Source organism: Haplochromis burtoni, unplaced genomic scaffold, assembly GCF_018398535.1.
Source record: "Haplochromis burtoni strain Fernald_Lab_line unplaced genomic scaffold, NCSU_Asbu1 Contig_25, whole genome shotgun sequence".
Classification (NCBI taxonomy): domain Eukaryota; kingdom Metazoa; phylum Chordata; class Actinopteri; order Cichliformes; family Cichlidae; genus Haplochromis; species Haplochromis burtoni.
The window spans coordinates 2362896-2434543 of record NW_024582386.1 but is presented as its reverse complement, the minus strand read 5'-3'; the positions used below and the strand labels follow the sequence as shown (position 1 = coordinate 2434543).

The 71648-nt window shown below is 42.2% G+C and overlaps 4 protein-coding genes across 9 annotated transcripts in view; 1 reads left to right on the top strand and 3 right to left on the bottom strand.

The window, feature by feature from the left end:
• The window catches only part of ripor2 (RHO family interacting cell polarization regulator 2), a 68420-nt gene extending 58386 nt beyond the window's left edge, over positions 1–10034 (bottom strand). The window contains exon 1 of one of the 5 annotated variants that reach the window (XM_005917484.3): positions 9909–10034. In XM_005917484.3, coding sequence (XP_005917546.1) covers positions 9909–9969 — 61 coding nt within the window. In that variant the 5' untranslated portion in view covers positions 9970–10034. The other 4 variants (XM_042218920.1, XM_005917483.3, XM_005917482.3 and 1 more) reach the window with 4 other exon arrangements.
• A 14203-nt stretch (positions 10035–24237) lies between these two features.
• si:dkeyp-120h9.1 (Y+L amino acid transporter 2-like) lies at positions 24238–42972 on the bottom strand. 2 transcript variants are annotated; one of them, XM_014332139.2, is made up of 13 exons: positions 42870–42969; positions 42631–42789; positions 33793–34154; positions 33250–33425; positions 32919–33061; positions 31862–31987; positions 31363–31507; positions 28986–29109; positions 27829–27932; positions 27587–27683; positions 27317–27466; positions 26647–26830; positions 24238–25939 (listed from the first exon to the last, which is right to left on the bottom strand). In XM_014332139.2, the coding sequence occupies exons 3-13, from the start codon at positions 33919–33921 to the stop codon at positions 25845–25847; spliced, it is 1473 nt and encodes a 490-aa protein (XP_014187625.1). In that variant the 5' UTR covers positions 33922–34154; positions 42631–42789; positions 42870–42969; the 3' UTR covers positions 24238–25844. The 2 variants fall into 2 exon arrangements, with proteins under 2 accessions (XP_014187625.1, XP_014187626.1); XM_014332140.2 differs by lacking the exons at positions 24238–25939; positions 26647–26830 and adding an exon at positions 26837–27107 and having other exon boundaries at positions 42870–42972.
• A 4138-nt stretch (positions 42973–47110) lies between these two features.
• Positions 47111–57942, top strand: stmn2b (stathmin 2b). Its single transcript, XM_005917489.2, has 5 exons — positions 47111–47285; positions 53155–53250; positions 53365–53537; positions 54139–54330; positions 56091–57942. The coding sequence occupies exons 1-5, from the start codon at positions 47267–47269 to the stop codon at positions 56148–56150; spliced, it is 540 nt and encodes a 179-aa protein (XP_005917551.1). The 5' UTR covers positions 47111–47266; the 3' UTR covers positions 56151–57942.
• Positions 57943–60794: 2852 nt separating this feature from the next.
• On the bottom strand, positions 60795–63506 carry hey1 (hes-related family bHLH transcription factor with YRPW motif 1). The gene is made up of 5 exons (XM_005917490.3): positions 63314–63506; positions 63119–63194; positions 62946–63029; positions 62749–62830; positions 60795–62549 (listed from the first exon to the last, which is right to left on the bottom strand). The coding sequence occupies exons 1-5, from the start codon at positions 63397–63399 to the stop codon at positions 61882–61884; spliced, it is 996 nt and encodes a 331-aa protein (XP_005917552.1). The 5' UTR covers positions 63400–63506; the 3' UTR covers positions 60795–61881.
• Positions 63507–71648: the final 8142 nt, after the last annotated feature.

The window sequence follows — 71648 nt, the reverse complement described above, 5'->3', positions numbered from 1 at the left end:
ACAGCATTTGTGGGAATGAAGCATATGTTTTTAAAAAACTAACATTTTTCTTCATGCGAAAAACAGAAAAATAGCTTTTTGCAAAATACCGAGCGGTTCCTTTAAATAGACGCGGGCACATTAAAGACAAAGAGTGTCATGAGATGCACATGAAACTATAAAGCATCGATATCTGGTATTGTGTCGTCTCAGTCCTGATACTGGAGATTACTTTTCCAACAGTTACTACCCGAGCTGACACGTTTCTCACCTTCTCATGAATGATCATCAGTAAAGTTCTGCTGTTGCTCATCACTCTTCCAGCATCCAGCTCACCTCAGGTTATGATTACACTTTGTTTTAAAATAGCAAACACCCCCACCCCACCCAAAAACAAACAAGAGATTTTCTTGTGGAGAATAATGCTTGTTAAAAACATCTGCTTGTTATACAAGAACGCCCCCACATGCTGCAGAGGGCACTGCTCCTCTCGGCTTTCTAAAAAGGGTAAAAGTTTGAAATCGATTAAAAAAAAAACTGCACAGAGCGCCTGTGATGAAGGGAAACTCGAGACACAGCTGAAACATTCATTACACTGACCGTGATTTTTTATTTCACTGAGACAAATCTATTTATCTCGAGGTTACTCATTTTCCATCTCTGTGTTTAGGAAAGGCTACTCAACCGTGCCGTTGACAACGCCACCTACACAGCTGGGGAGAGCCCTCTGGGGCGCCCTTCAACCATCATTTTTACCCTTTCTTTAACCCTGATCGTAACCACAACTCACAAACCAACCAGTCTGACCTTGCCGCAGCGCTGGGGCAGCTGTCTCGGCCCTGCAGCCCACCTGTCAAACCCACGCCCGCTTTAAAACACTTCACATTTGACTCTTGGCAATCCTACCGTCCTCGTAGAAGACGTCCTCCGCTTCTTCGCGCATCCTCTCATCCAGGTCGTCCTCTGCAATGTCGGTCACGGCCATCACTATTCCTCCTCTTCTTTCTCTTCTTCTCTCCCTCTTGTCTTCCTTCAGCCTCAGAGAGAGAGAGCGACTGGGCTGTAAAAATTGAATCGACGCCGGCCCGGCCTCTTCGCTACAGGCGACAGTCCGATCGCCGGCAGGCTCCTCGCACAAGCAGGAGGGGACAGGGACTGAGCTGAGCTTCAGCTCTCCGCACGAGAACGAGTGCGTAAGTGCCAGGTGAAGTGTGTGTGTGTGGGTGAGAGAGAGGACTCCCAGCGACCTTCACCAAGTTTCAGCAACAGTGCTGATTTCATAACATCCTGTGCAAGGCTGAAGTGAGAGCGTGCCGGTTGGAGAGCACTTGTATGAGTAACTGTGCGCATGTGTGCGAGCGTACAGCACGGGGAGGATCAGTAGTGTGTACATGTGTTTCTTCATGTGTGTGCGTGTGTGTCCATATGCACATTATGGCTCTCCACAATGAGTCAGCTCAAGCGCCTGGTGATTTAACCAGAATAATTAGATTCTTTATTTTAAGCCAGCAAGGACATGCAAAGAGGGTGTGAAAACACACCCTGTGTGTGTGTGTGTGTGTGTTTGTGTTTGACATGGTGTGTGAGACATGAAGCTGGCTCTGCTTGTCATTCCTTCACAGCTCACTAGGAATCATGGGACCACACTGATCGCTCCCTCTATTTTTTTTTCTTTTTTGTGACCCGCTGTGAGGAGGCCTTGGCAGAGCCCGTAAAGTCTGTTGTCATCTGCTGTTGCTGAAAGCCTCCACAGAGCTGCTCATGCAGCAAATAAGCACACTCACCTGCTCTGAAAGAGACAGATTTAGATTCAGACAGAGTGGGAGAACCTCTCGCAGAATAGTAGTTTTTACATTTCAGTCTTTTGCTCAAGACTACACTGAGTCACACACTTGAAATCTGTGTTTAGGAAGCGCAAACAGAGATTTCTGGCCTTTACAAATATGCTTTAAAACAGCCTAAAGCCTTCGGATTCTTTCATTCTCAGTGTTAAAGTATTCAGTCAACTTTTAGTACAGTACACAATTGTTTAGTACAAGATTTCTCTTTAGAAGCAATGCTTGACTTGAGTGATGCATCTAAAAAGTGACTAATTTATCTTTGGACTGGATATTAATCCTGGTCTCTGTCATCTGTTCCATATAATCATGCATTTATAGACAGGGCGTTTGCACGTGTGAATAAAGAGATGTCGCCTCCAGCTCTTTGTCCTTTATAAATGAATATTTTTTTCATTTCACCTGAATACACAACAATCTGATAAATCTTGCTGACTGCCAAGGTTTTAAGGTCTTTCTATAAATCGCAGAGAACAGAAACAAATGTAATGGTCATTGTAAATGTCTCCGGTGGAACAAGAATTAGAGTCTACAGTGATACTAGCACCTCTCCAAGTCTGTGGTACTTATTGACCATACAGCTGTGCGTTCACCTCCACTCATCACAGGTATGAATGTAGTGGTAATTTTGGGCTTTTAATGTTTTCCTTGAGCTGTTGTTTTTCCAGGATAAGATGAATAAACAGCATACGTCTTCAATGGACTTTAAAAAAATAATTGGGTGGAAAAGTTTCAAGTTTCAAAGTTTAATTGGTTAGAAACATGTTTCCCTGCAGGACAAAAAAAAAATCTAAATATGAACTAAAGAAAAAAAAATCATAATACAAAAAACAATTAAAAACAAATAGTAAAAACAGCAGATGAGAAATACAGTAGAAATATAAGATAAATGCTTATGGTGACCATCAACAAACTTCCGGTATAAGCAGAAGAAATCACTAAAAGCCCCAAACCCCAAAATGAGCATCTGACCTCAACTGGACATCCTCAGTCTTTATCTGCAGGTATCAGCATGTAATACCTTTAAATCCAGTAATTAAGAATGCAAGAAACAAATCATTTAATGAGATTAACAAAGTAAAGCCCAATGCTTCATGGACAGGAATTTAAATAGATATAAATTACTCACAAGTGTATTTATTTTGAATTTATCAGAATTTCAGGAGCTGGACCAGACCCCACTACCCTACTGGTCATACATATATAATCACTCACCCCACACACCCGTTTATTCTCATTCCCTACTTTAGCTGCAGCTGTCACCTTCTCTCAAAGGTATCAAGCTCAGGAGCTGCTGTGGATCCTCAGTGAGGCTTTCTCCAAACCAGATTGGTGCTTTACTCTCACTAAATGTTTGTCACCTGCATTTGGCGTTTGAGTCCTTGTTACTGAATAGTTTTTATGCCATGCGCCTGGAGGAATTAAGGTAAATAAGTCTTTAAAACTGTAAGAAATCTTGTCAGGTAGTCTAATGTTTAGCAGCTTGACCTAAATAGAGATAAAGGGGGTTAAACAGCACAGGCTGGCACTGAACTCATGTGTTGTGCTGTTTTAGAGAAAAACAAAAGCATGTAAAACGGCTTGGATATATTTTTGGAGTCCTGTTATGTTGTGTTGCTTAATGACAAACTCTCTAGCGCACTTTATAAGTCTGAAGTAGTTTTCCAGCTTTTTAAAAAGCTTTGGTCCATCCCCAGGAGGCCCTTTACCAGCCTCTTTCAAGCATTTCATGTCCACTCCTAAATTACTGCTAACATGCAGCGCTTTGTGTCTTTTTGACCTTTAATTTATTCTTAGATGGAAACGGTTTGTTTTTTTAAAAGCAGGCAGACAGAACTTTCTTCCTCTTTCTCACTCTGTGCCTACATCTGCCAGAAAGCAGTTTCTCTGACTCACCCCATTTAGACAAACCAATTTCAAACCAAAATAGAAAGTAGGCCTCAAGTCAGTTCATTATCACTTTTCCTTCAGACTTCCTCTCCCCAGCCGCTGGCTCCCTTCAAGGCCAAAGCTTGAGGGAATAAACTCATTTTCACTGGGGCAAGTCCAGACAATCCGGACACATCGCAAAAGGACGCGCAAAGAATGTGAGACCAAAGAGTTGTTTTAAGAACGTCTTTGGGTTGAGAGAAAGGCTCGCTTTATAAGAGTATTTCCTGTTTGTGTGAGGTCGATAAGAGGAACAGAGTGTGTCGTGTTTGTTAGAGATGTGTTCAAATCTTATCTGCCAATCTGAAGCAACACAGAATCTGTGAAGATGGCTAAAACTGGCCGCTGCAACTCAAAACCCAAAGATGAAGTCATTCAAAAAAGAGAAACAAAGAAATCTGGCCCCAAATTCTGATTTTAACCAATTCAATTATATTAAATTTTCCATGTAATTGTATTAAGTAAATACAATGTAAATTAAATGTCAAATGAATTTTACTTAGTATACATTCAGTTCATACCAAACATGTTTTCCATCCATCCATCCATTCGCTTCCGCTTATCCTTTTCAGGGTCGCGGGGGGCGCTGGAGCCTATCCCAGCTGTCATAGGGCGAAAGGCGGGGTAGACCCTGGACAGGTCGCCAGTCTGTCACAGGGCTAACACACAGGGACAGACGGGGGGAGAACGCAAACACGGGGAGAACATGCAAACTCCACACAGAAAGACCCCGGCCTGATGGTGGAATTGAACTCAGGACCTTCTTGCTGTACGGCAACAGTGCTAACCACCGTGCCACCGTGCTGCCCCCAAACATGTTTTCCTTTACAATTAATTATTTGAATAAATAAGCCTTTGATTTGATATATTTTAGTTGTATTTTACTCAGAATTATTGCTTTATATTTATTGAGGGTCCACGTTTCCATGCACAGCAGTCAGCTGCTTCCATAGGAATTAAGACGTAAGGAAGCATCCAGGTTGAGCACCAGTAAATATCAGCACCTCTTTAAAAGTGGATGTTTTCATAGTTTGTAGGTCTGCAACATTCAGGTGCCACAGTCTTCCCTGCAAATTCACCCAAGGTCAGAGTGTGCAATGCTCAGAGAAACGGCAAACAAATAAAATGAAGAGTAAGAATTTTAAGTAACTGTATGTTGATGAAAACTGTGCATGAGAGCAATCTGAAAGGCTTCTTCTTCTGAATGCTGTCTTGTAATCACGCAGCCCTGCAAAGATCTTTCTCTTCGATTAACGCGACAAGAACCACACTGCAAGTTAAACTCGAGTGTCGGACTAAGTGACGGATCATAATTAATGCTCGCCAACCAGACTGCTGCTTCACGGCTAACAGCAGTGACATTTTGACTCGCTGCTCTGTGTCGCAGGGAGCTAGAGTCACTGGTCAGGCAGGCAAGTAAACAGAAAACACAGTGACACATGCAAAGCAAAGCCCACTGTCTTATGCAGACTCATCCCACTCCCATCTGTGCACTCCTATAACGAGCTGGTTCTGCTGTTGACTGTGTCATCATTATGTGCAAAACATTGTTGTTGTTGTTTTTCCCTTAAACCGAGGCTCACTTTATTCAATGCAAAAATGGTACATGCAGATGTCGGAAAATATAGGAGCTTCTCTTCTCTCTCTTTCTGTAACCGTGAACTGTTGCCGGCCTGCAGCGCCAGAAAATGGGGTCAGCGTTTGCCCTGCTGCATTTCAATGGCCGGCTATTTGTTCTGACCACCAGAGAAAAAGCCCCTGCTTCAGGAAATGCAAATACACAACACCACGCATACGCACAAATTACTCTTACACACATATGATACAACTGAACACACACAAACACAATACCGCCAAAACAAAACACAAACAGACAAGTGAACACAAAAACACGCATACACAGTTGTAACTGTCGCACAATCAGACCGGCTCTGTACAATGGTGCCGTTTGAATGGGGTCAAACAATGGAGCTCTTTGGCATCTGAATCGAGCCAGATGATGAGTATCCCAGGAGGCTGAATAGGCGGCTTCAGCCTCCTACACAGCCGCTCTGCTGGCCCTGAAAATATGCATCAGTATGCTGCCTGTTACCACGGCTTAAAATATCAGTTATTAGCATGAAAGCAGCAGCTCTTTAGCATCCATGCTAATTCTGTGGCGCTTGACAACTGAGCTCTTGCATTAAAGACAAACTGCACCAATAATGTTTATGGACTGGTGGGGAGACTCCAACAGAGCACATCACTGAGTGTGTGTTTCTATATTGTTATCGTCCCTGAGCTAGCATTAAAAGCTGTGACTGGTCTCTGTGGCCACAAGTTTAAAAGGCCACTGAGAGGCTTGCACTGACAGATTTAATGGATGCACCCCATTTTTTTGTCTTTTTATACCAGTTTCAGTCCTTTAAACGCTTCTCTGGCAAAGATGATAACATTAATGTTATAAATTAAAAACAAGAAAAAAAGAAAGTGTCCACTTATACATTCACTGCACTAATTCCTACCCCTTACACATATATACTCACAAAAATAGTCAGTGTTGTTATTGAAATTTTTTCCTTTATATTGCAGACCTTTAGTTAGCATTTAGGTCAGTTTTACTTTCCTTCTGGAGATTCTGGTATTTTGTTCAGCCTGGTTAGGACCATTGATGCATACACCACCAGAGATGGGTAATCCGATTACTTTTTTCAAGTAACGAGTAAAGTAAGGGATTACTATTGCAAAAATGGTAATAAGATTACTGTTACTTTACCGTAGGAACGCTGCGATACCGCGTTACTAAAACCATGATTTTTTTGCGAGAATGTCTCATGACAGTGACGTAAGCGAGTGCAATGTTTGTGACAACAGCTGTGTGCAGATCAACAATGGCTAATATAGAGTGCGAGAGAGAGTATGAGCGTGCAGCGTTTAAAGCGTTATTTAGAGTTTGATTCTGTAAAAAGTGACAAAAACATTAGCGTCTGTTGTGCGTGGGAAGAAAACTTCTTTTTACAGCGAAAAAAACCCTAAACTTGCAAGCAAGCACCGAGTGCGCAACCACGTAATGGGAAACTCACAGAGAAACTCGCGGATTCTTCCACTGACCGCCGCAGCACACCTGCACCAAGGTAAACCTCCGCCTACCCTAAAAATAGAGCAAAAGGACCGCTAGTCTTTGACTTTATTTATTTTCTGCTGTGTTTTACTTGCATCTATTTGAAAGAGTGTAAACACACACACACACACAAAAAAATTATGTGCTGGAATGTGCAGAAAATAGGTTTAAATATTAAACAAATTTCTTCCAGTCAGAGAATGTTGCATATAATTAAATTTTTTCTTGATGCATAAAGTTAAAAGATTAAAACTAATAAAACAAGTTTTAAAAAGAGACTTTTCCATTTGATTACATTTTGTATGATGGATTATGCAGAAAAAGTAGAATTGGGCTGAAAGATCTATCAATTTATCACCTATTCAGGTTGTAAATTGTGTTTAGAAAAAGTAACTAAGTAACTAAGTAATTAATTACTTTTGAAAATAAGTAATCAGTAAAGTAACGGGCAGCTGTGGCTACAATGTAGCTTGCCATTGCCAGTGTGTGAATGTGTGTGTGAATGGGTGAATGACTGAATGTAGTGTAAAGCGCTTTGGGGTCCTTAGGGACTGAGTAAAGCGCTATACAAATGCAGGCCATTTTACTTTTTTGGGGAAGTAATCCGTAATTAGTTACTGATTACTTTTTTCAAGTAACTTGACCAACACTGTACACTACATACGCAAACAACTTTTTCTGTAGCGAGAAGCTTAACGTGTTTGTTTTGCTGTTCAAGAAAGCTGTTACTGGTCTGTTACTGTTACTCACATTCCACACGACTGCATACAAGTCGAATGAATCCAGTAATAGTTAAATACAAGAATGACTGTGTCTCTGAAGCAGTTTTGGCTAGCTTCTAGCTGTTGCTCTGAGGGAAACTGACGAGCCTGTTGCTGGTTATGTAATGAAGGAAATGCAATGAGTTAAAGCCTGGGCATGTAACCAACATGCCAGCTAAATAAAAAGTTACTTCTGTGAGTTACTTGTCTCACTAGAGAAAAGGCCTTTGCACACCAGATGTGTTAAATCTGAGTGAAAATTTAATGAGTCAAAAATATTTTTCACTCTCACGTACGACCATAAACAGATCTGACCAATCAGATCACTGTATTTGGCAATGTGACAGCTTGTTGCTCAAAATGTGCACAGGTATTGAATATACAGTGACATACAAATAGTAAAATGATACTATTTTACCTCAGACACACAGTTAGATGCTGACTCAGGTCAATCGCCTCCCTGAAATGATTTATTTTCCTCCTCAGATGTGGTCCCAACTCTGCCAACGAGAGCTCAAACTGCCTCACTGACGTCCTGAAATATGTACGATAGCAGTCGTGATCCAGCTTCATCTCCTGGATCAAACCATGAAATTCTCCCTGCTGCTTTCTGCTAGTGAGAATTAGATGAACCCAGAATCTCAGTTTCTTCTTTTTCCTGTTTCAGGGACATCAGGACCAGCTCATCATTACTTGATGTCGACTCCATCTATTCCGTTGTGCATTTTTGAGGACAGATATTTTGCAAAATAGCAATGCTTGTTACACAACAAGTTCCCTTCTGACGATTTTTTCCCAACACACTTGATGTGGCCGTGAGTTGTGCTGTAATTGCTGTAATTTAGCAAATTATTGCTATTATTAGTGTAAAAATTACTTTCTAAAAGAAATGTTAAGCAGCTCTAATTGGGATAAATAAATTATAGAAAGCTCTTCTTTTTGACTATATTTTAAAGGGAACAAACATGCTGCTAATAAAACATCTTGCAGGCTTTTCTCGTGAAAGATTTCCAAACTGTGATCTGGTGTCAGTGCATAACAACTGCTGATATAACACTAACTGAGAAGCTCTTCAATAATGCAATAACGACTTAAAGCAATAAACAAACAAGCAGTAATACTAAGAATGTGAATAAAGAGGAAGATACGCCCAACCCACAGTAAGCTGACACTACACAAACTGCCATACACAAAGTGCATTTTGCAGTAAAGTTTGTGCTGCTCCAGGACTGATCATTTTAACGAGGAGACTTATGGGAAAACTTTCCTCCAAAAAGTTTTTGATGTCAGCCTGACTTCCTCTGCTGCACCCTGACAGATGGGTATTCATCTGAGGTGGTGGGAATGAGGTGAAGGCAAAAAATATCACATCATTTTTGGAGGACGGTGGAAAAGTGTCCTCAGGCCAACTCACGTTTGATCATTCCCACAGACTAATGTGAGCATGAGCCAGACAGGATGAGGAGCGGAGGAGAAAAAGAAGACACAAGGGGGGGAAAGGAGACCTCTCTCATTCCTTCTCCTTTTCTCTTTAGCCAGGCCTCGGCCTTTTCTCTCTCTCTATAAGAAAGATGAAAAAATGGGATGACTGTGAATGGGTGGCTGGTTACCCGGGTAACAATAACGAGGGCACTGCGTGGCAAATCCAATTTGCCATGGCACTTTCTGACTCATTGGAGGTGCACGTGTGTGAGTTAGTGTGTGTCCTGCACATTATGGCTTCATGTGGCTAAGGGAAGACGGCCATGATGTACCAAACCGCCGCCAAGCCTGCACATATTCATGTATTCAGACGTACACAGGCCAAAACATCTGCTCCAGCTTCCTGAAACATCTTTAAAACCAACAAGAATGCAAACTATAGAGAAAATCTATATGTTATAGCATAGGGTAGTGGCATAGTGTTGTAATCATCTGAGAGATCCAAGGAGGAGAACTCGTATTTTGGATCTAAGAGTGGATATAATGACTCGTGCATAAAACACAATGTAAACATTGCAGACTGCTGAGTTACATCCTTAATGAATCAGCCTGCAAACAGGAGAACATGTGAGTGAATGAACTTCTAAAACAACAAATGAGTTTTGAAATCCTGCAAGTATCATCCGCTCTCACATTATTCAAGAGAAACCACATAAACCGACTTCCACTGGGACAAACCTGCAGCCTGTGATTGCGTCAGTGCGCTGCATGCGTGGTTTAGTGTGCAGGAAAGCTCGGTGAGATGGCAGAAAACATCCGAGGCTGGTAATGAAAACACACAGAAGTAACTTTGCAAGAGAACAACTAGTAGATACCTACTGTAAGCATATCGATATCTTTTCATCGTAATGTGGTTGTATGTCTTGACTCTGCGATGCATTGTGCCAGAGGATAATCCAAAGTGATGCCTTCTTAACAGTGTGAAGCCTGCTACTCCTTTTGTGCTGTCACCACTTTCTATTTTTGTGCTCTCTCTCCCTGTCTCTCCCTGCCGCTATTGTATTTTGTCATTCTTTCCGCTTCACAATTGGATCCTCTTCTCTTGTTCATTCACTCTTTGCCTTTCTGTGCCTGTCAGAGTGCAAAGAGGGCATCAGACAATGGCCGCAATACAGCCGCTGCACGCCGGCTGTGCCGGCTGGCACCGCAGAGATGGCGGTACTCATGCTGTGGCCTGCTGCTCCCGGGTACACCTGGAGGGAAGAGATAACAGGCGGCTGAAGCGCTCAGTCAAAAGAATCAGCAGACCTCGACCCTGTCTGTGCATTTGGTCTCTGTGACCCTGAGTGCTTAATTTACGCGGATGTCCTCGGTGCACGTTCATGCTGCTGATCTATGTGGGGTTTTCTAGGGTGTACAGAGAGTGGTCTGGAAAAGAGAACATATTCAGGAAGCGGCAGTTCTCTAGGTGCAAATGCTCACACAGACTCACCAAAATTGGATAACAGAAGACCTTGTCTGATGAGTCTCAGTTTTTCCTGTGACATAGGGTCAAAATTTGGGTGTAAACAACATGAAAGCACAGATCCATCCTGCCTTGCTTCAACAGCTCAGGCTGCTGGTGGTGTAATGGAGTGGGGGATATTTTCTTGGCACATTTTGGGCCCCTCAGCACCAACTGACCACTGCTTAAACACTATAGTGTATCCTAGTATTGTTGCTGACCAGGTCCATCCCTTTATTACCACAATGTTCCCATCTTCTAGCTGGACAATGTCTGTCACAAGCTCAGATCATCTCAAACTGGTTTCCTGAACATCACAATGAGTTCACTGTGCTGAAATGGCTTCCACAGTCTCCAGATCTCAATCCAACACAGCACAATTGGGATGAGGTGGAACAGGAGATTCGCATCATGGATGTGCAGCCAAGAAATCTGCAGCAACTGCGTGATGTCATCATGTCAACAAGGACCAAAATCTCTGAGGAATGTTTCCAACCTCATGTTGAATCTGTGCCATGAAGAATTAAGGTAATTCTGGAGGGGAAAAGGTGGCCAACATACTACTAACAAGGTGTACCTAATAAAGTGACCATTTGGTGTAGCCTGCCAGTGTGTCACAAATCTTCTGGGATTGGCTAACAGACCGTCAGGCAACACCTCTGTGACTGTATTACAGTCAGACAGATCAATTCAGTGGTAAAAGGGAGTCTAACCCAATCCCTTTTAAAGTGATCAGTGAAACAGTGCAGCATGATATCATGTAGCCAGCACATGTATACATAGCCCCGCCTTTTTATTTTACGTGCTACAGTCATCAGTCCACTCAGTGTGTTAGCACATTTCTGACACTCAATATGCCCGAGCTTCAAACAGATCATTAAACATTTTCCTGTTGGGGAGATTCAGAAGCTAAATGAAAAAAGTTACCACAGGGCGGGGTAACAGGGTGGCAACAGTTCTGAAAACCACAATTTCCTCTCCCACGCCTCCCAGTACATCACTGTGTCCTCTAGTTTACATTTCAGCCATCACCTGCTGACTACAAAAAGGAGAAGTCAACTTTCAAAATCGAAAAGTGGAGAAAACAGAAGACACTGACAAACGAAATGGGTCGTGCTACCCATGGTAATAAGATCCATTTTTTTGAGGCCTTTGGTTGTGTTAGTCCTGTGGTTAAAAGGTACAAATGCAGTAAATATAAAAATTTTAAAAGTCAGTGGTGAAAACCCCCCAAACAGATTTATAGATTAAACAAGTTGAAAATATGGTAACACAGTTTCTGAGAACTAGGGTGGGGACGTGGAAGGAAGGTTGGGCAATAGTGTGTAAAATAACATTAGCTCCCTGTTGCAGCTGCATTTCTCAGAGTACAGAATGAACACAAACCACAGCACTAATAAAAAGTGTCACAATTAGGAAGTGGGCTCAGGGTGTATACCAAATCAGAGGATGACAGAAGCGGTCACAGTTTTACACTTGTAGCCTTTCTGCCCTGATGGTCAGGGGAACGGGGGCAGAGCTGGAAACTGTGATGACAGCACATCATCACGCGTGAAAGCCTTTTAAAAACAGACTAAAAATCTCTGCATGTGTGTGTGAGCATATGTGTATGAAAGCGTGCTTTCCCAGAGTCTAGCTTTGCATCAGGTCACTCCAGAATGATGACATCTGCCTTGACTTCACATCTGTCCTTCTCCCTGAAGTATGATCGTGGACTAATAACAGCAACCGCGCATGGCCTACTTACAAAACAATATGATCCTGGCACTGTTAAATATAAAGACATTTCACATATTTCCTGCAATTCTTCTCATGTGTTATTAATGGATCAAACTTAGCCAAGGAAACGAATTACACAGTGAAGGTAGAATGATTTGTTAATAATGCTGGTTGTCATTTGACATTGATCCAGACACCAGAATGATACCTGCCACTGAACACTTTTAAGAAAAAATTCTACAAAACCATTTTTTCCCCATAAATTTGGAAAATAGTACTGCAGTCACAGAACGAGGAAGCTGTAACTTGCCTGCACTGCACTGGAAAGCCATTTTCAAACACATCAGCCCCAGTATACCAACTTTATTTATACAGCGCCAAATCACAACAGCAGTCGCCTCAAGGTGCTTTACATTGTAAGTTAGACCCTACAATAATACGTACAGAGAAAAACCCAGCAATATGACCCCCTATGAGCAAGCACTCGGGGATGCCGCGCCCAGCAGTCTGACTGCAGTTAGGCCAGATGGACTTCAGTGGATAAACCTGACTTTTTACTGGGTAAGATTGGCTTATCTAATAAAGCTGATGAGTGGCTAGCTCGGTGGCACGGTGGTTAGCACTGTTGCCGCACAGCAAGAAGGTCCTGAGTTCAATTCCGCCATCAGGCTGGGGTCTTTCTGTGTGGAGTTTGCATGTTCTCCCCGTGTTTGCGTGGGTTCCCTCCGGGTACTCCGGCTTCCTCCCACCGTCCAAAGACATGCAGCTTGTGGGGATAGGTTAATTGATAAATCCAAATTGCCACTAGGTGTGAATGGTTGTCTGTCCCTGTGTGTTGGCCCTGCGACAGACTGGCGACCTGTCCAGGGTGTACCCCGCCTCTCGCCCTATGACAGCTGGGATAGGCTCCAGCGCCCCCCGCGACCCTGAAACGGATAAGCGGAAGCGAATGGATGGATGGATGGATGGAGTGGCTAGCTCCTGGAGATAGCAGCTGGAAGTCCAGTAAGAATACACATGTATTAATACCTTGTGCATCCAGATCAGCTTCTATTTTATGTGTTGGTGTGTTTGTTGACATTAGTGTTTAGTGGACTCCATTTCTAAACTAAAAGCACCCTTATTGAGGTATTGCCATCATGCTAACATGTCCACCAAATACACATTTATCCCTTGAGACAAATGATTGCATCACATCCAATATTGCAGAATGGCAGGCAATGTGCATATGACATCACCCAAGAAAGCTCAGGATCTCATGTTAACATCTTGCTGTGTGATGCCATGGATCAGCTTCAAAGGTCTTGTGACGCTGATGCATCAGTACATGAGAGCAGCCTTAGAAGTAAATGAGACTTACACAGGATTATGAGGGTGGTTGTAATGTTATGACTGATGTACTCTGATCAAAGCCCTATATATAGCAGATATACAATGGTATCATGTGATTGTAATCTTCAGGTGTTCACCGTAGGCACTGTAAAGGAGCGGAAGAGAGGCGCTTGAATTTAGGAATTCAGATTCCAGCAGAACATTGATCTAAAGTCATCACACATGGGCTAGTCCATAGGTTAGGGTTGTAAATATATATGGTATCATTATTAATACACAATTCTTCACACACTGGCTACAAAAAACGCTGAATGCGGCAACAACACTCCCAAAGCTAATCTGAGCACAGCTTGATCAAAATATAAGTAAACAAAACTAATCTGAACAAACTGTGTTCTTGGCACTGAAGCACTGAGATCACAGCTAGGCTGGGACTCCAAAAGTATAACCCAGCCTTGTTATTCACAGTAAGTACATTTAACCCTGCAAAGCCTGAACTATTTCAAACTGAAGTGGTTGTTTGACCTTCTGACATATTAACAAAAAGAAAAGGAAATTAAATATCAGTTTGCACATATGAGTTTTAATTTGCAATAACTTTAGGTTTTTCACATTTTTTGTATTTGTTTTTTTTTTAAGGAAAAGAAAGAAGGAGACTCTCTCACAGCAATACAGAGTCACACCGATGCCTTCTTTCCGGTTCATCAGCATTTGAATGTTGCTTCTCATTATTGAAGCCAGCATGCGTTTAAGTAACGCTGGCATCTCGGTCTCTTGCAAGCAAGAACACACACACAATGATGTTAGTCTGGCATCCTTCTGAGGGGAATGGACACTCAATAGCACCACATCCTGACCACCATGAAACCCGGCAGTTCCACCGAGAAGCACAAAGAAGAAACTGTCAGCGCCGTCCAAGCCCGGTGACGTGGGAACCGTGAGCTCACGAGGATGCCAGCTCTTCCTGTTTTTGGCCTTGAGATGCTTCAGCTGGCTCAAAGTTTGACTACTCAGACCGATGCTTTTCTGTGAGAACCTCTCATTCATGTCTCAGTGAAAAGGCAGAAATAATAAGATGGTAGGAGGCGGTTTGCTGTGTGTGGTGTGTTTACTCATTGATCAACTCTGAAAAGAAGAAGTTCTTTAATGCAGCAAGTGACTCCTACAAGGTTATTTGCCGCACCTGAATATCAAAATCGAAGCATGTGTGGAAAGATACGACAACATCTCTTTATTGTAACGGAACATTCATGATATTACATTTTTGAACCATAAAGTCGCTTCATTGTCTATTTTTTCCAAACATGATACCTTGTGAGTCATCAGGAACAAAAAGAGTCCAACAAGCAGAGGGTGAGGTCAGTGTGAACTTTTCTCTCACTTCTTCTGAATGACAACAAGAATAATAAATAATAACAGCAGCAGCAGCAACAACAGGATATTTGATCGATTTGCTCTTTCCATTATAGAGTGAGGTCAGAGTGCAACGCCCTGGAGAACTGGCTGATATTACTCACTCAGCAGTGAGTGTTTGCTGAGCTTCACCCTGAGCTGTGGCTGTACTCAATACTTTTACAGGTTGGTGTATTTATACCAAGGGGCACCTTCTGGAGGACGCAAAGTTAAAGCTATCTGCAGTTCTTTGAATGGCCACTTGGGGATGAGTTGATCCAGAATCAAGGCTTCTCGTGTCTCGTGTGACTTCATGTCGCGCATGTTACTTAATAGTTGTTTGCCTATTTTGTACCTGATATAAAATATATATTCATGTATTCCCTGACTGGTTGGCAGTCAAGGAGGTTTTTTTGGCTGTTGCTGGATAAAATCGATGAAACTGGTCTCTAGGCCTTTGCAACTGGGGGCTTATTCTTCTTGATGATACATTGTCGCCATGACTGTCATACATTCAATGCAGCATTTTGACAATTCAGTGGTTTAATCAGTTACTAAGTAACTGATTAAAGAAATACTAGAATTTCACTCAGTAGAACTGAAGCACAACCTTCTTGGATGGTCTGAATCAAACAACAAGCCACGATAATAGTCAGAGAATATCCAACAGCACAAACAGTGAACAGATGTCAGCTCAGTGACACTACGTAGTTAGAGATAAGGCCTAGCAAACATAGATGAGCTCCAGCAGCCTTTGTCAGGACACCTTTCAGTCAATGTGGGCTTGCTCTCATCTCCAGCCTCCAGGTGGATGAATTATTCTTACTACAATGTGTCTCTAATCTCTATCTGTGTGTTTGTTTCTTTGTCTGCAAACTCTTCCCAGACAATCATGAATAGAAGGTACATCTTAGGCCCATGGAGGTTATGATGTCATCATTTTGCCTAGCAATCACCATTAGCCAAACAAAAACTGGTGTTCAGTACTGCCTGAAAGTAGAAGTTCAGCCTATGAACTCATAAGCAACAATTTTGTGAGATAACACAGCAAACAAGCTCAGGGTTGTTTTCCTGTAGACAGTCAGTTAAGGTGCCCCCTGCTGGCTAATAGAAAGAATACAAGTCTCACCTTTTCTACCCGGAATCTATGTCCATCCTTTAAGTACAGTTTATGCATTTTACTGTTTTGTTTTTTTTAAAGATTTATAGATGACAAAAACTTGCATGTTAACAGTAGCCTCATTGCATGTCTAAGCTTACAGGCGTCATTATCAAGAACTCAAAATACTGAACTATATTGCATAGGACACAATCTTCATGTGAGCGCCTGTGTTGCCTGTACATTTTCTTCTTTAGGAAACACATTTTACTTTGTTCTTTGCTCCCTCTGTCCCTCACTCTCTCTTTCTTTCTATAACTCTTTCTCTGTGTTCACGAGCAGCCCACGCAGCAGCCCAGCTTGTTGACTTTATTGTGTGAAAATACAGAGAGAGGGCCAACATGACTCCATTTACACGCTCCCTGGTAACCTGTAGAAATAATTATTTTCCTGCAAAGATAGCGCAGAGTGCAGAGAAATGTATGGATGAGAGGGAAGGAAAGAAGAAAGAGGGGAAAAAACAAGCGTGACAGGAGGAGAAAAAGAGGAAAACTGGGATAAAATATGAGCAAGCAGTGAAAGAGAGAGAATCACGTCTAGCTACAGCTGGAAAAATGAGCCGAGGCAATATGTAATCCCCTCTGATGTAGTTTGCATCACACCGCCTTCCCGCATCAGTAGCAGCAGAGTTACAGTGGTGAGGAGGCGCGTTGCTATGGAGTGGGAAGATTTTTAGAGAGTGAGCACCATTATGTATCTGATTGGAGAGAAGAGAGCGGGGAGTGGTGAGGAGTGGGGGTTGAATATCTGGAGGGAGGAAGGGGGAAAACTGGAAGAGAGGGAAGGAGGTCGCAGGGCATGAGGATGGTGAAAGGAGGGAGGATGGGAGGAAAGGAAGCAATAAAGTAAATGCAAGCAGGGCACAGGTGAGGGGCAGAGAAGGGCAAAATGGGGAGGTGGCAACAACAGAATGAAGGAGGAAAGTGCACGAATGAGTCAGGTCACAGAATAACACAATCTGCTTAAGTGGTTTATTTTAATCATCTTCATCATGACTTCAGGCCCATTTAGAGGAAAACAAATTACAGCCTGACAGATAAACTGGCCACAGTGGGTGTGCATGTGCGTGTGTGTCATCATTAGAGGAAAGTAATTTTTCCAGCTTCTGCAATACTCATAAAATCAAACAGCTGATGCGTTGTTGACCTCAGCGCAGTGGCAGAAAAGGGGAACAATGCATTTTAACCTTGACAATAGAAACACACTGCTGAATGGAGAAGAGGTGCAGCCTTTTTGTTGCTTCACTTCCTTCTAAGCTCAAGATAGGAACATACAGCATGGGCCTACTGTATGTTTGTGGTGAGCTAAAGGGAAGCATGCGTATTATCTAACTGTGGAGGCCCCCTACTGCTCAGTACTAGAAACAGTTCAGTGAAAGGGAAAAAAACAAAACAAAAAAATAAACTGGTTCTTGTATAACACTTTTCTACTATATCTGAGGACAAAAGGCGCTTCATACAGCGTTTACACAAGGATTTCTGACTGCGCTCTGTCCGACACTGATGGCTGCATCGGTTCGGTGTCTTGCCCAAGGACACTTTGACAGACAGAAGCAGGCAGGGATCAAACCACCAACCTTCCAATCAGTAAATGACCTGCTCTACCTCCTGAGCTACAGCCACCCCCAATGTTTTGCTTCCTTTATGAGCAAGAGGTTTATTTATTTAATCACACTGACAAGTGATAAGTTATCTTTTTGTGTTAGAAAGACGGAGAAGTCCAGATGGGATTATTGTGCATTATATGGAATCGAGGTTTAAAGATAGATTTATATAAAGCGCCTTGAGGCGACTTTTGTTGTGATTTGGCGCTATATAAATAAAATTGAATTGAACTGAATTGAATTGAATTGAAATTGAAGAAGTAACCTGTGCATGTATAAATCACCAGTCCATAGATTTCTTACTCCTGACTAGGTCTGATTCACTGTCATCCCACACGTGTTCATAAGTACTTAAAGCCACCAGTGAACAGCGACATTAGTACCCACTACTCCGTCTCCAGTGAACAACTACCCCTCAAAAACAAAGGAAGTGGTACCAGAACATTTTGTGTAAAAAAATGTGTAAACAATCGCCTTCTACAATTAAATGCAATCAACTACCATCAATTCCGAGGTGTGGGAGACTAAAAAAACAACAACTTCTAATGTGACAGAGTTAAAAGCTGCATTATCATGATCTGCATATTCATTATAACTGTGGTTCAGCTGCACGAACATAACAAAAAGGCTTCATGAACAATAACCTCTTGTTGTGAGACAGCAGTTCTTAACCACCAAGGAGGACATTATTTCTTCCAGCTGCCTGTTGAAGTTGACATTTGCGTTTCGACTATCAGTACGAACATTATGACCTGTTAGCTGTAGCTTTTTTTTTTTAAACTTCCCTTTTCCCTCTGTTGCTATTTTAATTTTTGAGCCACAGTCAAAAGGCCGATGAAAGTCGTATATTTTTATCAATACTTTGAAGTAATTCTGTTCTGCTTTACGGAGCTATTTCAAGGCTCATAGGCGTAAAAATGCCATCATGCATTTGAGGCCGCTGCTCTAGATCTTCTCGTTAACAAATTCTGAGCTAATCAGTGCAAAATCCACTCAGCCTTCTCGTAAGAAATAATCTTTAAAGTGCAGGTTTAAAGGGGATGCTGGCAGGCAGTCACATTAAAAGAGAAATTTAAAGAACAAAAAAGACATGAATGAGTTTTCAATACATTATTTTGCTGAGGTTTCTTTGCATTAGGTCGCTTCATGCAATGCAGGTTGTTTTTAAAGTATATGTTACAACTGCAAAGCTGATTAAGAACAAAATATAAGGAATGCAAGCTCCAAGTATCTTAACGGTATACATAATCACAAACCACCCCACCTTTATAACTAAAAGTTTAATTCAGATTAAAAATCTCTTTCATGAGTCGCTGAATCCTGGGAGCAGGAGACAATCTCAAACACGACTATCAATGGGTTATAAGCAATAAAATGTCAGAGACAAAACCGTTTCAAGCCATGTTTGGTGCCACTTTAAGAGCAATCGCTGTTCTTTACAACTAACTTAAACTCAAAGTGTCTGAGAATTTCAGCTCCATCTGTAGATTATTCCAAGAAACAGAGGCAGTATATTTAGAAAGTGATCTGACTGTCGTTGTTCTGATCAAGTGCTTCCTTAGATGCGGGAGGAAAAAAAGATAAAACTAATTTAAGTCCCACTTGAAAAGAAGATTTTTAGTGTGTGGTTTCAAAGCAAATTCTGACCCATAATTACAGCTCAATACTTGAGATACATTTCAGTTTCAGCTCCTTCAGCAGTTAGAAAGGCGAGACGTTACCTGTTTGACATCTGAAAATACCGAATGTCATTTAACTCGACTAACGTGTTCTCAGTAAGTTAAACGGGAGTGAATACATGCAGGAATCGGTGCTCTCTCTAACCTGAATGTAGTAATGATCATTTTTAAGGCTGACTTTGACTTCTATACATGTTTATCTCAAACAGTAACACCTAAATGTAGTGTTTGCTTTAGTTTCAAACTCCACAAATGTGGCGATGCTTCCTCAACTCCAAGCTCCACGGTGAGACCTTGATGGAAACCTTTGTTGATTTTGTTCATATTTATAAGTCTGACTTTGGTTTTTCATTTCAGGAAAAGGCTGAAAGGGCAGAGTCGAGTTCGGCAGCTTATTTTGAGCAAATCTTTAATAATAATAATCCACTGCAGCAGTTCAGTGCTTTTCATTTTTTAACTTTTCAATTTCCCCTCTGACACGCAGAGCTGAATGTTGCTGATCTAGGGTCGCTGGTCCCATCATCCTATCAAGTGTTTGTTCTTATGCTGTTTGCTGTCTCTTTGGTCTCCCTTTGCTTCCCCCACCTCACCCAGACCGCTGCCTGCCTGAGCACTCCTTGTTAAGATGGAGCTATAGAATATTTTCCTGATAAAACGAATCCTAAGAAGACTGATAAAACCTGTTATAAGAAGTCAACTGTGAAAATATGATTGGTTTTGGTGGCTTTATGAAACACAAATGTACAAATGCCATACAACATGAACTCTCAATGATCATCTCAAAGTCTTTTCCATCACAACCACTGATTCAAGCTAAGGCTTCAGACTGCTCTTAATACTCCAATACGCCATGTGATGTCAGCACGTGGTATGCATAATATGCACACAGAGGCCCCACCCACCTGCTGTTCAAACTGCCTGCAGGGGTTGGCCCCGCCACAAAGAAGGAACTGATGGGCTGCATAAATACTTATTGACTAGCTAGGACCACATCCTCATTGAGGTTTGAGTTCATTTCTAGTAGATAATGGCAGTAAGCATCAATTGAGGCTGTGGTTTGGGCCTCAGAGGGTGCTGGTGGTGGCTTCCAGGCTGAACAGATCCCCATGTACTAATGAGAGATGAATTCATTGAAACAGGCAAGGACAGTGAGGGCACAAAAAGAGAGTATGTGGGGTCATATATAGTCAAGAGAATTGCAAGAGGAGGGTATAACGAGTGGTCCCGCTCATGAAATTCAAATAAATTACTTATTTAGTACAGTCCAAGAATCAAATTAATGTAGCTGGAAGTGAGCATGATTAGCCAGTTTAGGTGCAATCGCCATCTCTGGGCATGCACTCCATTTCAGTGGTATGTATGCATGTCACACTATACACACCCATTGCACAACAAGCAACTTTTTCTACAAAGGCACAGAAAAGTCTGCAGACGTTCAGCTTTGCAAACAACATGCAAACCGAATAAAACGCCATCAAATCTGCTCAGCCCGGCCACAAGGGTGTCGCATTGCCTCCTTTTTATTCCTACAATCTGATCTTACACAATCGACACAGATGTTGTTTCAATTAAACATTCACCATCAGGCCTGATCAAACAGACTAGAGCTTTGGCAGACAGCCGTCGCTCACTGTGTCAGACAAGCTTTCCTTCTGATGAGATTTTTAGAGGGAAAGTGAATCGTAGCCATCTGTCATCAAATGCATCAACTATCAGCAAAGAATAACAAGTGTAATGATGTTGTTTGGCCCTTTAAGATAAGACCAACACAAACCAGGAGCAATCTCAGCCTGCAGCCAAGTGAAGATGCTTTTAATATGAATGAATCTTCATACACTTCAGTGCATGTTCTCTCACCCTGGTGCGTTTTCAGCACATGATGCTTAACATTAATCTTATTTGACACCTGCTTGTTGTTGTTGCGGCAGAGAGCTGCTGCAACCATGGTGTGAAAATTTAAAATATACATAATTTGCTGATGCTGTGGTGCTGACTTTTAGTTGACTAAAACTTCTCTTAACCTTTTTTTCCCACCTCAATGACAGATTAGAAAATGAGCGCGGGGCACGCCAGAAGAGGTTTGAGAACCACTCACTGAGTCACATGACTAATTTAAAAACACAAAACTTTGCAGCATGTAGACATGTTTAAAATCATCAAGCATGACTAGGCGCACAAGACACATGTGTCTGCAGTCCACCTCATGATGCTCTGAACAGCAGCAGCTCTGTGACAGTCACAACAACTTACACTTGACAACTCATGATGACATCACTGGGAGCTTCTCGGGTTCACAGCAGCACTTAGACAATTACAAAGCAGGTCCAGAAAGCAGATGTTTGTAAAAAAGAAGAAGAAGAAGAAGAAGAAACAAAGGAACAAAAGACATGAATACAAAGACAACATAAACAATGGAAATCAAGACTAAAACTGCTTCCCTGATTGGCCCAAACACACGTTGCACTTACGATTGAAGTGCCTGCGGCAGCCATGAGGCCTCCAAGCTCGGTTACGCATCCAGTTCAGACGTCGAGGCAGTTCCATGATGCCAAACTGGTGCCAGTGTGTAACAGCCACTCATCCATCAAACAGCAGCACCCTGGTTCCTCTGCCCATTCCCAGGTGAGATGCTCCCTCCAGACCATCAGGTGTTCAGAGTACTACCTTAGCAGCCTTGAGCTTTTAATACCAAGAATTCACTTCAGCTGCTGCCTGATCTCCACTCAGCAGGAGAGAGAGTAGTTTCTGTAGCCGTCATGGTGCTCGGCTACATTTCCCCTCCACTGCTTTATCTTTTATGCATGAGTCAGTGGAACCCAATTCCCGTGGTTCTGGGGAGGAACACTCAGGCCTCTTCCCCCCAGCCAGGAGCACCTATCGACGGGCAGCATCTGAAGCACAGAGCGCACACCCCGTTGAAATGTGATGCCTCTGCACTGAGCCTCTAGGGAGGCGATGTGGTTTGGATGGACAGGAGGTGGGGCTTGAGCAGCCACCTGAGGAGACTGGAAGGTAGACAGAGCAGAAAAGATGCCAAGAAACAGTTTCCAGTCCGTAGAAAGATTCAAAAACAAGTGCGAAAGACCAACAATTCTGCTTTTCCTCATTGCTGTTAGTGCTTTTCTAATAAAAACAGGTTCTAGGTCTGAATGACAGTTTAGCTGTGGGCAAAAGGTGACACCAGTAAAATTTTAAAATATAATTTATTTAATAAAATTACTGAGATCAGTAGGAAACTTCTTGAGCTACAAATAGTTAAGGAATAAAACAGTCAAGCATCCCATTTGTGAACACAGAAACAAACTAAATCCAAGGTCAAGGCCAGTTATGCCACAAATCAGCTACACTCCACATGCTGACAACTTCAACAGGGAACAGCAGTTGTCCTCTCAGACCCTCCACCCTGTACGTAGTTGGCCTGCAATCAGCCCAGCCTCAACAAGCTAAGTCTGTCTTCAAACTGCAGCATATGACACATAACAATTAAACCCACCCGCTCACAGCAATTGTGAAACACACAAAAGCACTCTCGATCCAAGCCTGTTTCCCAAAGCAGATATGGAGGTGAGTTATTATGTAGGGAGTCTACCGTGTTACAGCTGATGTACACATGGGCAAAGTGTCACCGTGAGCCAAATACTCAGGCTTCAGGCTGCTCTCAATGCTTCTCTGCGATTTCAGCAGGAGAGGATATCCTTATATTCCTTTAGGTCCCGCCCACCTAAAGGTTCAACCCTGCTGTTTGCAACAGCAAGCCAATCAGATGTTTGTTATACATTTATATTATATCAATGATGCTTCCACAGATGAGCTGCACTAAAACCCACAGTTAAATTTAAAAAAGGGAGAATAGCCTGAGCTACTAAAATAATGATAATCAATGATGGTGTTATTTTACAGATATTTATTTTTAAATATTTAATTATATAGTATTTAGGTTGGAATCTACTATATAAAACATATACTATATGTAATACTACTTCTTTCAAATTAAATCTTTCTCAGATTTTCTGCTGAAAATTAACTGCCTAAACTTTATCAAAAGCTGATCAGCAAAACACAATCTAACACAAGAACTTCTGGTTTAAAGCTACATGACTCTCAAGAGCCTTCTGAGCTAGCAAAAGGAAATGACAGGACTTTAATTTTGTGGTTAGTTGGATAAGTTCACTTTCCAAGAGATTTCCTTATTTCAGATGGGGTGGGACAACCACTCAATGATGGTAAATACCCACGCCTTTTTTCAGACTGGCTTACGTGTTGACTCACGTGACCAACAGTGGGTCAACGACCATTAGCACCACGTTCAAGGGTGCTAATGGTCCCCTGCCATGTAGACCTCTACACCATTTGATTATAGAACAGAAGCAAGGATTAGAGACGAAATACCTTTGCAAACTTAATCCAGTTGTCTCTTGTTTTTTCAAACTCTCTGGCGACCATGACCTGGAGAGCTGTGAACCGACGCAAATATTTAAATCCCAAATCAATCATCTTGTGTTTAAAGGTTATTTGCTTCCCTTTCCAGACCAGACCATTAACAATTTCACTAGTGAATAACCCCAGGATACTTGGTCCAATGTGATATAAGGAAATGCCTGCAAAGGACCAGTTAAAATACCATTAAAAAAATGTGGATTTTCATACTGATCAGTTGGGAAACTTTTAAAACCTTGATTTTATCAAAGCTGCTCATTTACCTAAAGGGTAAAGCTACAGATGTAGGGGGTTATGAGAGGATGACCTCAAGTGGCAGTGAGTGCTAGGAGACTTTAGTGTGTTCAGGTCAAACAAAGCAAACGATAAGAACAGCCAGTCACTGAAGTCTGTACCTAACTTTATTCAGATAAAACACACAGCTCACTTTCTGCCTCGGAGTGAGCAAACACGTTTCCAGCCCACTGGAGAAGCTCGTCTGGCAAAATAAATCAGAACAGTGGAAAAAAAAGCAGGTTCTTAAGACACATTCAGCACAAAAGCTTTCAAACACCCAGAAAACACACATTTGGTACCCAATGAAACAACAAATATGTTATAACATTCTTATTTTGCATTTTCTGAGAATAATAGGTTCATTGTATTACAGTATACTGAAATATACATATACAGCTGTTTTTGTGTTTAAACGGCCCACTAGTTTGTTTTAACCGATGACTACTGATCCCAGAAAAGCAAATTAGCACGTGAAGCAACAAACCGTGTGCTCCCGTTAGCTCCTAATCATGTCCAGAGGCTAAGCAGATTTTTTATTTTTATTTTTTTAAATCTAAGGACTGATTATTTCTAGCTGATGACAAACTAACCAACAACTACTGCGTGTGTTTTTGTGATAGGCAGCTTCAATTTGAAGAAACTAATGAAAGATGACGACTTGAAACACATTTGGCAAACTTTACAGCGACATGTCGGCGACTGTGCTCAAGAACAAATGTGGCGATATCACATCATTAGACCCACCTCACTGAAGGCACGTACAGTCTAGGAACACAAAAAGTACACCACAAAACACCATATAAACACACTACAGCTGTGAATTTTCACTTTACTACATGATGGTCCAACAATTGATCTGCTCTGTGACAACCGCCCATCTTGGCGATACATTAAAAACTGAAAAAATATATTAAATATTTCATCTGCAATAGAAATCCTTATGTTTGGTTTTTTTTAAAGTGTAACTGAGGTGTGTACCTAATAAAAACATGAGATTTTTTACTTTTAAATGGATCGTGTGCACGTATATGAAGCAACAAGGTGACAGGTAACAGTACAAACATTAGACACAACACACAGAAGCAGAGACAGACTCTTATATGACACTTTGGAAAGTCTTATGACTTATCAACTGAAGTTTTTTAAGCTACCACTAGGAGGCGCCTGAACTTAAAAAGAGCCCTGAAGATGATGTCAAAGTTCCCACATGCAGCTGTGGTGCATGGAAAGCAGCATGACAGATTTGTGATCATAAATATACAGCAGGACCGCTCCTTAATTACTCTTTTTTTTAAAAACCATTTTATATATCGTCTCCTTCAAAATGAAAAATGTATGTGCAAAAACCGTTTGCTCTTCTTTGAGGTCTCAAGTTTAAAAATCAAGATTTTTGGACTAAATTTTCTGCTAAGATATACACTTAGTATAATTGTAATAATACACTGCATTTGTGCTCTTGCCTATAATAAACAGTCTGAGTAAAATCCTGCTCCTTCCTTCTTTATGGCACATGTGTGAGAGAAGAAGAGGAGGAGGAGATCGAGTAGCGTGGTGTGCTCATCTCTGCACCGTCTCCATCCGTCTTTAATAGGTCCAGCGATCATCTCATCTCAGCCCTGATTGTCTGCCGCTCCCAGATTGCTTCATATTGTGTTCGTTCGTCTTCCTTCATCTCCCCGTACAGTACTTTACTCTGAGTTTGTCTATCCATCGATCATTCGATCTTCCCCGGGTCTATGTTGTCCAGATCAATATCTGGCGATGCCACGCAACACATGCACAGTTTCTGGGTGTATAGAGATATCGCATCTGTGTGAAGAGAGAAAAAGAAAAATCAGATGGCTGCTCAAGGGTTGCTAATTAGAAAAATTTGCCTTAAGTGTTACTTGTTTAAACTAGTCCAGTGTTAATAGCATAAAAAAGTAGCATTTCTAAACAGTAAGAGTTTTATAAATGTTGTACTATAGAAGCCTTTAGTGTAGGTGGGTTTTATGCTAAACTGAACTATGAAACACTAATTCCAATCCCTTTACAGAGAGCCATAGCATTTCCATACATTTCTATGGTAGCTATAGGAAATATGAGACTGGTATGCTACTTTAAAGAGTTGTGAGTAATAACCTAACACAGCCACATTCATTCACAGAGCTTTATACTATAGCTGTTGTCATATTACCACGTGCTAGCTTCAATCCTCTACCTTTGTAGCTAGATTTAAGTTTCTTGGGGAAATTCTTCCTTTATAAACCAATTGGGAATTTGCAAGGAAGATAAAGGATGCATTTCCCCTCAAAGGGAATAAAAAGCTAGACTGACAGCTTGGCTAGCTTGTTCTAGCCTATGAAAATATGACACTGAGCTCTTGCTGATCTTTCTCAGAGCTAGACCACAAATATTAAAGGATAAAGCAGTAATAGACAAGTGCTTTAATAAGAAGGCTATCAAATGTGAGTTTCAGAGTTCCCTCAAAGCAAACAAAACCTCTTCTATGATAGGCAGTGCAGTGTTTCTCTTACTGAGCATTTTTCCGAGGAAGGCTGGTCTGGAGCTGCGAGGCAGATGGACACAAATGTAGTAGATCGGTGCCCCAGAAAGTGCCACACCAATCCCCACTAGAGAGTTGACAGTGTCGCTGTAGAGCGGCACCACCACCAGGAATAAGCTGCACAGGCAGTAGACTATTGGGAAGAACAAAGACAGCTACCGAGAGGGAGGAGGAGAAATGGACAAAACAAAAGGATCAGACTGACATGACTTTAAACATTGTCGCAACTCAAAACAAAAGAGGGTAAACAGTACAATACACTCACTGTTGATGGGTAAACGAAAAAAACTTCACAGACCATGAACAACACTTTACACACTATCTTTAATGTATCCATTTACATCTTGTGCTCATTGGTTTATTTGTCTGTTCACAATCTGATGGGGGCTGTGAGCTGGATGATGTGGTTGGGTGGCTGCACCAAGGTGCAGTCTAAGATTATGAGATAAAAAACTTTGGCTCACATTCAGAAACAAGATGTTCATAGACACAATCTACACTCATTATCCTGCCTAATGCTTTATTTTTATTTTCATTTTTATCTCTGAGCTGACTGCACTAACACGTCTGAGCTAAATTTTACACCTGTTTGTATTTCAAGCTCACTTTGGTTATTAAGAACATTGCATCATTTTTGGTACCTTAACGGGTCGGTGTCGATCAGGATCTTTGATGCGAAGGTAGATCTGGCTGGCTATCGACAGGCCGATGAATAACCAGTAGTTGAAACTGAAGTAGTTGATTAACCGGAAAACATCTGGCACAGTCAAGTACAACAGAGACATGCCACCCTGTGAGAAGACGACCAAAAACAGACACAAATATTACGTTCAAGAGAAATACATTCATGACAAAGATGAAGAACCACAAAGATTTACATTAAAATAAAAAAAACATATTGGGATACTTGCATTGAAAAGTAGGGCAGGAATCGGGGTGAAACGTTTAATATGGATCATACAAAGCACATTAGGTAGGTGGCCTTCTCTGGAACCAACGAAAAACAACCTGCGAGAGAAAATGACATTTCAATAAGAACTAAAGTCACTGTGCTGCTGATTGGTTAGTTGGCAATAGGACAAACAAAATAAAACAAAAAACCCATACATTTTGGGAAAAACAGAAATGGAGGCCACTAGATTTAGGAGTTTACCTCGAGGCTGCAATGATTGATGAGTTGAGGCCTCCGTAACAGGAAATCGCCACAGAAAGAGGAATCAGCCAACGAGCCCAGCCCAGCACCTCATCTGCAAATGTCTGAGGAAGCAGCCAAAGTGCTTGTAACTCCTTTTCACTTTAGTAAAAATGTGACTCATCAGTGCAGATGTGTGCCACTAATTAAAAGACACGAGAACTAATCCAACAAACTGGCTAATCTGCTTGCGGGAACCCCCTGATGTTTCCTGCTACTCCCCTTTGTTTCCTTTTCAAGGGCGGAAGAAAGTGTAAAGCTCACACTGTTACAAATAATCAATGAGTACAAATACTGTCAACAAAAAAAACTACACAGATCACAGCAGTTTCACAGGACACTTTGTTAGAAAGGAGAGAAAGAAAAAGTTACCAGCTAGAAAGAGAAGAACAGCAGGAACTGTGAAAGATGTTATACTGTGATGCCACTTTAAAACCTCTGAGTGGATTTTCTTTGTTCACATTGTGACCTGAGCTGTTGCCAAAAGCTTCACTCGACAACGATGTGGCATCACTCATTTTAACCCACTCAAAACCCAAACATGCCTGAGGTGCATTATATTAGTGATATAATCAAGTTTAGGTTCAAACATCATCATGTTTTAGTGTGGCGCTGAGTTGCAAAGTACAACCAGCGCACAATGAGATTCGACATCATTAATCTCCAAAACCTGACTAAACATTTTGCTGCATCTCACAGTTTCATTACAACAGGGCAGAAAACCCCTGGCTTAATGACAGAACATTAGTAAACCATTAGAATAAAAAAAAAGAGATTAGCAAATACCACTGACAAGTACAAATCTTCCTCCTCCCTGCACTAATCACATCATGAGCTCTCCTCCTGTTCCTGTGTGGCGCGCTAACCTCTTTAGCTAAATGAGGTTCCTGTCATCTCGACTCCTACAGTCTTGCATGACCAAGAGGGAGTACCAAAGCCAGATGCGAGAGGCAGTGGCTGTTAGATGGACTCAGAGAGACGACAGTCAAACACAGGAGGGACAGATCACATCCTCCTACCTCTAAGAGGGTGAGCAGAGGCTGTAAATACTGGTATGTGATAGGGCTTGTATGCAGATATGTACACAAAGTGACTCTAGTACAGAGCTTTGGACTCACCACAGCAACAGCTTCACTGTTGAGCACTGTATCTGCGTCCATGACGACATAGTAAGCTATGTTGGTCAAGATATAGATCACTGTGACGATGGGCATTGAAATGGCAATGGACAAGGGGAGATTCCTGCAATGGAAAAATAGGAGGTGGCATCCATTAGGACTGTTAGATTTAAACTACTTAGCAATACAGCAGTGTGAAAACGTGTTTGCCCCCTTCCAGATTTCCTAGTGTTTTGCATATTTGTCACAGTTACATGTTTGATGTTTAATATTAGACAAAGATAACCTGATGAAATACAAAATGCAGCTTTTAAATGACGATTTCATTGATTAAGGGACAAATGTTCAATCCAATCCAAACCTCTCTGGTCTCGTGTGAAAAAGTAATTGCCCATCTTGTTAAATTATGAATTAACTGTGATTAACTGCATTTTTTGGAAAGCTGAGTTCAGTTTCACTGCAATGGAAATATTAATCTGTCTGCATGCAATTCACTGTGAGTTTGTTTTTCTCCCACACACTGTGAATGCATCATTAATAACCCCCTCCCAGATACCTGGCGCACTGCCCTTAGCATGTGTGTTTATAAACTACCAGATAGGGAAAGATATGAGGACAGTGGGAGTTTCAGATGAGTGAAGGAATGAGACTTTCTGTGGTTTTTGTTTTTGGAGGCTATTTAAACATATCGCGATGTGTATCGTGATACAGCCAAAACAAATTTCGTGACATTAGATATTCCTGCTGACGACTCATCCGGGATTTCACAAAAGAATGATGAGTGGGCCAAAATTCCTCCACAGCGCTGTGAAAGACTCACTGCCAGTTATCGCAAACGCTTAATTTAGGACTGCAGCTATCGATTATTTTAGTAATCAAGTAATCGCTCAGTTATTCCATTTATCAATCAAGAAATTAGATAAGAAATATTTTTTCTCTTATTATTGAGCAATAACAAATATACACAGGTTTTTTTCAAAATGAACTGTTGATTGCAATTTTTCAATCTGAAAAATGTTATGAAAGCCTTGAAATTAATCTGGTCTTGTCACGGTCCTGGGTCGGTGTCCCAGTGTTTTGAGTTTCTTGTGTCTCTGAGGTTTTGTATTATGCTCTTAGTTCTTTGTTGCCCCAGTTTATTCTGTAGTCTAGCGTCTTAGTTTGGCTTTCTTGTATTCTGTTTAGTTTCTTATATAAAGCAATATAATCAGCATATAAACATTTAAGATGATAAATTTAAACCTCAACACTAGTGAGTTTGCGTTTGGGTCCAATTCCTGCCTGCACACAGCCGAAACATGATAGGTCTAGTACACCCCATGCCCCCCTTTAGATTCACCCCTGCTTCAAGCATCAATAGGATGGCTGCTCTTAGTTAAATTATACAGCTTGCTGTATAATTTAAACATGGTATCAGATTAACAATTAACAATTCACCTGTATATCTTAATACAACTTCTTGAGGCTTACTGCAGATTCTCCACTGTGTAAAGCAAACAGCGATGGATGGAGCAGCTATAAAGTGTGATTTTTTTTCCATGTCAGAGTTTGTCATTACTTTTTCCCAGTAATGGTTTTATTGGCGATTGCAGGAACAGCGCTGCTGTTTTGGTTGCTAGAAACACATCTTCTTTCACTTAACCAGAGCTCACGTCTTGCTAATGGCTTCGTTTGCTCTTCACGGTGTGCAAACAGACTCCAGCTCCTCGTTAAACTGTGCCAGCATCAACATGACTGCTGCTGTTGTGTTACCAATGTTTGCGGGCTGTGTGGACTCAATGTTGTCAGCTTTTTTATTCACATGCTGCTCCTAAATTTGTTTGCATTGCAGGTGTGATTTTAGTCACAAATGTGGATGAAGTGCTCCCACTTCCACGACGACAGCATTGAAGCAAAGAATTTGTGTCGAGAATTTTTTTATAATCGAATTACTCGAATCATCGCAGCCCTAGCTTGCAGTTGTTGCTGCTAAAGGTGGTCCAAGCTGTTATTAGGTTCAGGGGACAATCACTTCTTCACACAGGCCCATGTAGGTTTGGATTTTTTCCCCACTTAAAAATAAACACCTTCATTTAGAAACTGCATTTTGTGTTTACTTGTGTTATCTTTGTCTAATATTTAAATTTATTTGATGATCTAAAATGTGTGAAAAACATACAAAAAAAAGAGTGCACAGAAATTCAATTGCCTTGTATTTCTGTATGAAGCACTTTGTGATCTTGGTCTTCAAAGGTGCTATATAAATAAAATGTAACTTTACTTACTTCACAAACACTTTTTTCACACCACTTTATGTATACAAATCGAAAGCACAACCAGGAATAAAGGATTTTAATGATTACTGTAAAACGAGCATTATAAATACAATATTGCGTACCTCTCTGGGTCCTTGATCTCCTCTGTAATGAAGTTGAGCGTATCCCAGCCAGAGTAAGAGTAGAGTGCTGAATAAAGGGCCAGGGCCATATCACCAGGATTCAGGTTGGAGTCTTTGAAAGAATCCTCAAAGTTCTGGTTAAAACCTACAACAACACAAGGAATACATTATAAATATATCCCATTTTTTTATTTTCATAATAAAGAAATATATTATTCAAATTGTATGGTGTTTTTTTTTTTTACTTTTCTCACTTAAGGGAGAGAGGAACAGTTCATTTAGCCACACAACACCCTAACCATGCCCACAGTTTAACTTTTAAATGACTTTGATAAATGTATTTTAACAGATCTCATCCAGCTGTATTTGTAATTACTATTATTGTTATCATCAATATTATATCAGCACCATGTTCTGAGCCTTAGAACATATGTTGTCTAAGGACCAATTGGTAGCCTTAATAGTTGTTTTCTAAATAGAGACTATTCAGGGATCCTACCTTGTCCCAGCCTAACCAGTCCGGCAATGATGATGACAATTAGAGCAATGACCTTTGCAAAAGTAGAGATGACCTGAAGAATGGCACCCCACTTCACTTTCATGCAGTTCACAAATGTGAGCACACCTGATGGAAAGAAAGAAGCAGTAAAAAACTACAAAAGTAGTAGAAAACTACAGCTCTAGAAAAGCTTGCAGCTAGAGAATGTAGCTAAAGGGTACAAGTCACTCCTCCTCATATAGAACTGACACGGCACCACCCAAATACCACCGGGTTCAGACCCTGTGAGGAACACCCCTGTAAAAAATGAATCTCACAGCGTGCTTCTATTAATTCCATCACCTGTCCCATCATCTGCTCTATCACTCGATGTTCAAGTCAAACCACATGCACAAGAAGCCCATTTCAAATGACACATTTCATATGGGCGCCATGCAAGTTATTCCAAATGCAGCATGCGTGTTCCAGTAGTGCTGCAGCCAATAGACCATTTTAAACACCTTTCTCCTGAATTTACACGTGGAAATCCATTTTAGCTGTTTTGCGTGAAAGATTCAACTGTCTGCAACTGATCCTCCTGCTTGCACAGGAGACAAAGATGCATTTAAGACTTCCTCCTAATTAAGACTCTCACTGTATGCACTGCAATTTACAGGGGCGTGATGTAAAACAGTACAATCTAATACAGTAAACAACTGTATATGAACTTTCCATTGCTTTGGTTTAAAAAAAACCAAACAAACAAACAAAACTAATTTTTGTGTTTTACAATGCTCTATTGCCAGCTCTTTAACTGAGCTGTCTACAGAAATTAGCACAGAGGTACAGAAACAGATGGGATGTGGTGATGTGCAATTTTTCACGTGCTTTATCAGCACACTATTTTTGCTGGGGTTGAAGAAATCTCTCCCTAATTATGTCCAAAAAGATTTAAACCAACACTGCATGGATACAAGCTTAAAACTACATAACACACTTACACCTTTACAACGTCCATGCAAACATAAATAGCAGGTAAAATAAATTATGTGAGTGATTAATAGCGAAAGAGGCTTACATATGATGACAGCAGCAATAAGACGGACGGCATCGTAGGGGGCTAAACAGGTGGGGTAGAAAGGCTGGACCAGGTAATTGGAGAAGGTCAGGGCTATCACAGCTTGACAAGCCGGCTCTACAATCATCAAGGATGTCCACAGTCTACAGAGACATTTTTTTCATCTTAATTATCGCTTCACGTAACGCTTACAGTAGGCAGGTTTAGTTTATTTACACTGAGTAATGTCAACCTTTGTTTCCGTCTACCATTTAATCCCAGTACAGCACATGCCTGAGTAGTTTATTGTGTTAGTAGAAGGGCTCAGCAGTGCACTGCTGAAACAACATACCGAATAAAAGCCAAGAAACCACCAAAGGCTTCAAGGATATAGGCATAGGAGGCACCAGATTTACGGATGGTGGTACCAAGCTCAGCATAGCATAACGCTCCAAACACAGAGAATACCCCTCCGATGGCCCACACGACCAGGGACATCCCAAATGAGCCAGTGTACATAAGGACTCCCTGCAGGGTAACACAGGAGAGGAGATATTAAATATACACACACACACACACACACACACACACACACACACACACACACACACACACACACACACACACACACACACACCAGCTGCAGTGAACCAGCTGTCATTTGAACAAATGTGCCTAGTGATCTAAGATCTAATGTAAATATAGAAGACTGCTCAACCCTAAACTGGACAGCTGTAATACACGTCATCAACAAAAACTGAAGTCCTTCAATTTCAGATTTCTTTAGTAATTAAGGTGCATTTTACAGAGAAAGCATTTAGATTTTACTGCTCTGCAACGTTTAAACCACAATAAAAACTCAACCACCCACCCCCCAAAAAAGGGAGAGACCTACCTTAGGCGAGACAAAGATGCCTGAGCCGATCATGTTTCCCACAATGAGACAGACACCATGAAGGAGGGAAATCTCCTGCTTCAGCCGCATGCCACTACCCTGAGACGCCGTGTCTACATCAGCAACCATTTTGAGGAATTTACAGCCTTTGGCCTCAGCTCAGATGAGATTGACAAGGAAATGATGGGAATGACAAAGTAGTCAAAGACTAGAACAAATAAGAGGTAGAAAAACTGAACAAAGAGGTGCGGGCCTATCACACGAGAAAGGAGGGATTGAGGTGTTGAGTGTCACTGAATGGCTCGAGCTATTGCATGTCTCTAACACTCATTGAAATCCAAGAGGTGCTTCTCTCGGACAATCTGTAAAAGAAACAAGCACACACTATCTCACAGAAGGGAATTTATTATAATAGTAAACAGTTTTGCTGAGCAGATATGAGTTAAGTGATCCCAGTTCAGTATGTCATCATACACACATCTCTGTTATCTTCCATAAATGAATGCCTTTCTTTATATATGAAGTGCTTTGGGTTCAAATAGCACTGTGAGTGAAATGTTTCCCACACTGCTCTTTCCCATAGATATTACACATTAACTAGAGGTGGGAGTAGGGCTGGGCTATATCATACCGTTCACAGTAATACCGGTGTAACGTTGGGCAACGATAAGAAAATGAAATATCGCGATAGAATGTGGGTAAAACGCGCATGCGCAGTGCCTTTGTTTACATACGCACATGGCGGCGTATCTGTCAAATGTTTCAGTACGACTTTGCTAAGCTATGAACCCGCACTGCTTGATGGATTGTCGGAGCTTTACGGTTATCGTAGGCAGGAGCCTCATGGAGTGATACGTACAGTGCTTCATCATAATATTACCGTATTGTGTGTGTATAACCTCTTTTTAAGTTTTGTGGATATTATACATGGTTATGCTGAGGATATGTCAGCCAATTTCCACCGGAAATGCCTTTTGGTTAAACTGTCAGCAAGGATTTGCATTTGCACTGTTAATTTTTTATATAACTTTAATGCACATAAAAAACAGCTGCTTGTTTAAGTGAAAATACATTGATGTTTGTTTGTTTTTTGCACTAATAAAGTTGTGGAGTTGTAAAGTATTTTGTCTAGTGTCAATTATATCGTCAGTTATATTGTTATCGCAAATTTTCAAATATATATCGTGATAAATATTTTTGGTCATATCGCCCTGCTCTAGGTGGGAGTCACCTGACACCCAACAATACAATATTATCACAATGAAATGAGATGGTCAAGAAGACCAACACTGTCAAGAAAACCTGCTATAAATGTTTCCATCAGAGGGAGTCAGTCTACTACTAGCCTGATATCAGTATGCAAATGAATGGGGTCAAGTTGGCAATTACATGCAATCAGGTGACCTGTGCAATCACCTTGTGATCAAAAGACTTGGTGAGTCTGAAACACTGCCAACCAACCTGTGGGCGTGGGCGACCATTTAGTCACCATTGCAGAATGTGAAAATAAATTCAACACAATCACCAGGAAACAAGCAACTTTTAGTAGATTTCAAACTGCTTTAATTCAATTCAAACGTGTGCTGTAGAAAAAGGGAATTTGTGACTTTTCTGTGCTTGCTGGAAGGTAGCATGACAAGAGTAACGACTGCAGTGAGTCCAGACATGCTTGCAGAAGTATAGGACAAGTATGACTATCAAATTGACATATGGACACTGAGCACTAGGGCTGCACGATGTTGCATAAAATGAGAATCACGGTTTTTTGGCTTAGAATTGAGATCACGATTCTCTCACGATTTTCTTTTCCAATATAAATATTTATTGCACTTATTAACTGCACATCAACTTCATAACAGTTGAAACTGAACATAAAAACAATAAATAAACATAAAAACAAATGTCTCACGTTTTGTCGTTGCCGCAAAATGTTGTACTGCTTGAAATTCCGTCTCCCATCTCAAGACCCTCACCGCCCCCCTCCTGGACCCCCTGCAGTTTGCATATAGAGCCAACAGGTCTGTAGACGACGCCATCAACATGGCCCTACACTTCATCCTGCAGCATCTGGACTCCCCAGGAACCTACGCCAGGATCCTGTTTGTGGACTTCAGCTCTGCCTTCAACACCATCCTTCCAGACCATCTCCGAGGCAAGCTTTCCCAGATGAATGTGCCTGATCCCATCTGCCGGTGGATCACTGACTTCCTGACGGACAGGAAGCAGCACGTGAGGCTGGGAAAGAATGTCTCGGACTCCCGGACCATCAGCACTGGCTCCCCTCAGGGCTGTGTTCTTTCTCCTCTGCTCTTCTCCCTGTACACCAACTGCTGCACCTCCACCCACCAGTCTGTCAAGCTAATCAAGTTCGCAGATGACACCACCGTCATTGGGCTCATCTCGGACGGGGACGAGTCTGCCTACAGGAGGGAGGTTGAACGTCTGGTGACCTGGTGCAGCCACAACAACCTGGTGCTGAATGCCCAGAAGACAGTGGAGATTATTGTGGACTTCAGGAAGCACACAGCCCCACTCCCCCCCATCATCCTGACTGACACCCCCATCACCTCTGTGGACTCATTCCGCTTCCTGGGTACCACCATCACCCAGGACCTGAAGTGGGAGCCCACCATCACCTCCGTCATTAAGAAAGCCCAGCAGAGGATGTACTTCCTGAGGCAGCTGAAGAAATTCAACCTGCCAACACGGACGATGATGCAGTTCTACACTGCAATCATCGAGTCCATCCTCACCTCCTCCATCACCGTGTGGTACGCTGGAGCCACTATCAGGGACAAACAGAGACTGCAGCGTGTTGTGCGCTCTGCTGAGAAGGTGATTGGCTGCAGACTCCCATCTCTGCAGGACCTGTACACCTCCAGGACACTGCGGCGTGCAGCTCGGATCTCAGCTGACCCTTCTCACCCTGGACACAGTCTGTTTGACCTGCTCCCCTCAGGCAGGAGGCTCCGGTCCATTCGCACCAGAACCTCTCGCCATAAGAACAGTTTCTTCCCCTCTGCTGTTGGACACATGAACAATAACCACATGACTGTCCCCGCCACTAACACATGACCCTACGCTGTGTCACTGCATCATTTCATGTTTGGCACTGATCACCACCTGCACTCATGTATATATCTTTCTACGTAGCACTCATAATTCTTATTCTCATGTATATATCTCATGTATATCTCATGCACATATCTTTCTTTCTACATAGCACTTTAATTCTTATTGTTTGCACTGAAGCACCGCAGCAATTTCCTAATGTTGTAAACCTCAACATCTGGCAATAAACCCCATTCTGATTCTGATTCTGATTCCACCGTTGCTCGACGCTGCGTGTATAGAGCAGGTAGTGCAACAATAGAAAAATAGTTGCGGGACGGCACTGTGTAGCGTTTGTCTAGGGTGTTGATCATTTTCCTAAATCCCTCGTTTTGCACAGTGTTGATGGGAGCCATATCTTTGGTCAGGTGATAAGTGATAGCCTCCGTAATTTCTTTGTGCCTGCGGGAGTTCGACGGGTATAGGGAAGCGCTGTATAAGGTTCCCGTTATTGATGTTTGGGTGGTTGACCGGGACGGATTTTCTCCTGTCACTTTCTCGTCATCCCTGACGTGCTCTCCGTTGTTTTTTCCCTGCTAATTTTAGCATCACACGGCACAGCTTCTGTATCACGTGGTATAAGGCTCCGCCCTTGTCATTTGTTGAGCAGGAAGAGTGAGCGCTTGTTTTCATGCAGATTACGTCCCGGATCAAAATGCGGTACAATCGTCGTTTTTTTTTTTTTTTTTTAAATCGTTGTCATTTGGAAATGAGATCGCACATAAGTATGAATCGAGATCGCGATTTTCTAACAATTAATCGTGCAGCCCTACTGAGCACTTTGTAACTGTTGCTTCATATTTAGCCATGTATTTTAAAATCTCGCATCTAGAACTATGTAACTTCTAGCCTTTTAAAATCGGATGATTCTTTTTGAAATACTCTGTATAATAAGAATGTCATATATTTGATTAGCTGCATTTATAATTCCTATCTCTCTGCTCGTCAGTGCATCCAAGAACATTTCCAAATCAGAGCCAAACAACCAACCAACAGCCAGGCTGTGATAACTACATCTTGTATGCGCCGGCTTAAAGATTTATATTTCCCTGTTGCAATATTACATCTAGCTTGCTCGCCTTCAGCAGTCAGTCACATTCTGGTCAGTACTGTTTAACAAATGGCTCCATGGTGTATCGTTTTAAACCTTTGTCTAACAAGTGAAAAGAGTCCTGGTTTGATCCCAGGAGGAGACAAATCCCTTTGAGGCTGTTGCCAGTGGAACAACTCTCAAATCAACCATGAATGAGGAAACAACAACAGCAGCTTATTTCACAGGCATCCAGCTCCCCGAACTAGTAAATCTTGAATAACCAGCTGTCAGCCACGGGTCCTTTCATTCCCACGCGACTTTGGTTTTTAAACTGCAGGGTCGGACGACACGGTGCAATCAAAATGGAGCGAGTTCCACTTTTATTGCACCTCATTTACCCATTATCTGTTCTCTTATATCATCTGATAGCGCTGGCTTCATAATTCATCACTGAATGTGAGCAAAGTTTAACTTAATTTGTATATTTTACATTCTAACTTCCCATATAGGAAAGCAGTGCCTCGCTCACTCTCTCCTCTCATCAGTGTGTATTCACAGAGAAAAAGAGATCTAACCTTACATAATCCTGCCGCTTTGTCTGTAGCACACCGTGTGCTTCATAAGCAGGTGCTATGTTACTAAAAAGTGAAGCAAACTACTCATCCCGCCTCCTTCAGCCTGGATCAGTTCATGGGAAGAGGCACTCAAAAGCAAGCGTTGGACTGAAACACTGAGCCAAATCAAATTTCACCTTTACCAACTAAACACATCTTTCTTGGAAGCACATGCACAAATACATTAAAGCACTATGAAGAGCTCCATGAGTTGGATCCCCAGGAAGAAACAACACTCATATTACACTGAAGATATATAACATGGAAGAAAACTTTAAATATGTTCACTGAGGGTATCCAATGGTGTAACAACTGAAAAAAAAAATAGGTTTCGATGTGTTTCGAAACTGAACCACAGAAACAATGCACATTAAATCTTTGTGGCTCCCAACATCATCACCATCCCAATGTTTTTATGTGTCTAATATAGAAGACAGACGTTTGATGCCCTTCCAATTAAAATGACATTCTGATTGGAAGCGTGCTGTACTCTCAGCCATCAGCTTTTGGTGCAACTTTACCTTAATCTTTCAGTCAAAAAAAAGTAGATAAAAAGATTAATTTAAGCAATGTGTTTATTAAATGTGTGTAATTGTTGACAACTCCTTGGATTTTGAATCAGCTCTGTAGGTCTATATTCCCCTTTTAAATCATGTCTGAGGTATTTCATGGTTTTTGTCAAGTCCACTGTGAACTTTTTTTTTTCCATTTTAATCTTGTTGTTTGTTTATATTGCCAGCTATTGCTGTTCCAGTGAGAGTGTGAAGTGGTTAGAATGAGATATGCACCCCCAAGTCTGAGGCCATGGTCCTCAGCTGGAAAAGTGTGGAATGCCCACTCCACGTCAGGGGCGAGTTACTCCACAAAGTTGAAGAGGTTAAGTATCTAGTGGTCTTGTTCGCGAGTGAGAGGAGAGGGAGATCAACAGACGGAATAGTGCTGCGGCTGCAGTGATGTGGAAACTGTACCGATCTGTCAAGGTAAGGAGCGAGCTGAGTGTAAAAGCAAAGCTCTTGATTTACCAGTTGAGCTATGTCTCTACTTATACTCATGGGCTTTGGGTAGTGACTGAAAGAAAGGGATCCTAGACATAAGCAGCGGAAATGAGGTTTCTCTGATGGGTAGCTGGCCTCTCCCTTAGAGATAGAGTGAGGAATTTGGCCATCTGGGATAGGCTCAGAGTAGAGCCACTGCTCCTCCGCATCAAAAGGAGCCAGATGAGGTGGTTTGGACATCTAACAAGGATGCCTCCTGGGTGAGGTGTTCTGGGCATGATCCATCAGAAGGAGGCCCTGGGGCAGAAACAGGACACACTGAATAGATTATATCTCTTGCTTGGCCTGGGAACGCCTCTGTGTTCACCCAGTGAAGCTTAAGGAGATGACTGGGGAGAGGGAGTTCTGGGATTTTGGATGGACTTTATGGATGGATGGGTGTTCCTATGTGCAGATTTTCCATCTTTTGAAACCTCAAATGTTAATACTACCATAACTGGAAACCACTTTGGGTCAACTATAATAACAGCAGCAACCTTACATAATTTGACAAAGCTAAATCTCCTGAATATCCCTTTTTTTGTTCATCTTAAATTTACTCAATTTAATAACAAACATTTCATTGCTTTTCTCTATTGGATGCAGTGTTTTTGGTGAAACCAACAAGCAACGTTGAGCATTGCTCATTAGTAAAGTTGATTACTGCCTAAAATGATAAGTCTGAAATCATCTGAAAGTAAGGAGCAATCATCTTTTCAGAAAATAATTTCTTTGGATGTCACAACTGGACCTTCTGGTCTGAGGAGGTCTGGCGCCATGTGTCCCGTTATTGGTCCAATGAAATTATGCTAGCATCTGTTCGTTAAGGTAATGCAGATGCTCCCCCCCCCCCCCCCCCATACCACAGCCTCAAAACCCATCTCTAGGGGAAATGGTTATGCTCACCAAAATAACATTTTCTGTGAATTTATCCCATGTTCATAAGAACAACAGAATAGTAACTCGATTAAACTATCAGTGTCAAGAACAAGACCGTGTAGAAGAAACCTGGTGTACAAGTCAACCTCCATATGGAGTTACTGTGAGTGTAATGTATGAATCAAAATGCACAAAATGATTACGTAGGCCTCATAACAGCAAAGACACACAATGCCTGACACTGACGCCTTACTGCTATTAAAGTCTGGATATCGCTTTACTGAAATGTTCATTCCTTAGACATCTAGTAGGAAATATAAAACCAGCAGCATGAATGTCTTGTGCCATGTTTAAAATCTATTTTGAACACTATTCTAGACCTTTCTGCAACTCATAAATATCGCCAATAAGTTTAACATAGCAAAGTGTTCATTCTTTATGTGTTCCCATCTCTTTCCCTTCATACTCAAGTGAAGCTGCACTTACTCAACTTTAGTTTTTTAACTGTACAAAGTGAATACATTTACCCCACTTACACTTTAAGATAATTCTGATAACATAGAAAACACTCCACTGCACACTCATCTCTGAACTCAAAACAAGAATCTGATCCTCTTTCTGTTATTAAGTCTTTATACTTCAGGGGGGAATCTACGTTGTAGCTATAGCAAAGCCCCTACAAAAACCGACCAACATAACATGCAGCATAACTTAACATGCGCCTCTCCGAAAATGTAACTACATGATAACAATAACTGGCTCTATATAGGGGTTAATAATCATAGTATCAATATAAGGACTCACAAATATTATTCGTTCTTATTCACAAATCCTGGGAGCAGATTGCTGAAACTATTGGAATGGAGGTGAGTGAATGTGTTCACATTGAGAGGAAACTGGGTGGACACAGAAGACCAAATAAGGGCCAAAGCTGTTGTCTGTTTTCTGAGACATCTACTAAATGATGCTCAGGATGTTGCAAGAGTCTGTTTTGTGGTCAGGCAGGTCTGACGTTAGGTAGCAATGTGAGTGTGGAGTTGGACTCTAACAGAGGTTTGGGAAATAACGATGCTGCCCAAGTTATTGTCGGTATCGCAGAACTGGCTATTATGCAATAATGCTTACGCTGTGTGGACCGTGCAGCATGTATTTTTTTTAGTTTGCTGATTGTTAAAGGTTTTATACTCAGCATCTGCTCTGTGCATAGTGAACACCACGTCGGATTTTAATAATAGCACTTGAGGCACGTCGGGCTCGTTAAACGCATGTTGAGGGAGTTTTGTCGCTGATTTTACGCTGCATTCATTTATTGAATCCTGACGCAAACTTGCTAGCGACTTACATTTCCTTTCACTCTCGACTCCGTCATTTTCCGCATGTTAAGTGAGAAAGGGCGAATGCAAATTTCAGACCTAGCTTTTAAAGGAAGTACAACTTCCACTAGTACTCCCGACTCAGTTTAAAAGTAGTGGTGATTGTAAACCCTTCTAGCCTATGATCCAGATAACTTCCCGCTATTAAAAAAGGCCGGCAGAGAAGATTAGACCGACTTCTTTGCCTTTTGTGTCATTACGACTCCGAGCAGTGTAGCTCTGCGCGCTTCCGCACGGGGCATCCACCATTCTGTAAGGCACACAAAAAGCAATGTAGTCACTAATTAGTGGTTCATCTCCGATATTAGCCATAGGCGGGAATGTTCAACACGCAATTGTTTAGTTTCAGCCACCAAATTATACCACATCAACCGCAAAACGCGCTCGCGCCCTGTTAACACGCAAAGACAACGGTTTTTGTTACCAATGATTAGGAATGATAGCTCTGTTAGCCCCGGCCCGACACACACTCAGTGAAAGAGGAGAGGGGTGAAAAGCGCGTCTTGTCTCGCCTACTTTAAATCTCCAGCTCACACTGTTATGTAAACGAAACACTCAGTCACCATGTAAGAAGAGTCCGCATTAACTAGTTGCCGAGCGGCTCCACGTGTGCCAACAGAGCTAATGACGACGAACACGCATGATGCTGCAGATGTACATGCTAGCATTAGTGTGCGCGTGAAAGACACGTAGCGACGGTTAACTTCGACTGAAACGACTCCTGTCCGCGTGCCCACCTAGTCTCTACATCTACAAAGGTAGTGAAACCTCTACTGTGAAGTCAGGCAATTTACCTTTTAGCTGAAGCGAGCGGTGACTCAAGGACCGTCCTTGGGATTTCCAGTCACCAACTTGTGCCGCTCCACATTTTAGGCAAGCAACATCTGTAGCTGGCTCCTCCTAGCCAACCTCCCACCATACGTGACCCTATACGTTCAAAAGCAGAAGCCTTTCTGTGAACAGCAGAGAACATTGCATAAGATACTTTAATAAATAACAGAGGAAATAAAGTTCATCGCGTGTCGCTTCTCACCCTATTGTTAGCATTTCGGGTGAGCGATGATTTGATCTGTTTGAAGAGTAGACAGTAAGACAGTTGAAGCTCTGTCAAGCAATGAAAATGGATTTTTTTTCCTTAGATCTGGAGACTGTGGGTGGGTACACTGTAGTCATAAAAGATGGACCAGTAATCATATAGACTGTAGTTTTTTATGTAACGTTTAGTTGATTTTAAAGGGCTCAAAGTGTGCCAGGAAAATACTCCCCACACAGGGGCGGATCTAGAAGGGTGGCATGTGCCACCCTAAAATGATCACTTGCCATCTTGGTTTTGAATATGACAGTGTTGTTTATTAAAAAAAGATAGCATTAACACTTTGAGCCTAGCTACAGTTAACCCTGAATGTAAATTCTAAAACTGAATATATTGCATAATGTTACCCCCCACCACCACCACCAATATTAACAAATGGTTCAGCCCATAGCACAGAAAATTGTTAATTTAAGCATGTAACAATTTGATTTTTTTTCTAACAAAAAACAGTGAAACTTAAGTTATACTTGTGTCTGTAAATGAACCGCCCCATGTGGTATAGCTTTCTGTGGATTTTGATTGTATAAATATATTAATTTATTTCTTATAAAGGCTATACAGTGCATAAAATCAAAATGCACATGTTTTATGTAACTGAAATGTTTAATTATGGTAAATGGCCTGTATTTATATAGCGCTTTTACTAGTCCCTAAGGACCCCAAAGCGCTTTACATATCCAGTCATCCACCCATTCACGCACACATTCACACACTGGTGATGGCAAGCTACATTGTAGCCACAGCCACCCTGGGGCGCACTGACAGAGGCGAGGCTGCCGGACACTGGCGCCACCGGGCCCTCTGACCACCACCAGTAGGCAACGGGTGAAGTATCTTGCCCAAGGACACAACAACCGAGACTGTCCAAGCCGGGGCTCGAACCGGCAACCTTCCGATTACAAGGCGAACTCCCAACTCTTGAGCCACGATCGCCCCGATTTGATTTTTTTTCTAACAAAAAACAGTGAAACTTAAGTTATACTTGTGTCAAATTATGAGGGCTACAGAGAATAATTAAGTTATACATCCATTTTCAGGGTCGCGGGGGTGCTGGCACCTATCCCAGCTGTCATAGGGCGAGAGGCAGGGTACACCCTGGACAGGTCGCCAGTCTGTCACAGGGGCAACACACAGGGACAGACAACCATTCGCACTCACATTCATTTGCACCTAGTGGCAATTTGGATTATCCAATTAACCTATCCCAACAAGCTGCATGTCTTTGGACGGTGGGAGGAAGCCGGAGTACCCGGAGGGAACCCACGCAAACACAGGGAGAACATGCAAACTCCACACAGAAAGACCCCGGCCTGATGTTGGAATTGAACTCAGGACCTTCTTGCTGTGCGGCAACAGTGCTAACCACCGTGCCACCGTGCTGAAGAAGAAGAAAGTGTACTTTATTGGTCCCCGTGGTGAAAATCCCTCTCTGCATTTAACCCATTTAAATGTGCTGTCAAGTTATACAATATTTATATAATATTTATATGAAACGTGTATATTTACTACATTTGAATCATTTTAACCATAATGGGATGGCTTTATTTCGCCACCCCATTTCATTTCCATGCCACCCTAAGAAAATTTTTCTAGATCCGCCCCTGTCCCCACACCATTACACCACCAGCACGAGCCTGAACTGTTGAGCCTATCCCTACTATCACAGGGCGAGTGGCAGGGTACACCCTGACAGGTTGAAAGTCTTACACAGGGCAAACGCAGAGACAGACACCCTTTATTTCATGTTATTTACATTTTTCCACTCTTCTGCTGTTCAGTTTTGGTGAGCCCATGGGAATTATACCATCAGTTTCCTGTTCTCAACTGACAGCAGTGGCACCAAGTGTGGTCTTCTGCTGCTGTAGCCCATCTGCTCTTCAGAGAGACTTTTTCACCCAACTGCTGCTCACTGGATATCTTCTCTTTTTGAGACCAAAATAATTGAAATCTTCTTTCTTTCAAATTATGCTGGTCAATTAAAACTTCAGCAGGTCGACCCGTACTGATTTACAGCCATGTGATTGGCTGATCAGATATTTGCATTAATGAACTATTGAACAGGTTTATGTAATAAGTAGTAACTGTACATCAGTAGAATCCCATAAATAATAAAACAACAAATAGAAAGGATGAAGAGGCTCAAACCGTTTACTAGGTTAAAGTTATTTTACTTTAGCCTAGTAAATGGTTTGAGTTGTAAATTGTGTTGGTAGGCCTTCACATTCATAGTGAGTGGCGATCGTGGCTAAAGAGTTGGGAGTTCGCCTTGTAATCGGAAGGTTGCTGGTTTGAGCCCCGGCTTGGACAGTCTCGGTCGTTGTGTCCTTGGGCAAGATACTTCACCCGTTGCCTACTTGTGGTGGTCAGAGGGCCCGGTGGCGCCAGTGTCCGGCAGCCTCGCCTCTGTCAGTGCGCCCCAGGGTGGCTGTGGCAACAATGTAGCTGCCATCACCAGTGTGTGAATGGGTGGATGACTGGATATGTAAAGCGCTTTGGGGTCCTTAAGGACTAGTAAAGCGCTATATAAATACAGGCCATTTATTCCATTCATGCGACCTTATTACAAGCCACAGCTACAAACATTGGTATATTGTTGGGCCTAGTTAAACATTGGCTTTTTACAGTACCTCTCACTACACATGAATAAACAGTGGGCACATAACAACTTTGTTATCTATGCAAGCGTATGCTTTGTGATAAGGACCCTGTACTTTAGGATAGTATGGAAAAAACTTCTAAAGAAATTCTATCTTTGTGCTCAAATTTTTGGAAATAAAATTGAAAAAGAGAAAAGGGAGTGCAATTTCCTGTCTAGTGGAAATAAGGTCAGGCATTCCACCAATCTCTGATATCTTTCTTTGGAAATGCTACTATAGTGTTAATGTTCTCATCTTTTTCGTCCTTTTGCTGTTCTCTGCCTTCTATTTCTGCAAACACCTTGTATCATGGTTCCTGGGGTTGACACAATTTGCAGACACAGACAGAATATCAATATATCAGAAAATAAATAAATACATAAGATACATTATACACAGTAAAATAAATGAACAAAATGATGAATAAATGATTATTCAAAGAGGAAATATAGACAATACATTAATGAATGAAAATTCAATAGTAACTAACAATGGACTTACATTTTCTGTTTGCCTGTATTTATTTTATATATCATATTAGGTGCATTTTCTTGGATATTGGATGATGTTTTTTTGAGTCATTAGTTGATGTATTGTTATTGCCAGTTTTGACAGGAACTTTTCTCCGCGTACCCTACAGACTTGAGATTTGCTGCCACCTAGAGGCTATTTTTTTAATAATTCAAGTTTGGTGGTCTTTTGCCTTTGCATATATATAGGGTTTGCGCTCTGTTATGCAGGAGGACATTAGGTGTGTCAGAGTTTGCCTGGAGGAGAGGAGACTGTGGTAGAGTGCATTACATGGTAAAGCGCTCATTACAGGCACCCCCAAGTCAACTGGATTAGATGTTGGGAGTCCCTGCAATTGATTTCAAAATAAAACACACGTATTTAGAATATATTTAGCTTTTCCATAATGTTTGACGTTTACGCAAATTGTTGGGGAGCCTCACAGTTTAATTAAAAAAACAAACAAACAAATAAAAACAAACAAAAAACAAATATTCTCTCCTCTTAGCATATTACATATACTTCACATGCACCTGTGAAGAGTTTATGATTATTGTCTGGCTTTATAAAATGTTAGATGGCAATGAGAAAACCAGTTTTCAGTTCTAAATTTAATGTCATTTGTTTATAGATTTTATAGTGCTTAAAAAAGAAAAAACCGTACATATTCCGGTTATTTAAGCCATCGCGTTTATAAGTTGGAGCCATGACACCAGCATTTATTTTTCAGTGCATTTCTTATTGCATTTTATTCCGATATTAATTCTGCGTTGTCTGTTTTAATTTGAAGCAAGAAAAAAAATTCTTTGTTAGACTAAAACATTTTGAGACTTGAGTCCTGTATAAATGCTGCTGTGCAAATATTATTTATTTGTTTGTTTGTTAGTTTATTGTTATATTATATTTTTCTTTTTTAAATATTATTTTGTAATTATTTATTTTTGCTTCCACTCTTTGGTCCCTCAGTAAAATGATTCATGGCTACTTTTATTCCGGAGGAGTGCGCACTTCCGCTCATGCCGTCGTTATTGGCCGGCTGCTTGACGCAGCTCGTCACAGACCACCAGGCGCACCGGCAGCCCCCGTCTCTGCTGACTCAGTGCCTTACCAGCAGTCCCTTCACCCCGAGATAGCATCCAGCAACTGACGCACACTCCTCCGGTCAACCCGCCCAGGCACTACCGTACAGAAATGGCTAAGACCGCGATCGGTGAGTTTTGCACTTTATTACGTGTGTGTGTTTTAGTGACATTACAGCGGATTCGCAGTTTGAGGAGGATGAGAGGCAGTGGCGACACCCATGGCACAAAAGGATGCTGAGGGTTGTTGGGAGGGAGCGGCCAGACTCCTCCGCAAGTCGCTGCTAAATATGTGATGAAGTTGTAAATCTGATGCAGCATTTTGAAGATACATTATTATTATTAAATATTATTTTGGTCTTTAAAAGTCTAATCGATTTTGTCTAATTGTAAATCCAGTTTGGTGTCAATCAGTGAGGGGAGTTTGAGGTTCAGTTTGCCGTGTGAATGACGCATATTTATTTATTCAGCTGAAAGAAAAAAAAACATATACATAAATACTCCATAAATGCAAAAGCCGGGCTGTTTTCCCAGCCTGCACAGCATCATTTTGTCGATGCCTGCCTGCCGCACCTGCCTCTTGTTGCCTGACTCAGAGCCGTGCAGCATAATGCAGCGCCAGCGACCCCACCCAACATCTACGGTCCCTTCAAAGCAACCCAGCCGCTCTCCAAGGGTGTGAAATATTTCCCCGTGACAAATCTCATTATTAAAACTGGGCCATCCTATGTAGCTGCGCTGTCTAAAGCCCGCTGAACCAATTTTGTGGTTACCGCCAAAGACGTGAATCAAAGAGAGATAGAGAGGGGGAAGGAAAAAAAGAAAGAAAGAAAGAAAAGGAACCGCTTCGCATTCCAGGGAAGAATTTACAACAAGGGACGGAAATATTAGACATCATTCCTGTTGGCAAGGTTATTGACAGTAACTGTGGCCTTTTATATTTGATAAGAGTTTTATGATCGGGCTGCAAATGATGCTTGAAGGCAAACATGACGGCATTTGGCATAAATATTCGGGGGGTGGGAGGGGATAAAATGGGATGCATGCTGTGGCAGGTGGAAGGCCTTGTGTCAGTAAATGCATCTCAACATCCCGGTTTCATTTGGGCTTTTTAACCCATCTCCTCTTCAGACCATAAACACTGCATGGGAGCTGCAGGGTTGCTAAAAAAGAAGCCCTGCCCACCACTAACGTGTGTGCGTGTGTGTTTGAGGAGAAAAAGAGCAGTGTGTGTGTGTGGTCAGTCTAGGGGATGGTGTGTTTGTTTTCTGCATGGTTGACATGCTGATGGATGCAGGGGCACGCTGAGGGACAGCGGTAAGGGTCCTCACCAGCAACTAAACCCTGGCTGTTACATTTATTCCCCCCCTCCTCCCCCTTCTCCTCTTCCTCCTTGTCCTCCTACGCCTTCTCTGTTTTCCTCCGTGATTTGAGCTGTGGACAGGCGGACAGGAAGGGATGGGCATGGAGCAGACACTCCGCCATCATGCCAGTCAGCATTCATCGGGTCGCTGAGTTCATGTAGGTTGTGCAGAAGCGCAAGAATAGTCTTAATGTTTCAGAACCAAACTGCTGTTTCACGTTGAAAATTATACAACTATATGTAAGGACAGAAAGGGAGGATAAATGCCACCAGAAACATGTGATTTTGTTGGTTATCTTAAATTCTTGACAGTATAATATAGATCAGGACCACTCCTGTGTGCTTTAAGGCTTCTAAGCACTCTTCCTGATCCCTGTCAGGTCCACTTGTCATATCCAATTAGGTGTGGTTATTCAACTGGCTCCATAAAATCTGTGCACACAACAAAAGCAGCTCGGATAACGGCACATCCCAAATCTCATCTTCACATGTCTCTCAGGTTTGTTTGTCTGTCTCCATGTCTGCCTGCCTGCAAGATCACGCTAAAAACTGCTCTGCGAAAACCTGACGGGGAGGCGGAGCACAGCTAAAAGGAGAAGCCATTAAATTTTGATGCAGAGCCGAGTCACTTTCTTTAAAATTGCGAAATAGGGCACTGGCCTTGGAGGAGGATGCGCTCGCTCTGCCCTTTCCAGTTCATCCTGATTAATCACTCCATCGATCTATGCAGCACACTCCCATTACTGGTTCAGATGACTGTTGCTTTTTAAGATAGGCCGAGAGGAAGAGGTGACATCAGTCCAGTGGTGATCCATGATGTGGTCATAAAAATTTACATGTGGGTTAAAGACAGTTCAGACATTTTAACATCCTTGGCAAGTCTGGTTGTTCTCTACAGACTCAAGAGTATCTTATAGACACAACCTCATTATTTTAAACATGCATTAGAAACCGAATTTTCCCTTTTAATATTTCCTGGCACAGTATCCGCATATTCACCACCTTGATTTAAGCAGTTTGTTGATTAATGATAGTATTTGGTGTATGCAGGTAGTTTGGGTTTATATTACAGATATTAGAGCACACTAAATAACTACGTCACAGCCGTACAGCCTGTCATCATCACCTAGGGGAGCAGCATCTACGTACACGTGATTTGTAGACATCCATCACACTGTCAGCTTGGCGAGATGCCTATGATCAGCTTTCAAATGACAACATTTTCTCCCACTTTGTATACTCATATACTCGGTTTCTGTATGTTCACGTGTCCATACCTCTTTCTTTCATTTCCAGGGAACAGTTGTCAGCATTTTTACTGATATTTTTGCGCATTTGGCAACAGACTGTCATGTTTCAAGCAAAAGTGCTAAAACATACTAAAATTGGGGGGATTTGATCCTCTTTGCTTGTGATGCTCAGCTGATGATATTAATTGTGGCTGTTAGCTGCAGGCTCACATATTGGTAGCTATTAGAAATTTTCCCTGCCTGCCCTTCATCGTCCGGCTGCTCTAATATTTCCCGTAATGGCTAATTTTGCTCTTAATAACCTTGTGATTTTATTGCTGATGGGCGATTTGACTGTAAAGGGCTTGTATGTGCCGAACAGGAGCGCCAAACTCGCACTGCTGTGACTCTACAGCACCCAAGAGGGCAGTGGAGATTTGATGCACAGGGTCATATTTTGTAGGGCAAGTTTTGTAGCCAATTTGCTCCTAGTGCTGCTAAGAGTGTCATTTCGTTTGTTTTTCCACCCCGTGTGCCTTTTTACTCAACGTGGCTATCCCATAAATTCTTGTAATGGTGTTTTTTAAGACTGCATGAAGAAGAAGGGAGGAAGAGTGTGGCTGAGGGGGGGGAAAGGCTCCAGGAAAAATACCAAATAGGGGTGTGGCGGTTTGTGGCAACGCACTCTCTCTGAGGAGATGCTGGGAGCGTGGGTGAAAAAATAGAGAGAGAGTGAGAGGGAGAGTGCACCAGCGACAGATGAGACGGAGGCTTGGGGATGCAGAAGGTGCTGGGGAAGAGGGATGCTTGCGGGGGTGGAGGTAGTGTGGATATTGATGATCTGCACTCTTTCGGCTGATGGATTGGAAGAGGAAGTGCAGTTTGATGGCCGTGTCTGTGGTTGTGGGACGGGAGGAGCAGCTCTGACTGGTTGGAACCAGCCTGATGGATTGGAGTGGGAGCAGTAAAGTGTTGATGTCCCCGTCTGAAATTACTTCATCTCATCTTAAACTGACATATATCGCTTCAGCACGCCTGAAGCTCTGCCAGAAACCTTTGTTTGGAACGCCGTAGCTAGCCATTTTAATGTTTGTGATCCTCTGGGAATGACCATATTATTACACTGCTTACAGAAGGAATTCTCTCAGGAGGAATACAGTAGCACTTTAATGTTTCTACATAATAGTGACTCTCATATATTTTTGATTATGGAAATGAAAGGGGGGAAATGTGGGTTTCAGACATGGAGAGCTGTTTCAGTTCACAGCAAGCGGTTCTTCTTAAGAGAATCAATTTAATTTAACAGTCATAGAAAAGCAAAAAAAAGTGTTTGCACCTTTATTAATAACCAGGATAGAGCTGCAATCATGGGCGAATTTATCCACTCGTCCATCAATGCAGATAAAGTCTCCTTTTTTATGTGATATGCTGCTTTTTTCCAGCTAAAATGAGATACCTAACAAGCTCCTCTTAACTAGAGACTTCAGTGATTAACCAATTTGTCAAGAAAATCACCATTGAATTAACAGATTATGAAAAAATCATTAGTTGCAGCCAGAACTGCAGAAACTGTAGATCCACAGACTCAGCAACCAGTAAAGAGGAATATCTGCTGATCTGCTCCATTAACCCAAATTATCTGCTCCACTGAATTGTTAACTGTCTGAGTCTTTAGCTGTCAAGTGGAGTTGTACGTACGAGAACATGGCTGCTGGGCCTTGACATATACACAGCCCCGTAATGAGCCAGTGACACCCTCCCCCACCACCATCAGCAGAAATGGTGCAGTCCAGTAATTATGAGTTTAAGTGGCATCCACCTGACTTGGCTCCTTCCATTTAGCTGTCCTGAGGGCAGTCAGCGGTGGAGGGAGCTGATAATCCTTCCGTCTGTGATTTCAGTTTAAGTCAGAAAGGCGTTGGCACCATCGCAGGGCTACACCTCACCACTCGAGTGTTTTCTCCCCCTCTCACCCCTTTTCACTCTCTCTCTCCTTTCATCTCATAGAAATTGCACTCTTTTCTGTTTCTTTCATCTTCATTCCTATTCTCTCTCTCTCCTTTCTTCCAATAATTCTCGTTTTTTTTTTTATCAGCCTCCCTCCTGCTGTGCTCTTACTCTTTCCCTCTTCCTCCTCAGGGAAGGGGCTAACAAGGCCATCGGAGAATAGCAAGAGCTACATCTGAGAGTTTATCACATTACGGTGGCGTCTGCCCGTCTGCAGGGCAGAAAGTGAGACGCAGGGAGTGAGAGTGAGAGAGTGAGAAGGGAATGAGAGAAAAGAAGCGGCTTGTATTAATCACACTGTACCCCACCACAGAGAAGCTCTTTCCCAGTAAATCTAATTTCAGACGTTGGTACTGTGGCCTTCTGCAAATCATGAATCAATGTGCCACATTTCAGCCCTGAAGGCCTTGTGCTCTGGGTGATGGATTATGCCATACAATGACAGTTGGCATGCAAATCTGCCCCATGAGGCAGTGCACCTTGACAGATGTGCAAACGCAGAATATTTCACAACCTGCAGCGTGTTGCAGATACTTTTGCCTTCTCTCTGCTGGGACTGCTGCTGAACTTAAAGCACAAATTACAAAGGAGTAGGTGCCAAAAACACAAGAATAAAAAAAAAGAAAAGAACAAGGTTACACAAGGTTGTTCTTTTCATACTTTTATTTTCTGTCTGCCCTTCGGAGTATTTGTTCCTCCCTGCAGGGGCGTAGGTTGCCAAACACAGCAACTATGAATTGCTGCCAGCTTCACTTCAATGTTATTAAGTTTTTGGACTGTAAATGGACCATGGGATGGACAGCCATACTGCTGTGCTATGCTGATAAGCTAAACCAGTAGCTGTTAGCCTCCTCTATCCATAAGCCACAGTCTAAGAAGATAAAAAACCCAAAGATTATCTGGCTTCTAAAATTACCTGAAAACCATGCAACTAATCGCTGATTACCTACAGAAAAGCTGTGGAGCACAAGGGCGTTGGTCTGCCGGCGTTAATAAATAATAGGCCGAAATAAATGCATAGCTAATGATGTGTGGAGAATCCTGTGGGGATGGAAGCATCTTGACTGTTGGGGAAATTAGGTCAAGTAAGGACACATCCGTCATGCTCCCCTCAGTGGAAACAAAAGCCTCAAAATGTCTGCAAAACCCTGAGCAGTTCAGCTGCAGCAGACATCCTTTGATGAGATTTCCTTTTGGACGTCTTGATGAATAATTATCCCTCCAAAAATGTTAATATTTACATCAAAGACCTCCCGTGGAAGTAGAAGTAGGTTACAGATGTTTCATCTTTTTTCTGTGTTACTGGGTTAATATTTTGCCTGTGTGCATGTTAGAGGCGCGGCCCTAAGTGTGCACGACAGCAAAGTAAGCAGAAGTAATATTTCACATTTGTATCTGCAGCTTACAAAGAGAAGATGAAGGAGATTTCAGTTCTCTCGCTCATCTGCTCCTGTCTGTATCCCGAGAGCCGCAAAAATATCATGGGCGACTATGAAGGTAAGGTGGATATAAGCCTCCTGTTTTATCCAAAAGCACCTGAAGGAAGAAAGAAAGGCAGAGAAAAGTGAGAATTGTCTTTCTTTTGTTCGTTTTTGTTGCACACGCATGCAGATATGGACATAAAGCCCATTAACAAGCGCGCCTCAGGCCAGGCCTTTGAGGTCATCCTGAAGCCGACCTCCCCTGTATCTGAAGTGGCCCACTGCATCACCAGTCCCCCAAAGAGGGACATTTCCCTGGAGGATATCCAAAAGAAGCTGGAGGCAGCTGAGGACCGAAGACGGGTAAGGATTTTCCCCCCACAGAGACACAAAAACATCAAGTGTAAGAAAACAAAATAATGCCAAACAAAAGCACAAAATCATCTTCGAGCTTACAAAATATTGCTGCTATGATGTTATAATCGGTTGGCTTCCCTTGAAATCTAATTTCACATAAATGTGCATCACATTGGCTGCTGCACCCTCAACCCTGTCATGAAAAATCGAGGCTGACATCGGCTAATTCCTGCATCCCATTGATTCGAATGTCAATAGAGTGAGTCCAGCACCTGACGAATCCAACAAACCAGCACCAAATCAATCAACCAATCAATATCACTGATTTTTTTTTAACTCCGACTACCCAATACTGTCAGGAAAACACACAGTGTACTGTATAAATTATCATACATAGTAAATAATTCATTATAGTTTTTAAAAAAATTAAGCCGGTGAGGAAAGACTTTTTCCTAGATCGTTTAAACATCTGCATCTGTTGCACCATCTCTGACTCACTCTCAGAGACATAAATCAATGAGTGGTCAGATTTCAGTAAATCACATTTAAGAACAAATTTAGGAAGACATCTTCTCTCTTCTTTCTCCTTCTCCTCTTCCTCCTCCAGTGCCAGGAGGCGCATGTGCTTCAGACCTTGGCTGAGAAGCGAGAGCACGAGCGCGACGTGCTGATGAAGGCCATGGAGGAAAACAGCAACTTCAGCCGCATGGCTGAAGAGAAGCTCCAGATGAAGATGGAGCAAATCGAGGAGAACCGGATGGCTTACCTGGCCGCCATGATGGAGCGCCTGCAGGAGAAGGTGAGGAGCGGAGAGAGTCCCATCTGAAAATTATTCTTCTTATTATCCGGCTAATAATAAAAATTATGTCACTGTGAGACTTTGCAAACAGGCAAATAAATATTTTAGTTGTTACTTCATATTGTGTATAATACATACTGATGTCAGTGTGAATAAGAAACGGTCATTCTCGTTGTGTTGCTCCAACTACAAAATCCCCAGACAAAATATTGACGGTGTGACCTCAGAAAAGCTGAGAAATCTTAAAGAAAAGCTACCTTGTGTTGTGCTTGTATTCATAAATCTATCACTAAGTCAAAGTAGTATCTGCTATTTTCTGATTCGCACTATGAAAACTTAATAACATTTGTCTTTGCTATAAGAGTCCAAAACAAACAGCTGAACAAACTGAAAGTGACTCTGCCGTTACACACAGTGACATAATTACCATCAATGTTTTATTACAGTTATGAATCTGACAATGAAACAAACCAGTAAAGACAAATGTGTTTTAGAGCTGAAGTACTGGATAATATTCTCATGTTCATAAAGACAAGAATAAATAGGAACCATATTATTAAGCTAGGCTAATGAATGCTTGTTAGCTGATCACGATCAGCCCCCATTACTCAGTATACAAAAGATACACGTAGCTACTGTCACATCACCCACTGGTCTGAAGCTTCAACAGCCTCTGCCATGTTGTATTTTCTGAAGGGCCAAAGCTTATCATTAACCCCACCCACACGGGCCTAGAGACCAGTTGGGAACTGCTTGACAACCACCAGTTGCTAAGAAAAAATGTGTGTTCCCCGACTGGTTGGAAATGCTTGTTGGCAGTTGCTGTAACCAGTGGTTGCTAAGGAAAAGTTATTACCCAATCAGTTGGGGCGTCGATGCAGGAGCTTAATTGCTGTTACTATGTGAAATTGTTTCATAGACAGGTACATGGCGTCCCAGCAAAACCTCTTTGTGATTGCCTTGGCCGCTAGCAGATTGCTGCAGTTGCCCATCGTTGCATGGAAGATGCCAATTTGTCTGCAAACACTTGCCAAATACTTGTTAAGCAGCAGTAAAGCACGTCTCTAACAAAGATAACACCACTTTTTGTAACATATTGGTTGGAGTGGCAGGACACAACGTCGCACTTTTTCAAGTTTCATTAGCACTCGGTTATTAGTTAGCAGGCGTTTGCAATCAGTATCTTCCATGCAGACTACAGGCAATCTGTTAGCAGTCAAAGCAGTCACATGGGTGGGGTTATGGTGCAGCACCCTCTTTGCTTGTGACACCTCTAGCAAACCTGATACTGAATACCTTTTTTTTTTCTTTTTCTTTTTCTGTGTGACTGAGGTCATACTTGGACGATCTAGCTAAGGCTAGCTTGTTTAGCAAGCTAAGGACAGTCACCACCAGTTGGGAGTTAGTTGCTTATTCAGTACTCGTGTTCTCCACCATCATTTTAAAAAGTCTTGCACATTTATCAAGTTATCATTAGCAAAAGACAGAATGACATTTAAACTCAAAATTGCCTTTGGGCAGTAGGTCTGGAAATAGATTTTACTGCACAAACACATTCGCACACACATACATGGACTCGAAAGAGGAAAACAATACAAGCCGTGCTGTCACGGCTGGTAAATATAGCAAGAGGGGAAATGAAGTCCAAGGGTCAGCATAGGGAAACTGTTGCTGTGAACAAGGGGGAAAAAATGTCAGGAAACGGCTGGCAGCAGAGAAAAACGTGACATCCTCAATGTGTGTGTTTATGTTTTTTCTAGGAGAAGCATGCACAGGAGGTGCGCAGGAACAAGGAATTGAGAGAAGCACTGACAGCGTGAGAAACCCCAACTGGTTCCATGTCCCACCTCCACACCCTCCACCGCCTTCCCCAGCCCTGAGGAACGCCCCACCCCGCTCCTTTCCCCACCCGTATCCCACATTCCCCCACCTCTCCACCCCCACCACCATACTCCCCCCTACACTAGTACAAACCACCACAGCCTGAGGTGCCACCCCGACACAGCGGGGGCTTCAAATGGAGTTGGGGGTGGGAAAAATGCAAAAATGATTAAAAACAAAAGAAAGATCAATGTATCCTGTCCACTCTTCCCAAAAAAAAGAATGTTTTCGCTCCGTTTCAAATGAGAGGAAAAGAAAAAAAAATCAAATTGACAAGTGACAGTGGTTTTTGTAAATACTTCCTTTTTTTGTTATATACAGTACGATACAAGCAGCAAAAGTATTGATTGCAGTGTGCCATTTTTATATATAAGTTTCTTCTCCTTGCATATATGGATGTAATAATTTGTTCATTTTCATGTTTACTTTTTTTGTTCATTTCAGCCTGAGAATGTTTTCTCTTTTAGATTTCTCTTGTGTGATTACAGGCTTAGGTGTTTGTTGTGAGTTTGCCAGCTAGCTGATGGTTGGCGGTGACTGCTTGCGTCCTCACACAGCCCGCATCCTGGCTCAGTTCCCTTCGCCCCTGCAAGTGGCCGCTTACTCATCTGACCCAGCAGATCTGCGAGGCAAAATTAGATCCATCCGGTTTATGCCAGTATTCAATTAGTGAGGAGCAAGTGCAGGAAAGCTGACAGAGGGCAAAGGGGGACAGTTTTGCGTTCATGTGAGGACCGCAAGCCGTCGTCGCACATCCACTCCTGTGAGGTAGGGTAGTGACTGTACCACAGGAGGCCACTTTAGCATTTAATGAGCCCATCCTCATCCTTCTTCCTTCCGTCTGCAAACTCTTCATCTCTCCACATACAACATATATATATATCTACTGTAAAAGCACTCACTCACATGCTCTCCACACAGGCAACTACAGAGCTCAGGCAGAGCGTGCTAATTTCTGTCCATCTGGCACCGGAAAGCTCATCCCTGACAAATGGCGGGCCTCTTATATTCCTCTGAAAACAGGCTTCCAGTCACATTTAAATCACATGTTACTGTAACGTACGACACCACTGGGGACAAAGTGCATCCTGAGAATGCTGAAGTGCAAAAACAAAATAATAATAATAAAACCTGCTACTGTGAAGCTTAATTTGGAGAAAAAAACAAAATAAATCCCATTTTTCTCCATTTCACAAAGGCTAGAGTAGTCCGTGACATCGCCATCACCTACTGGGAACCATCGCACTTCACTCCGAGACACTTTAAATGCCACTGTAAGGTCAGCACAAGAAAGACTTCTAAGCCATAAAGACAGGTATCACTGCAGCAGCGTTTCATGAACACAGTATTTCCATCTGTAAAGGTTTATATGAGTGTGATAAAGTATCCGAATGGTTTGTAACCAGGGGTGTTGAAGCCTGAGGTTGAACCCTGTTGGTCACGCACGCACAGTTGACCCATAGATGTGTGTGAGTGTGTGTGTGTGCGAGTGTGTGTGTATTTCAGAAACGGCGGGTAGATAAACCAACCCTTGTGCCATATGATATTGATCCGGTTAAATATAAATAAACACCATTACAGTCAGAAGTTCAGCACAGACAGCGACTCTCCTACCTGCCTCTCTCACTCTCTCTCTTTGTCTCCTCTATCCATTTGTGTGTTTCCCCCTCTCCACATATATCTTTGTGAGCAAGCAGTGGTTAATAAAGATTTGGGGTTCAGTGAATGAAACCGGCTCTCAGACTGACTTCTTTCCTGCACGCTTGTGTTTCCAGTGGACTATTTTCTTTATGTAACTGAAACAAAATGTCAGGTCAGAACAATGCGTGAATAAACACGTCTGTAGGTGAATTATTCAGCTTCAATAACTCTTTGGACTGTACAACAATCACCACCTGGATTTAACTAAGCAAACAGGTATGAGCCTTCCACTGGATAATTACTGCAATGATTAACCTGTTTCGGCTGCCAACAGGTTATTTAACCCTAACCGATGCAGCAATTAGTTTCTCATTTCTTAAACCAGAAGGTGCTAAATATTAACCAGCATCAAATAAAGAAACTACTAAGGAGGCTGCTGAAACTGTACAATGCATTATGAAAATGTGGAAGGACAGAAGTGTGTAAGAGGATACCCACATGCTAAGTGCAAAGGGAACTCAGGGGATTGGGACTAAACAGCTTTTAGATTTAAGAAAACCACTTATCATTGAGGCAAACTGGGAAAAAAACATGCTTTAATTTGGTAGGGAGAATGAAGATGGGACTGGATGTTGAAGGAAAAAGGTCGTGTTCTCAGATGAATTCTGTTCCTGATGAGCGTATGAGGGTAAAAAGAGAGGTGGATAAAGTGGTGCACCCATCGTGCTTAGTGCCCCCAGTACAAGCCTGTGGGGCAGGCTTATAAGCTTGGGTTGCTTCAGTTAGTCCACTCCAGATTCAGCATTAAAAAAAAATAGATTCTTCCATCAATGTAGTTTTTCTTCCTTCATGCAGTGAGGATATTGCAAGGTGACAGCGTCAGGATTCATCGGGCTCAGACTGTGAAAGAGTGGTACATGGAGCACGAGGCAGACCATTAACCCCACTGAGACTGGAGAAGTCGTCTGACTCTCTCATCGTGAATACAAGATATCAGTGAAAAATGAATACGGCTGTGCAGGAAATAAATGCCATGAGGTTATCAAAACACTGTGTTTTGTTTTATATACTTTTTAAAATTATTGTTGATTTTATTTTAAATATTTAGATATAAATAAGTAACAAAAATACTGATTTTTACTGACTCTACCTATGTATTATTTTAACATTTATCATGTATTTATTTGTTCTGCAAAACTTAGCATTAGTGTGAGCGAATCAGAGAACAGCTTTATATTGTAAGGTAGACCCTACAATAATACATACAGAGAAAAACCCAACAATCAAATGACCCCTATGAGCAAGCACTTTGGCGACAGTGGGAAGGAAAAACTCCCTTTTAACAGGAAGAAACCTTGGGCAGATCCAGACTCAGGGAGGGGCGGCCATCTGCCCGACTGGTTGGGGTGAGAGATCAATACCTGAACCAGTTTAAGGCTACTAAAGTAACTTCTCTGGCATTTGTTATGGGCATAGTGCTGCAGTCAGCTGTTTTACACAAACACCAAAGAAAAAGAGACACAAAGTCATAAACATAGATAAAACATTACAGATTAGATGGTACCTAACTACACATAAAATCATGAAGAACGAAAAAATCACGGCCTCTAATGATGAATTTGATTGAGAGCCTTTTGTTTTTTTAATAACTGTCTGCAGATTTTGAGTTAACGTTGTTATTTGATCACAAAAAAGCATAAAGTGAAAATCTGACATCAGCCCCAGTTATAAAAGGAAAGCGAGAATAATGAAGGCCGTATTTGCACATTAGCTTTTCCTGCTATGACAAGTAGAAGGGCAGTTTACGAGGCTTTAATTTGAGTTGTATGGCTCCAACTTGTTTATTATACATGACCAGCTTTTTAAAACGCTCATCAAGATTATATGGAGACATAGAAGTACAGCATAAATGCCTGTGCATTTCCATTACATCTATAGAGAGTGTTTATACTCTTATCTGTTTGTACTATTATCTGCTCTAAAACATTTTTAAAATAAACTTTGAAAATGTACTTTTTCAGTGGATTAATATAACAAGAAAACATTCTAATGCTATTAGAATAATGTGCATTTTTGCTGTATTGCTTTAACCTAAAAAATATAAGATTTCATTACGCATAATAGGTTTCCTTAACTTCTTTCAGTCCTTTTCCTTGTGAAATATTCCCATTTTGCTGTGATTAACAAAACATCCTTTGCCCGCGACGACTTGAAGCACCACTTATGACCAGTTGAGGGCGACAAAAGACAAGCTGTCTTCGCTCCACTTCACTGATCTTGCCTTTCGGCTGCACAGAGAGGCTTACATCACTACCTGGCTCTGCATCATCATCAGGAAATGAAAGGAGGATGACTAGACAGAAGCGGAGAGAGGCGACAGCAAAGAAATAAAAGAGTCAGAGTTACGCAGGCGACCGGGCCGACTATTTGGGCCACTGTGCTGAGAACAGAAGGTGCAGCTGGTGCAAGCTGAAATGATGGCAAAGAGACAAAAACCTTTGATGCACACTTCCTTTCTCACAGGTTCCTGCTCCCTCTCTCCTTTGACTCCGCCACCCCTCCCATTGCTTTCTTCGCCCTTTTCTCTTCATCTGCTACCCAATACTCCATCCCTCCTTACTTTCCTCCTTCATCCTCTTCCAACCTTTCCTCCCTCCTTTTTCCCTCCTCTAGTTCCCACGGAGCACATGGGGCCAGGCAGGCTGCTATTGTCCAGGATATCCCCTCCTTGTTAATGGTTTCCTGTGCACACACAGAGGACTGCTGAGAGAAACAAGCAGCCTCATCTGATACCAGGCGTCGCCATGTACTGCACACACACACACACACACACACAAACAACTGGAGGCATCAACAAGCAAACACACGTACCATACCACACCAAAGCACATTCACACCACAATGAATAAAATCCCAGCACACTTGAACAAATACGCAGGTGATTTATCAGAACTCTTTTTTTATTGCAAGGAACTTGTCGTTACCACCAGCAAGACCTTTGACAAGCAGGCAAATCTGATTTGTCAGCGCTTGCTTGTGTTTTGTACAACCATGAAATGCACACAGTCACAGTGAGGTTTGCTAGGAGACACCAAAACATCACCTGGAAATAAAGCAATTGCATTTAGAAATTTGTCTACAGGTTTTGGAAATGTAATGATGTTATTTACTTTTTATTTACTACAACTGTTCTTACAGACGGAGATGAGCTTCCTGTTGGTAACTTCTGACTCTAAACGCTGATGCAAAAAAACTTTTGAGACTAGGTGATAAGAAGAAAAAAAAACAGCCTAACATCTTTTACATTAGGAAGAAGCAGGAACTTTGCTATAGCTGTTAAACAGTTGATTGTTAAGGACAGGATTTACTGTAGAGAGGAAGTTTAAGTTGAGGGAAGCGAGTTTAAATAACAACGCTTTACATGAACACTGGAGGCTGTGGGTAAATCACATTTAGCTTTGTTTTAACCAAGCTGGTAGCTGACGTCTGCTCCCACTATCAGTCAGACGAGCACCTGGTTTTGGTTATTCCACCCCATAAAATGTTGTAAATAGGGGGTGACTCTCAATCCCCTGTAACTGTGGTACCAACACCCGAGTTCCAGGGTGAAAGTGTCCCCCCCTTTCACCCAGGAACTCGACAGGCGGGGGCTGCTTGACCATCTGGAAAAGCCATTCCTGATAGACTGACTACAGTGGGTGAAACTTCTAAAAGGGGTGGGCAGGAACAGAGATCAATCAACATAGTAAATCACACTTGTTGCTTTTTAGTCACGGTCTCCCTCGTCACTGATTTTTTCTTCTCTTCTATACAAAGAACAACAACAACAACAAAAAAAACATTACAGATGATTAAAAAAAAAAAACTATAACTAGGTATATCCTCTGTGGGATGTCATCATCATCATCATCACCATCATAGAAAAAAAAATAGCACTTTCTTAGCAGGAAAATAAAGAATTTGAGTCCTTGAGTCCAGCTCAGCTGGGAAGTGAGTCGAGTCTGTACGCAGATTGAGTTTTCATTTTAGTCAGAAAGCTCCTATCTCCATACCCCAGGGTCTGTAGGGTTTGGCCACGCTGGAGTTCTGGGTCGGGGGGCTGATGGCAGTAGTGGGTGAGATGAGGGGGAAGGTGCTGAAGGTGAAGGGGAACGCCGAGAGAGAGGAGAGGAGTGGAGGGGAGAGCTTTGAGGCCGACGAGGGGACCAGAGCAGGATGCAGGACGGTGGTGGGAGCGGCAGTGGTGGAGGGAATCCTGATCGGACCTTGATCGGAGTGTGGGGTGACGCTGCCGCTGCGCCTGCCCGGGATGTGAGTCTCTGCAACCAGCGCGGAGGATGACGGCGAGGAGGAGGATGGCGATGAATTGGAGGTGGATGACAGAGGAGTTTGTGGGCTGCTGGTGGTGCTGCGGGGTAGAGGCGCCAGCGGTGCACCCTGTTGGTGCTGGAGGAGGAGGGGGTGTGTGAGGTGGGCAGCGGGGGATCCGAAAGCAGAACCCCACGCCAGGTGACTCAGGCCGGAGTGAGCCTCACGCTGACTGGCGTAGTTGTTGAGGTGAGAGACTAGACGGATCCGCAGAGGGTCTGCGTTGTCCAAGCCTTCGATTATGCTCAGATAACGAGCCGTCTCAGCCAGGCACTCCCTGAAACCCAAACCACGGTAGTCCATCGCGAGGGCGTGGGCGTCAAAGTAACCTGAAGAAGACAGTAAATTAGATTCTATAACCTCCAACTCCTCTGAACTTTAAAAAAGAAACCGTTATGAACCACTGAGCCTTTGCTTTTGGGATAATGACATATCAATCACACACAAAAAGAAACTACTTCCACTGCTGATCTGGTCAGACCAGCTATGTGTGTCTCATTTAAACATATTTAAAATTAATAAGTGTACCTTTGCCTCCAGCAGCATGAAGCATCTTCAGATGATCAACAGTCATCTGCAAAATCTCTGCTTTCTCCAGCTTGGCTGAACCCTTCAGGGAGGAAAGAAAATGGAAACGATAAGATTTTAACAATCCAACAGATTTTAGGTAAACAGTGAGCTTTCCTGACTGTTAACTGCTCATTAGGCTGGGAGACTTCGCGTACTTGTTTCTCGTAGGCGCTGGGAACCAGCCTGCGGAGCTCGCTGAGGCTGTTATTGATTCTGTCACGGCGTCGCTTCTCAATAATCTGAGAAAAGATCATTAAAGATTAGAGATGAGACCTGCTAAATGTGACATTTGGTGACAAACAAGGTCAAGAAAGATAAATTCACTTACTCCTCGACGCCTTTTCCTCGCCTGCACCTGAGTGGATGTTGAGGGAGACATGGAGCCGAGAGGGGAGCTTATATTCCTGAAAGAAGGTGGAACGGGGAGGTTTGGTCAATATCCGCACAGTAAAGTTTTACAGAGATATTCACAAACTTGAACCACTTCAGAGGAAGGAAACACTTTCAGGGCCAAATGACTTACCCATTCTCATCTGCGCTCTCCTTCTCCACTTCAATAGTTTCATCCAGCTCGCTGTCCGAGGAGCTAAAATCGTGATTCCTCTTCATTTTGATTCGTGCGCAGTAGTTCCTTCAGTGCGTCAGCTTTGTGAGCCAAACTCGCTTCTGCCCAGGTTTGCCCGGAACGCCTCTGTTTGAAGCGCTCAGCTTTCCCACGGTGTCATTTCAACGGTGCTGTCGGGCAACGGGGGCGGTAACCCGCGCCAAATCAGCCAATCACAAAGCTGTCTCGGGTTTGAGAGACAGCAGTTAGCCCAAGCACGTCTTCGTGCGCTTTGAGGGCTGGGGGAGAGTTAAGATCTCCCACTCTGAGGCTGTTTCGATGCCCTGAAAAACCTTCAATACTTTTCACCTGTAACGGAAGCTTATGTAAAAAAGAGCGGTGGGTCACGACTTATGAGCGTTTGCAAATTATGAGTACATTTCAATGACCATGACTGCGACTTTTACTTTTCACAATAAACAAAACTTTAAACCTTTTATGTATTTTAAAATTTTTATTTATTTAATTAATTTTTGAAGTTTAGTGATGTAAATGTGCCTGTGAACGTCTGTTGTTTAAGTGTGCTATATAGGCTATAAATTAAACAGACGTGACTGACATCATAAAAAGGTTCAGATATTTTTCATAGTGCATGTTTGGGATATATTTTATATCGCAGAACAGTTCAGTCTGCTAAATATTGAAGATTTGGGCCGACCTGCCCTGGGACTACAGATGGAAATCAGCAGTTTAGTTATAATCTTTACATTTAATATGTTTGTTACACTGATGTCCATTAACACACGTTGTTCCTGTTGAATCGATTTAATAATATTTTTCTTTAAGACCACAGACAGCCTTTGTTACCACTTTATGTTCCCCTTCTTAAATACTTTCATGCTTTTTTCTTTTCATTCGGCGTCTTTTTTCTGAAATCACAGCTGAGTTTTTAAAGAAAAACAGGTTTCACGACCTGATTTGGGATTTTTTCCCCCCCTCAATTTCAGAGTGACTGATCTTGCCAAACACGGAGGATCTTTGGAGAAACTTTGACATCGGTCCAATGGACTTTCGGTCCATGACTGTCCACCCCCCGCCCCCAACCACCCTGCTCCCGCGAGTCCGCCCCCTCCTCCCCCGTGTGTGTCCCCGGTGGTGATGAGGAGTGGCTGGCCGGCTGTCAGCACGCGCTGGCCGTGGGAAAGTTCCCTAACCGGCGCTGATAACCAATCAGAGGCCGACGGCCGGCTCCAGCGCTGGAATGAATGGAGCAATTGGTCGGGGCGACGGGCGGTCTGCGAGCGAGCGTGTGAACCTGTAATCCAATACTAACTCAGCCCGGGAGGAGAGACAGGGAGCGCTGCCGCAACCAGAGGAAGCCACCAAGTCTAATCTTACCCCACAGAGAGACCTCATGCACGGTAAAGACTCCGTGGGCACTTCAAGGGCTTGTGAGAGCAGTCAGCGAGAGGCCCGTAATGCAATCAAAGCGGTTTGTCCGCTCTCCCTGGAGTTTCCATATCATCACCAGCGCACGACTGATGGCTCCTATAATGGTCACACTCCCCAAATAATTTGACAAGAGCTGCTGCTGTGTGTTTGTATATGCGTGCAGCACTCATGTAATGCATATGGAGCTGGAGCCCCTCAGGCGACGGTCTCCTGCAGGGACCGGTTTGCGGCATATTTAAATAACAGTGCGGTGTTTTAAAGAATAGTGCACAGTGATAGACATGAAAAACGCCTGAATCATTAACAGTATATAAGTAATCATCTCTGTCATAGGCTGCAGTGGCTTTTCACTTCTATTTCATTTCATTTGAGGAACATATTAAAGCCAAATTTTACTCCACGGTTTTATTGTTGTTCACATTTAACACCTCTTTCTAATAGTCTGTAAAGGGCATTAATAAAATGACACCACCTCAGTTTACATTAGGTCTAACCTGCCTGGTATAGTGTTAAACTCCTCAGCTATTAATGTTTCTGAGGCCTGATAATGATCCAGTAATATAATGGTTATCAAAGATGGGGCTCAATTTATTTAATGAGTATTTTTTCTCAGTATTTTACAAAATGAGTCTGCTGTGACATCGAAGTCTGGTGATATAAGAGTTACAGCAGAGAAACAGAAAAGAACTACGTTTATTTTGCATTCAGCAAAAAACTTCAAATAAATCTGTCGACCAAAACAGGCGAATCACAAAAGAGCTATTTGTTTAAAAAAAAAAAAGTTGCAGTGCCTTTGATCATTTCTGAGTAAGCCGTATTACATTTAATAAAAGCTCACCTATAATTAACAGAGTAAACAAAGAACAACCTGATGTAAAATTAAATAATAAAGAATAAAAAAATAAAAATACTAAATTATGAAAAAGCACACTCCCACTGCCCAGTTTGCTCACTTTAAACACGATGATGTAATGTTTATGTTTCACTGCATTTATAAAATAATCCTCAAAGACTCCTGTGTGTGATGTCACTGCAGAGGTACAGCTGGAATTATGGGAACAAACTGGTGGCAAACTGACATTTTTATCCCGGCTCGCGTTAAAAAAAAAGAGAAGCCAAAATTGTCACTGAAGGCAGTTTCATTTAATGCATCCTGCGAAATATCTGCACCAGGCAGCAACAATGAAGGGCTATGAATAAAGCGAGGAAATGTGCTCTGTGAGGATGTAATGAGGAAACATAAAACCTCAATTCATCAGACTTTTTAAACATTTATTGTGATATATAAGATCGTAGTGCACCTCCACTCATTCTCCGAGGGGCTGTGGGATTGTCGTTTTAATCTTACGCTAATAAAGAGCAACAGAAAAATCCGTCATTAGGAGCATGCCTGCACAGACACACACACACGCACAGACACACACACACACGCACTCAGGGTAATATGGAGATCCTTATCAGTGGGAGCCGAAGGCAACCCGAGGCGTAATAGTCATCTCAGAGAGAAGGCCTGCCTTGTTTGGTTTATATGAATGAGAGGAAGCACTTAGGGCTGTTTTCATCTTATTGTTGTTGTACAAGGCTACGCTTATATCAGCACACACACACACAGACAAGGTACAACCTTTTGCTGAGCTGATCAGCGGTGAGCTGGTGCCTGTGTGAGTGTGTGTGTTGGGAGTGGGCGAGCGAGTTGCGTTCACACACGTTCCGAGTGCATGCAACCTGAAGCTTTTGTCACAATAAGCACAGGTGTGCGTCCACATTAGTTTCTGACTCTGTGTGTGTGTTTGTGTATTGAGTGTGGAGGGAGGAGGAGGTGGAGGCGGGGGGTGTGAGCCCTCTTGTTGTATTTCAAGTTCACCCAGAGTTCCCACGCTGTTATTTTCTGCCCGGCTGTCTTTGTTCTACCGGTCTCATCACATGTTGTGATTAGTAGGGCCTTTCAGAGGCCGCCCTTTGAAGGTGAGGGCCCGTAACACCACATCATCAAATCCACCCCCCCCCCCCCTTCCCCACAGCCGCCCTCCTCTTCTCCCGCCGCAGATCAGGCCACCAAATCGAATGATACTCAGGCCCAGGACTCGGTGACGGCTCACCTCCGATGCCCTTTCTGTCTCGTATTCGCTTCTTTTCTCATTTCATGTCTAATTTCCTGTTTTCACATATTTTCCTCCGTCTCCTTTTCTCCAATCATAGCCCCGCTTTGCATGTCCTCTCCCTCAGACAGTCATTTGGTCTCTGCAAATGCTGCAGAGCTGCCAAATCCTCTCAAACGGCGAATATTGATGCACGTGGTGTGAGCTCAGTTCAAAATGTGAAACGTTAAAGCACTGATTTAGAAATTAACTTCTTGATTCCACGTCCTCTGCTGTCTTCTACTGTACAATCATAAAGGGTTTTGAATTCCAGTTTATTAGTAAGCCACAAGGGTTTTTTTCCCTCTTTTTTTGGGCTGCAATTACATATAATCAGTGCAGACATAAATTGAGTCTAGACTGTCTTACCAGAAGGAAATGTTTGAAGTATTTGTGCACATTCGGGCTTTGAAGTTGTTTTAAAGGGAGATTTCACCAACAAATTCAGCTCGGTGCTGCATGCCGCCTGTATTTTCTGCATTACGCTACTTTGGCTGTAGATATTTATACAATGGTCCACATGTCATCGGGTTTTTAGTTGTATTGGTTTATTTAGATGTGACTTCCTGAACAGAGCTTATGTGGCTGGGAGCGTAAATCAAGCAGGACTGCAGCGCTGACAGACTGACTTTGATGAACGATGCTGAACTCGCATTCAGGAACTCTCGGTTACTCCTTAACAAAACAAAGTCACGAAAAACTGTTAATGTGCTAAAGTCTTCCCGATGTTCTGCTCGAACTTTGCCAGCAGATGCAACGGTGAAGGTGAGGTCTGTTTCCCACTAATTATATTAATGCGCACAAAAGTCATAAACACAATTAATTAACAAGGTTGAGTATGAAACAGTCGTGCTATTCGAAAAGGGACAAACTGAGATTACAAAGAAATCTCATCAGGTTTTGAGGAATTTACGAAAATATAAAATAAGAATCTCCTTTAAATCATAAAGCCGCAACAAATCATCACTTCTTAATTTAATTTCAAGCTGCTCATCATCTTCTCCTTTTGGGAAAAAGAATAAAAATAAAATCCTGACTCACTCAGCTGGTGGCTAATAATTTAATCTTTACGTCTTCTCTATCTCATCCCATCCCTGCGTTTATAAAGCCCTAAAATAAGCTTCATGAGTGGGAAGGTCCTGAGAAGAAACAGAGGAGCGATTGTTCTCGCAGGATTACTGGTTGTCTTGACTTGATTCACTGGAAGTGCTGAAAACATATTTAAAGCCTTAAAATGAAATAAATAAAAATGTTAAAAGATACACATACAATGTAACTTTACTGAGAGGAAGCAATCCCTCAACTAAGGCTGCGTCCTTGGAGTCAGCTCGAGTCATCAGAATGAATTTCTGTATAAAACTGTTGCTACCTAATGAACTTCACTGTTTATTTTTTAAACGTGCTCCTCCTAGAGACCTCCTGCCATTACCCAACCAAGTTATGGACGGGAACTGGCTGTGGCTCAGTGAAATTAGTCACACAGAAGGTGCGTCACCAAAAACCTCTCAGTGATTGCTTTGGTTGCTATCAGATTGCTCCAGCAACCTGCTAGCAACTAAATCAATCTCAAAGCTTTAGGTGTGGCACCGTATACCAGTTTCACACTATCCTGCCAGCAACTTCCAGCAACCGCTTATAACCCATTTGTGAAATACACAATTTCACTGGCTGGGCTTGAGGTCTGCCTGACTGGGGCTCTGAAAATCAATCTCCCAAACTGTCAGTGAATACATATTTTCTACCCAGTGGCAAAGGGTTGCCAGACGGTTGTTGAAATGTCTAAAGACCGATGTGACTGAGGCCTTTGTTCAAAATGGGAATGAAATAATTCTATTCTAATGTCAGGAATGGAGCTGGACAAAAAATGAAATTAGACACAAAAAGTAAAACAAAAATGCAAAAGATTTATTATTTCAGAAAATGTCTGAAAAACATCATTTTTTTGCACCGTACAAACATTTTTGAAAGCAAATTCATTTTAGAAACAATATTTCCTTTACAAGTTAAACTGCTGGATGCACGGTGCTGTTCTGAATCAGAAGTTTGTGTAAGCTGCGTACTCGACTATGACTGACTTCCATTTGTGATGTCACAAAATCCTGCTTACAAATTAAATGCCAGTGTTATTCTTTCCTCATTCGCAAGTACACGAGGGTCTGCTGTGGTCCGCGGGGTGTAAGGTTGTGTCACAGCTGCACATGTGCTGCACAGCAAGATTGGATGCTGAATCTGAGACTGTGGGGGGAAAAAGTCAGTCGCTACCCACATCTCTATAATTTATCTTTAAAATTATATAAAGGAAATTAAATTGAAATAAATCAGGAATGGAACTTGGCCGCGTGACACATCCTCAAAGCAGCCTGGAGAGCAGTATGAGAACACCTCGGTGTCTGTGCTGTCTACAAGAAAGGCTTACAGGAGCCTTAAACCCAAACTTTATGTGTGCCAGAGAAACCCTCAACACATGACAGCTGCAAACTTTATACGTTCGTAATTCTAAATGGAGCTCAAGCATCCAAAAAAGTGGAGCTCTAAACACGTTAACCTGCAGGACTTCTAGGTAAAACTAAGTGATAAAGTTTCTGAAGGTGTGCCCCTCCCTGACTCAGAGCTGAGGATCTGCGGCGTCTGCACATTAGCCACAGACAGATGTTCATCCGCTCGAAACAATGCGTGGAGCTGCTCTCTGGTGAAGCCCTGCAGAGGGTGAGCCTTGTTATTGTTTATAAATAGAGCTGCGCTGAGCTCTGAGGAAGGCTAACTTTGTTTCTCCTGACAGGGAGAGGAAGCAACGGCTAATTCTGCTCCAGACATGTATGACACCCGACTATTGTCCCTTAGCGAGACAGGGGGTGAGAGCGAGAGAGACATTGTTAATGAATGTGAGTGTCTTTAAGAGGGTGGGCTGTTTGTAAGGCAGGGGTGAGGGCTGTGTGAGTGTGTGTGAAACCCTGGCATTGTCTTTCAGGAGGGTGGGGGTTTGAACGTGGTCGCATTGTTTGTGCGTGTCAATCATTGTTAGTTGCCCTGTGAGTTTTGTTGACGGGCCCTCTCGTTCACCCCTCTTGACTCGTATTCTTCTCCCCTTTCCGCAACGCACAACACATCAGTCAGCGTGTGTGCGGATTGAGGAAGTGAAGGATGTGTCAAAGTTGACCCACTGACACTCATCACTGTCTTGCTTCCCCATGGGAAGCGTTGGAGGGCCTCCCACACTCTCTCTGTCACACACACAGAAACCGAAACACACAGAAGGAGAGAAAAACAGAAAATTTCCTAATTCTTAAAAATTGTTCTTGAGGTCCATAAGATTGATTTTCTCTCAATCTGAATAAACACTTGTTTCAGATGTAGAGCACCACTCGTAGAGCAACATATTGAGCATTGCTGTGCAGCATCATTTATTTATATTATTACCTTATTTATGCGCTTAGTTCCAGGAGTTTTTGGACATTAAAATATAATTTTTTGTAGCTTTGATTCAGTAGATTTTAAATCACATGATTATTATGGGGTTCAGGTTGACTGAACAAAAGCAGCTGGGTAGTTGACTTTTTTATCTGGTTTTTTTTGTTTCCCTGAATACTCAGTTTGAGGTCCAAAGTCATGTCGATGCAAGTGAGGGAGGCTATCATTAGGCTGAAAATAGCAGCATGATAGCAAAAGCTTTAGGAGTGGCCAACTTAACATTCTGGTTCATTCCTCAAAAGAATGAATGAACAGGCCAGCTAAGCAACACCGAGAGGCCTCGAAGACCACAGAAGACAACTAAAGTGGAAGATGACAGAATCTTTTTCCATGTTTGAGAGAAAACAGCTTCGCAACGTCTCACCAAGTCAAGCACACACTCAAGGAGGTAGATGTATCATTGTCAAAGTCTACAAACATCCAAAAGAGCATGAAGAAAACATTTGGACAGATGAAACCAAGATGAACTCGTACCAGAATGATGGAAGAGAAAAATATGTCGAAGGGGAGAAGCAGCTCAGGAAGCGAAGCAAACCACATCATCTGTCAAACATGGTGGAGGCAGTGTTATGGTATTGGATATAGAAGTTGCTGGAGGAACTCTGAAGTGTACAGAACTGTACTCTGTGCTCAGATTCAGCCAAAGTCTGCAAAAAGTCATGTCAGCCACCTGATCTCAGTCCAGTAGATTTACTGAGGACAAAACTGAAGCCAAACAAGCTGAAGGTGGCTTCAGTAAAAGTCTAGCAGAGCATCTCAAAGGGGGAAACACAGCATTTGATGTTGTTCATGGGTTCTAGACTTTAAGCAGTCCGTGATTTTTATCCAAGTATTTTAAGAAAACAACAACAACAATATATTAAAATATTGTGGTGCGTTTGTTTCCGGAAAACTTTCTACTCATACTCACTTATAGTGTTAAGTGCAGTGGTTGGGGGCTTTTTTCAGCTGTAAATAAATACATACTTGATGTTAGTGAATATGCACCAACATTTACATTCATAGACATTAGCATGGGGTGGACTCACATGAAGAGCATAGCAGTGACAACGCAGCCAGAGAGTCTGTGACATACACATATCCACTAACCCACCACTCTTCCCACGCAGCCCATCATCGTTCCTATTACAGCCAAACAAAGAATTCAAGACAGGCCGAAGTTCAGGTATTATATACTGATGTCTGCAAGCGGAGTACAAAGTGTAAAAGTGAGATTTCACAGATGATTCTAAACATGTATTTTTGTTTCCTTATCC

Bases quoted from the DNA above. Each gene is read 5' to 3' on its own strand.
- si:dkeyp-120h9.1 (XM_014332139.2), bottom strand. From the start codon at position 33,921: ATGGTTGCTGATGTAGACACGGCGTCTCAGGGTAGTGGCATGCGGCTG. The intron at 33,062-33,249 runs GTATGTTGTTTC...ATGTCTCTGTAG, and splicing joins GGTTTCTTGGCTTTTATTCG to ACTGTGGACATCCTTGATGA. The intron at 27,684-27,828 runs GTAAACTCCTAA...TTTCTCTCGCAG, and splicing joins TCAATCATTGCAGCCTCGAG to GTTGTTTTTCGTTGGTTCCA.
- stmn2b (XM_005917489.2), top strand. The intron at 53,251-53,364 runs GTAAGGTGGATA...ACACGCATGCAG, and splicing joins TATCATGGGCGACTATGAAG to ATATGGACATAAAGCCCATT. The intron at 53,538-54,138 runs GTAAGGATTTTC...TTCCTCCTCCAG, and splicing joins CAGCTGAGGACCGAAGACGG to TGCCAGGAGGCGCATGTGCT.
- hey1 (XM_005917490.3), bottom strand. From the start codon at position 63,399: ATGAAGAGGAATCACGATTTTAGCTCCTCGGACAGCGAGCTGGATGAA. The intron at 63,030-63,118 runs GTAAGTGAATTT...ATCTTTTCTCAG, and splicing joins CGAGGAAAAGGCGTCGAGGA to ATTATTGAGAAGCGACGCCG. The intron at 62,550-62,748 runs GTACACTTATTA...TGTCTTCTTCAG, and splicing joins TCATGCTGCTGGAGGCAAAG to GTTACTTTGACGCCCACGCC.